At 31.3% G+C, this 72089-nt stretch overlaps 5 protein-coding genes, 1 long non-coding RNA gene and 1 pseudogene across 7 annotated transcripts; 3 read left to right on the top strand and 4 right to left on the bottom strand.

Annotated features, from left to right (window-relative positions):
• Positions 1–1760: 1760 nt before the first annotated feature.
• LOC149493857 (pectinesterase inhibitor 5-like) lies at positions 1761–2855 on the top strand. Its single transcript, XM_089726370.1, has 2 exons — positions 1761–2226; positions 2797–2855. The coding sequence occupies exons 1-2, from the start codon at positions 1761–1763 to the stop codon at positions 2853–2855; spliced, it is 525 nt and encodes a 174-aa protein (XP_089582496.1).
• Positions 2856–3436: 581 nt separating this feature from the next.
• LOC149493856 (UMP-CMP kinase 3-like) lies at positions 3437–9397 on the bottom strand (annotated as a pseudogene).
• A 7120-nt stretch (positions 9398–16517) lies between these two features.
• On the bottom strand, positions 16518–18291 carry LOC105640100 (UMP-CMP kinase 3). Its single transcript, XM_012224324.4, has 7 exons — positions 18042–18291; positions 17917–17974; positions 17693–17810; positions 17449–17605; positions 17284–17364; positions 17069–17176; positions 16518–16982 (listed from the first exon to the last, which is right to left on the bottom strand). The coding sequence occupies exons 1-7, from the start codon at positions 18081–18083 to the stop codon at positions 16692–16694; spliced, it is 855 nt and encodes a 284-aa protein (XP_012079714.3). The 5' UTR covers positions 18084–18291; the 3' UTR covers positions 16518–16691.
• A 16910-nt stretch (positions 18292–35201) lies between these two features.
• On the bottom strand, positions 35202–36746 carry LOC149493855 (uncharacterized). Its single transcript, XR_016322629.1, has 3 exons — positions 36580–36746; positions 36337–36410; positions 35202–35468 (listed from the first exon to the last, which is right to left on the bottom strand). It is a non-coding gene; the product is annotated as an uncharacterized LOC149493855 (long non-coding RNA).
• A 2589-nt stretch (positions 36747–39335) lies between these two features.
• LOC105640099 (UMP-CMP kinase 3) lies at positions 39336–41031 on the bottom strand. Its single transcript, XM_012224323.4, has 7 exons — positions 40784–41031; positions 40671–40716; positions 40447–40564; positions 40203–40359; positions 40038–40118; positions 39823–39930; positions 39336–39736 (listed from the first exon to the last, which is right to left on the bottom strand). Exons 1-7 carry the CDS (start codon positions 40823–40825, stop codon positions 39536–39538), a joined length of 753 nt encoding a protein of 250 aa, XP_012079713.1. The 5' UTR covers positions 40826–41031; the 3' UTR covers positions 39336–39535.
• An 8893-nt stretch (positions 41032–49924) lies between these two features.
• On the top strand, positions 49925–58007 carry ATWHY2 (WHIRLY 2). Its single transcript, XM_012224325.4, has 8 exons — positions 49925–50080; positions 54128–54231; positions 54321–54406; positions 54505–54597; positions 54785–54879; positions 55052–55125; positions 56783–56871; positions 57645–58007. Exons 1-8 carry the CDS (start codon positions 50046–50048, stop codon positions 57759–57761), a joined length of 693 nt encoding a protein of 230 aa, XP_012079715.1. The 5' UTR covers positions 49925–50045; the 3' UTR covers positions 57762–58007.
• A 7203-nt stretch (positions 58008–65210) lies between these two features.
• Positions 65211–70660, top strand: EMB2820 (Cytidine/deoxycytidylate deaminase family protein). 2 transcript variants are annotated; one of them, XM_012224326.4, is made up of 9 exons: positions 65211–65418; positions 65543–65594; positions 65707–65777; positions 66396–66517; positions 67777–67859; positions 68745–68844; positions 69262–69708; positions 69932–70035; positions 70164–70660. In XM_012224326.4, the coding sequence occupies exons 1-9, from the start codon at positions 65340–65342 to the stop codon at positions 70384–70386; spliced, it is 1281 nt and encodes a 426-aa protein (XP_012079716.1). In that variant the 5' UTR covers positions 65211–65339; the 3' UTR covers positions 70387–70660. The 2 variants fall into 2 exon arrangements, with proteins under 2 accessions (XP_012079716.1, XP_020537389.1); XM_020681730.3 differs by having other exon boundaries at positions 65243–65393.
• The last annotated feature ends 1429 nt before the right edge of the window (positions 70661–72089 follow it).

Raw genomic sequence — 72089 nt, 5'->3', positions numbered from 1 at the left:
CATTGCACGTTGACTATGCTCAGTATATAATCATTTTTTGTACTCTTTTAATTTTTCTTATCTATATAATATTAAAACATAAGTTTTTGTTTAGATTAAAATAAATATAAATAGTTAATTTGTTTTACACTTTGCCATACAAATTACTTGTAATGCTACTTCTTATGTATTTTATTCTATTTTTATATAATGAAGTGGTCTCAAACTGAATTGATAATTGTAATCATTTTGGCTACAACAGCAGTATTACTTACCAGGTATAGCAAAGAAAGAAATATATGCACATACACACAAATTCTTGAAACCCAAAAGGTGCGCCAAAATAGAAATATATAATTCTAGTTTTTTTCTAGTTTTCTAAACATTATTTTCTTTTAATTCAAACAGACTTAGGATAAAAGAAAAAAATATCAAGAAAATAAAATATCTAATCATCAAGAGTTCATCTATTTATTTCAAGAGAGATATAAATCACTTATTAAATTAACATGATAATAGTTACAAATTATTCAATAACGAAAAAGAAAATAAAAAATAAAAATTATTATTGAGAATACAACTCTTTTTAGAACTCCCTGAAAAAAGTTTCATTATACTTATATATAAATATATCAATAAAATATTATATATATTTTTAAAATTAAAATTTTAAACTATTCGCAAACCTTACATACACACATATGTTCAGTATATTTAAAATAAATTTTGAAAAAGTGAAATTTAAAAATTTTAAATGGGTTAATTATGTGTATTTTATTTGAAAATTTATTTTTAAAAAAATATATCCAAACAAATCATACAAACATAAAGAAAAAAATTAATATTAATAATATTTTTTTTCTTTTTTTATCCTCTCCTAAATAAAATATTATGTATATTCTATTCGACAATTTATTTTTAAAAAAGATAAGTCTTAAAATTTTGAAATGATTAATTATCAATATGTATTTATTTAAAAAATAACTTTTATAAATATGTCCAATCAACTAATAAAATATAATGTTTTAATTGGCTATGACTAAAGTTATTTTTATAACTAAAGTTATTTTAGCATATTCTAAATTTTATTAAGAGTATTATCGAAAATCCTTATTATTTCCACATTTATATATAGTATATAGCCTCATTATCAAAAACCGTCTAATCCGGCTTGGGGCTTAGTCACAGGTAAGGCTCTTCACTTATTAGTAAGGACCGCCTAACCCAGTTTGGGGCTTAGTCACCCCTCTCTGTAGGTGCGTTTAGTGGAGATTGAACTCAAGTGCTCTTCCCATATGTTCGGCCTATGTGGCCAACTAAGCCACAACATGTAGGTATTATATTTGTTATATTTATTATTTACAATTTATGCATGTATATCTATAGATATTCCTAACGCAGTTAATATTCCTAATTGAGTTAATATTTTTTTTTTTTCTCTTTAGGTAATATTTATCGTTTTAAAAATAAGTTTTTGATTTCTAGAAGAAACTAATATAACCGACCAATTTATTAATTCAAGGAAGGTATTTCAATTAAGGAAGGATTTTTTATTTTCTCAACTACAAGATTACATTGAGTTGGCTTTCCTAATCTAAAATTTACTATATTAAACAAAAATTAATATTACATATAAAAAAAAAATCTTCTTTAATTGTTAAGCTTTTAATTTTCTTACCTTAAATTCAAATTGCACATCATTATATATATTAATCCAAACTCATCTAGGCTTTGAATCTCAATTGTTTCTCCTTTGATAACAGGAAAAAAAAAAACAAGAAATGGCTTCTCTTCTTCACCAAACACTGATCTTTGTATTGTTTTGCATCTGTTTCTTTGTAGTAGAAGCAATTGATTTGCCTTCAGTTGAAGCAGTATGCAAGAAAACACAAGATTACAATTTTTGCCTTAAAAGTTTCACCGACGATCCACGTACTCCTGCGGCTGACATGCATGGATTAGAATTAATATCAATTTCACTCACTATCATTCAAATACAAGCAACACAAAGCAATAATTTTACCACTATTGGTAAGAGAATCACTGACCCTGTTGGAAAGAAACGACTTGGCGTTTGTATATCAAACTACGATGACGCATTGGCAAAATTTCAAGGCGCAATCCGAGCAGCACAAAATAAGGCTTATATGGATGTGATCAATTGGATTAGAGATGGGTTTAACAAGATTGTTGAATGTGAAAATATTTACAGAATGGGTGAACCTATAGCTGTTTGTCCTGTGTCAGGTGAGAATCATAAAATAATTAAACTTACAGAAATCACTTTAATAATTAATGATGGTTTTATTCAACATATCTCAACATGATTATTACATTCTATAATATAAATAATCTTTATGTAATTTTCAATAATTAGTATATTATTTGAGAGGAGCTCAAATAATGTTAAATAATAGGAAATGCTACTTTCTATTGTGTAGCTTATAATATCATATGTGATCATTCGCATCTTATAAATTAAAAAATATATATATATATATATGTGAGCTTTATATTTAGTTATTTCTTTTCTTTTTATCGTTTATCTCATGTCTTTCAATAACTTCATTTTCTACAACTAATTCATCTCAATTCAATTGTGATAAGGGTCTTAGGCCTGAATGTGAATGAGTTATCAACTATGTGAAAAAAAAGTCAAACCAAACGTCTCCTTACTCAAAATATAGCTAATTATTACTCTTAATATTTATAATACGGCCTAATGTATTAGAATACCCCGAACTTCTAGAGTTTTTTCAATGTCACCCTATTTTGACTTTTTTTTGTCAATTTCAATCTAATTTTAATATTTTGTAGCGATAACACTCTCGATTGCTCTAAGGATGAAATTGAAAGTTACAGAAAATTTTGAGTGAAGTCCACTCATAACTTTGGGTTACATTAATTTCCGGAATTCACCATCAATTTTGGGTGGCTAGGAAGGTTGTCCTTTTTAGGCCACCATCTCCTCCATTCTCTTGCAAGCAAACCTTCTCCTCCCTCGTCCTCTCTCCTCATAAGCAAAATAAGATACATCACATGTAATCAAATACCCTCGTATAAACAATCAATCGAGATGGGCCTCTTATATTGTCAATTACTATTTTCTGTTTTTTATCTTATATTGTTGAATTCCCTGATCAAAGGAAAGAATTGATTGATAGGCTAGTGAAGGATAATGGAATATAATTGTCTAAGCTTAGGAACTCATTCATAAGTAAGAAAGTTAAAGAAAATATCGCAAGCGAACAAACAAATAACATAATCATAAATTCAATTCAATGTCAAGTATTTGTAATTAAAATTAGAAATTGGATTGGGTTGCAAAAAATTAGCTACATATTTATCTATAAGCTCATGTTTTTGCTTCAACAAATTAATTCAAACAAAACTTCATTAGCTTGTTCTTTACCATTAGAAATTGCTTCTGAATCTGCCTCAGTTAGCTTCAACATTGGGAAGTGCTTCTACTTCAAGCCTCAACCTCTCCTATTATTGTTGAAGAGATCAACAAGGTTCTAAGTGTCTCAAAAACCTCTTCTTTCGGCTTCGCAGCATCAATCTATGTGTGAAATAAATATAAGTGCCTGCTTTTGGCAAACTGTGTTTGACCTATTTTATACAATTTTGAAAAGAGAAAATTATAAATGTATCTCTAAATTATACCAAAATTAACTACGATGTCCCTATATTTTTTAAAATACACTACTTTGTCTCTATATTTTGATTCCATTTAACTATTATGTCATTTTATCAATATTTTCGATATTTACTGTTAAATTTAAAGGAAAAAATCAAAATACCCTCTTGTCTTCTTTCCCCTTCTGGTTTATTCTCTCTTCCTCTCTATTTCTCCTTCTCTTTCTATCTCTTTCTCATCAATTCATGCAGTATCCAAACCAGTAATTTTCTTAAACAATCTTAATAAACTTTAACCTATTAATATTGAAAAATATGCAGATGTGCATGTGGAAGCTAGTGAAAAACATGAGCTAGTGATTTCATTCCGTTGTAGCGTAGATAAAGAGTGTGAGGGTAAATGTGGTGACTTCCGTTCAAATGAAGATTGCTGACAGTGCTTTCGCAAGTGTATGAAATCGCTACAAGTAATATATAATGAGTAGAATATCGTTCCCACAAGAATTATATACCAAGTACCAAAATTATGTTAACCTATGATTATTTAAATGGTAATTGAGGAAATTGTTTCAAGAATTTAAACTCAACAAGTAAAAATAAGAAGTTAAGCAAATAATTATTGATTAAAATAAATCAAGGATTTAAAACTACTAGGGATTTGGATTTCACTTAATTCTATCCAATTTATTTTATTAGTTCATTAATCAATTTTAATTGTTCAAGTAGTGGGAAACAACTCTAAAATCACTAATAAGCTCTCCCGATGTATTGTTAGCTAGTTTAATTCCGTTTAACTATCTATCTTCCAATAGCACAATTAAACATGAATTAAATCATTAAGTTTTATGGTTTGTTTTGTGAATTCATAACCTAAGATCATTAACTTATGAAAACCCCCCACGAGTCAAACCATACAGCTTCCGCATCAAGTTATTATTCTCATGTAATTTATTATCTTTTTCATATCAAAAACCCTTCTCCCGATAGTGATTAATGAAATAAATCAATTCAGGGGAGAAACTCTCCCTGGAAGCATTAAGTTCAATAATAAATTATAATTTGAACAAAGAAAAGCAAATCTAATATTATATATTGGAAAAGAAATTAAGCTAAATCAAATCCTTAGTATGAAAGTTTAGTTAGACATAGTACTTAAATAAAATTCAATAATACTTGATAAATATTCCATAATCAATCAGAATAATGAAAGAAAATAACAAGATTAAGAGTTTAGAAATAAGAACTAGTTAACAATTGGCTTCGGATGGCTCCCTTGAAGCTTGGCACAACTCTTGAATACTTGAAATCTTTGGAGAAATAAAACTATGTACAAGACTAAGAGAATGAGAGATATATGAGATATAATGGGATGGGATGGGAGATGAACTCTTCTTCTCTTTATATAGACTTCTTAGAAGAGAAATCCATATGGTTTAATGAACAAAGTCCACCTTTGTTAGGTGATAAAGCTCTCATTTAGGCCTTAAATTTCTTCAATCATGACTTACCAATGTGCATAGATTAGAACTTGATTTGCATGTGAAGAAAGTTGTCCAAGATTAGCTCCTGAAATTAGTGGAAATTGGTTGGCAATTTTGACTCAATTCAGCTCTTGGTCTTTTAGCACGGGCATGCTAGGAAGCACGAGCTGGGCGTGCTAGGCTTTGGCTTTGTGGAGGGATCAGCACGGGCCGTGCTCAAAGGCACGCTTCAGTGGGGTCTTGTGGCACGGGCGTGCTTCATAGCACGATCAGGGCGTGCTAGGCTCTGGAAGTCCAGGGTATGTGCAACACAGGCGTGCTGTCTAGCATGGCTAGGGCGTGCTAGAATCTGACTCTTCACTTAATTTTCCTTGGTTCTTAGCACAGGCATGCTGATGTGCACGGCCTAGGAGTGCTAAAGGCTGAATATTTTGCTTCATTTCGTCCTTTTCTGTGTTAAAACCCTACAAATTTTCTTAAGATCAAGTAAGTTGTGTTTCAAGAAAGCTTTTGAATAAAAACATAACAAAATTAAATAAAAACTAATTTAAATAAATTAAAAATACTAAAAATCTTAATAAAAATTATATTAAAAATACTATAAAAATAACACTATCAATTGCAAATGTCGAAATCTCCATTTTGCTTGTCCTTGATTCACTATTGAAGCCAACCAATAATTAATAAAATGTAACCATTACATAAAATTAATCTGATTGGATTCAAGGGAAATTAATAAAGATAAAGACTTTAAACTTGTCTTTCTTTTCTTTTTCCCTTTTTTGGTCAATTTACATAACTTCAATGCCAAAGTAAATTGAGGTGTATGATGAATTTCAGGAGCAAGGATGAGATTTGCAGCTAAGAACCCACTTTGATTTTCTACAAGTGGGATTATTTTCATCTTGATTTCATTTTACATGGAGATGTTTCCATTGGTTGATTCATGACATATATGGTAAAAAACGCAAATTTAATAGGGAGATAAGCATATTTATCTCTTTGCACAAGCTTTTTAACGGAAAAAAATCGAAAATAATGACGGAATGACAAAACAGTTGGACGGAATCAGAATATAGAGACAAAGTAGTGTATTTTAAAAAACAAAGAGACAGAGAGACACATTTATAATTTTCCCTTTTAAAAGATAGTTCCAAATTCAACCACAAATAGAGCTAAGAATAGCTACTATATTCATTCTTTATACACTCTACTAATAGTTAATTGTCATTGCAAAAATTATCACTCATTATTACTATTATTCTTGTTTTTTTTCAATCAGAAGACAGTTATATTCTTATTGGCGTAAGTTCTTATTAGATTTTATGAGTATGTATACTCAGATGCAGATAAGTATTCCTCATATAGACTTACAAAATACTGTGAGAATAAACAAATAATAAATATTATAAGTAATGTTTTACTATGAAAACTTTTCCTCTTGAGCGGAGTACTCAACAACAGGCATAGAATGGTCTTCAAAATATCTAAACCTCTTCCTTAATGACTCAATATTGTCATCCAACCTTCCCTTCAAAATTCCAAAAGAAAATTAATAATAAATAAATTTTTAGCTTATTTACGAAAAATTACATTGAAAATGAATCATAAATTTACGAAAACAAATAAGAAATAATTCAAAAACCTGATATCTGCTCAAAATTATTTTCTCCCTTTCTTCTTCAGAACAATCAAAAAATAGGACAGCCTTTGGTTCTATATTAATCTACAGAAGAACCAAATACTAATAAGTCAGAAGAAGCATTTCTGGGTTGACTAAATTTTTTTGAAGTGAATATTTAAATTTATTAATACGTTATATATCCTAATATGAAAATATGAAAATTTCTCGTCTACACTCGATGTATGGGTAATCTTATACACCAAACCAATGAAAGAAAGGTACTTTTAAAAAATGTTATTATTTTGTCTTTTTTTTTCTTAATGTATAATTATAAATACTCTCGCTTAAACCTGTAATTGGTTTGATTAATATATAAATATGTAAAGACTAACTAGTTTAATTTAAAGGAGAGAAAACAAAAGAATAATTTAATTTTCAATTTTACCATTATCAAAAAAAATTTTAAATTTATTTATGAGTATAAAATTGTCTAATTAAAAAATTATCGGTAACTTGAGAGCAAGAAATATTACCTAACTTACAAAAATATTTAGAACTTTTGACCTACTGTAAAATCCCTTTGCAACGACCTTCAGCCAAAAGAACTAAAAAAAATATTCATTAATTTGACTAAAGTTCTATTTGTCTCTCATCATGAATAATTAATATGTTAATATATATGAGAGTAAAATTGAAAAAAAATTCATTAATTTTTCTGTAATATTCTCAAAATGATTTATATTAATGGATAAAAAATCTACTCTAAAACGACTTATATTTGTAAACAGAGTGAGTAATAAATTTAATTAGATTTGTGGAAAGTATAACTTTATGATGTAATTATGTGCTTAAGACTTAAACGGCTTGCATAAACTTGAAATGCAACTCTGGTCCACCCAAAAGAAATTTGTCATTTGAACTTTCTACCATTGCTTTATGAAGTATCTTTAGCATCATACGTGAAGGCACACCCCCCCTCCTTAATCGTATTCTTAATTATAGGCCTTTTAGCAACCAAAATGTTCATTTTCAGTAAAAAAAAAAAAATGAGTTAAATAAATACGTGTTCGTTCATACCCATCTTTAGGGTCACATTTTGTCTTGCGAATAAGTTCTCCACTGCTGAGATGTGTATACCCAATTTCTGGAGCAATCTTGGCACACTGAGTGCTCTTTCCAGCACCCGGTCCACCTGTAACCAACAGCAGAACTGGACTTTAAACATTACAACCAAAAGTGAAAATAGAATTTATGGGGCCTATATCTATATTTTTAAAAGAAGGGAAAAACATAAATTGATCCCGAGTTATAGTTCAAGTAACACATGTGAACCTTTATTATCAAGAGATAATTAATTTATATTTTGTTCACACGTTGATCCTTTCATTCAAAATGGCCTCTTTTAATTATCAATTGACCGAGAAATTGGTATCTAAATTATAGTCAAACTAACTATAAAATTACTAACATATAATTTCCGTTAACAATTTAAAAAAACTAATTCTCTTAAAGCGGAGAGAATTCAAACTTCCTTAAAGGAAGTAATTTAATTGGCGTTAGAATATGCAAATTGAAGTGAAGTTTCAATACAGTTTTAACACTTTGTGCTGGTCAAAAAAAAAAAAAAGATTAAAGTTCAATCTGCCACCTAAACTTGGCACAATATACAATTTGCCCAAAAATTAAATTTTTGTACAATTTGCCTCTTGAACTTGCACCCAAAGAACAAAGTGCCCAATTTTTTTAAAAAAAATTTTTTTATTAGTTAAAACTATAAAAAATATTCCTTTCGTACAATTTTATTTGCTTGTTATTTCTTTTTCTGATGTCCTAAAATGTTTGCAATATTTCTAAATTTATATATGTAAACAATTATTTTTTTTCCATGATAACCTTTATGATTGTTCATTAAATGAAAGACTTCTATTAATATCTTAATGAGTTAAGCGTAAAAAAAGGCCAAATAACTTTTATTGACTAAATTCTTAATATGCATGTTTTGTCAAACCATGCAAACAAAATGGGACTGAGGGAATATTAGAAAATAAAAATTATTTAAAAATACAATAATAGTTATAAAAATTTATAGGAATTTGATTTAAAAATAATTTAACAAATATTTGATTTAAAAAAATTATAGAATTAGAAAAAGATTTGATTATATTGAAATATTTGGTTAGAGAAATATTTATTATTTTTATGTTTGATTATTTTTTTTAATTATATTTTATTTAGATCAAATATATAATTATTTTTTTAGTCATATTTGATTTATATTAAATAATTTATTTTTTAGGACAAAAATTGGCTATTTGTAATTTTGATATAAGTTTAAAGAGTAATTTGTATAAAAAGTTAATTTTTAAGACTAAAAGTTGTCTCTAAGTTCATCAGGCAAACCGAGCCTTATTCCAAAAAAAATGCTCACCTAAAACAAAAACAAATGTAGGATTTTTCTCCAGTGCAATTTCATTTGTCTCCTGCAAATCAAATGCACAATCCTTTTGATTAACAAGCTTCTCAATTTCTGCATATTGATCAACCCATTTAAAAAAATTTTCTTGTAAATATTTTATAAAGAATTACCTTGCATTCATCCATCCATATATATAGATCTTCAGATGCAAGTCTACTCAAAAATAGCTTCTCTAGCTAACTCTCTTTTCAATTCATAGTCAAAATCAAGAATACAAAGATTAAGAAAAATAAAAATAATTTATGAATATGAAAATCTAAAGACATCACGCATATGAAGAACATGAAATCAACAGAAGAAAGAAAGAGAAAAAGTCAAGGCCATTGATGGAGATGAAGAGAGAGTAACCATACCTGTCTGAGAGCTGAAGAGAAAGAAAGCGAGTGGGAAAAAGATGGGGGAGAGGAAGTAGTGTATCCTTTGGAATTTCTTTGTCCACTTCATATTTTTTTATTATTAATTTTTTATTATTATTATTATATAGCTACAGTTCTTGTCACTGCTTTGTATGGGTCCTATTTTGTTGAATTAAGACAATTATTTACAAAATTAATTAGCTAATTATTGTCATGATTGTTGATGAGTTTCTTATTCCTTCCTGTTGCCTAACTCTATACTTGAAATTTTAATTTGAAATATGTAAAGAGAGTCAAAATGGATCGGCGGTTGCATTGTATCCGATGACAATATGGTGAGGTTAGAGTTCATACAAATACAACGTATTTAACATAGGACGAATACATATACATACATTTGCCTCTGTGTTTAAAAAAAAAAAACTATGATACCTCTAACTTTGTCGGGACCCATTTGTGCACCTCAAATTAATTTTTTTTGCATTAATTAAGCACTTCTTCAATCTAGTATAAGCGCGTGAATTACAAACCTGCCGAGTAGGATAAGTAAATCAAAGTGGAACCATTTTAATTTCCAAATCAGCAATTTAAAAAAGAAAAAAAAAGCTAAGTAAAAGATAAAAAGGACAACCTTAGGCATTATTTTCCACAACCAACACCGCCACCGATCTCAGGTCTCAACTCCACCGTTACCTTATATCAAACGAGCCTAATTTGTTGAGCGATGACCTAGACTTGCTGTGGATGCTTTCTCGTGCAATCATTTCCGCATGTATAAGTTCAAGGTGAGGCAGTGCGCATGTGGGAGGTCACATGACTCGACTGAATGTCCATACGCACATCCTGGAGAGAAGGCTCGCCGGCGTGAGAAAAATTGCTACAACGGCACTGTTTAATTCCGGATTTTGGATTCTTGAATAGGGTTTTTTCTGTAGCTTTGTTGTATGATTTTTATTTTAATGATTGCTTGAGAAAAAGAGATCCTTATTGATGGGTTTTCCCTTATCGAAGGAAAATTGAAAAGTTTGTGTTTTTACTGTTAAGAATGAAAATTGGATTTTATGCAAAAAATTTTAGATTTGAGTGGCAATTGAAAGAAAAGAAAAAAAAAAATTAAAGAGTTCAAGTCAAGAGATGAAGAATACAGGAAATTTTTATATACAAGTAGAGAATTATAAAGGAAAAGAAAAAAACAGTGCATCAAAGAGTTTACTCTCCAAGAACATCTTCAAGAACCGAAATCTGTAAAATGAAAGCTATGGAAGATATGAAGATGGCAAAGTTGAAAATGAAAAATATCTCCCATCCAAAATTCATGAAGAAGAAGACCAAAATAATTTTTCTTGCATTCAAGTCATTGACACAGAGGGAGAGAAAGATTGCAAGTTGTTTTTTTACAAGTAAAACTCTAGTTTTGGTAGAAGAGAAGACGGAAAGTAGTTGAGAACTGAAAGGAAGCTTTCACGTACTAAGAACCAAGCTGGACAAGGTTTTCCACGTTAGCCTTGTAAGTTCAATTAACGCTCCTTTCGGCTATTGTATCCATGCTTTGATCTTCCAGCGTGGAGAGGTGCAAGAATGATGCAAAAAAATGGACTAGAGGTGCATAATTGATCCTCGCAAAATTGGAGGTGCGGTAGGATTTCTAATACATATAAGGGCAAATGTATGTATTAAATCATTTAACATATTTAACATAGACCAAAAAATGTAAATCAACATCATCATCCAATATTAAATGAATAGGTTAAAAATCTGAATGGAGGTATTTTAGTGGCAAAGAGCACTTGCAATGCAAATTCTCTCGGGCCAACCCCTTTGCCTCCAAAGGCTAGTAGAGATTAGCCAGATTTACCGTCGATGCACGCCTATGAACTTTGTTTCGCACTGTTTATGACCCCTAATTTTGTATTGCTTCTCACTTCCTAATTTGGTATGAACCCAAATAAACACAAATTATAATTTTAATCTACTCTTTTTTTTTATACTTGTACGAGGTATCCAGGCATGTGTCCGTTTAACGGTCTACAAATTTGACTAAATCTCCGCTCCCTCGCCTCGCCTCTCCTCAAAAGCAAAGGAGCTGGCCCAAGAGAGTTTGCATTGCAGAAGATTATACTTATGACCTAAATTATGATGATCAACCTCGCAAATGCTCTTTGCCATCGAGCTGCCCCATTCGAGTTTTTAATCTACTTTTTTAAATCAAATAAATATTAATTGAAACTTAACTAGGTCCTCCACCATAACAGAACAAAATACTAAGCCCAACCTATTCCAGGACGAAATGCATACTTAGTGTAATTGTATTCCGTGAGTAATACAGTACAAAGAGTTGCTATACATATACATGGCTAGCTAGGGCATCATACAAGGAAACTAATTATGTACAAGATGTATTACACTAACACACCCCCTCAGTCTTAGCGGGAGTGGAACAAACTCTAAGACTGTCTCTGAAATCATCAAACAGAATGCGAGGCAGCCCCTTGGTGAAGATGTCAGCAATCTGATAACGAGAGGAAACATGATAAACACGGACCTCTCCCTTTTGAACTTTTTCCCTCACAAAATGAATGTCCATTTCAATATGTTTTGTCTGTTGGTATTGAACTGGGTTCCCTGAGAGATATACAGCACTGACGTTATCACAATAAACTAAGGTTGCTGTTTGTATTGGACAATGCAATTCCAGAAGAAGATTCTGAAGCCAACAAGATTCAGACACTACATTGGCAACTTCCCTATATTCAGCTTCAGCACTAGACTTGGAAATTGTGGGTTGCCATTTGGAACTCCATGAAATTATATTAGAACCCAAAAAGACACAGTAACCAGACGTCGAATGACGAGTATCAGGACAGCCTCCCCAGTCCGCATCCGTATAAGAGACAAGAGAATGTTCAGGGGACTTGGACAAAGATAAGCCATAATTTATTGTCCCTTTAATGTAACGCAGGATTCTTTTCAAGGCATTCATGTGTTGTTCAGTTGGTGAATGCATAAAAAGACATACCTGCTGGACAGCATAACAGATATCAGGCCTAGTAAAGGTGAGATACTGAAGAGCACCAGCTAATTGCCTGTATTTTTGAGGATCTGAACATAGTGGGCCTGGTTGAGCACTCATTTTGGCCGCAGTATCAACAGGTGTAAGATTTGGTTTACAGTTTGTCATTCTCGTACGCTCTAAAATTTCTGAAGCATACTTGTGTTGCGTCAAAAATAATCCAGATGGAGTCATGCGAACAGCAATACCAAGAAAATAATTCAAAGGACCCAAGCCTTTCATGGCAAACTCCGTACTCAAACGGGCAATGATATTTTTGCGGAGATCATCAGATGAAGTTGTCAAAATGATGTCATCAACATATAGCAAAAGATAAGCAGTATCATAACCAGAACTGTATATAAATAGAGAATGATCCATTTGGCTATGAATAAAACCGATGGAGGCAACATAATCCATGAAACGCTGATACCATGCTCGCGGCGCCTGTTTTAAACCATACAGGGATTTTCGCAGTAAGCAAACATGAGTAGGCCGAGAGGGGTCTTTGAATCCCAAAGTTTGATGCATATAGACTGTTTCAGTAAGATTACCATGCAAGAAAGCATTTTTAACGTCCAACTGATGAATGGACCAAGATTTGGAAACGGCAAGACTGAGAACTGTTCGGATTGTTGCTGGTTTAACAACTGGACTGAATGTCTCGTCACAGTCAATGCCTGCTCGCTGTGACCTGCCATCACCTACAAGACGGGCTTTATGCCTCTCAAAAGAACCATCAGAATGCCTTTTATGTTTAAAAATCCACATAAGCGAATGACATTCACATTATCAGGACGAGGTACTAAATCCCACGTCTTATTCTTAATTAAAGCCTCATATTCATCAAGCATAGCATTTTTCCAATTCGGGTCTTTTAATGCGGATAGAGGACTTGTGGGTAATGGGGAAATGTGTGGAGTAGTGACAAGAAAGGACTGGTTGTATTTTGGATTGGGTTTAAAAATTCCAGATTGACTTCTGGTGGTCATGCGAGATGGAGTGGCTAGTTGGGAAATATTTGGAGCATGGGCAGACGAGTTTGGCTGGTGTGGTGAATTTGGTGCGGCTGGTTCAGGAGACGGTAAGACCTCGGCAGGAGATAAGACCTCGGTAGGAGATAAGGGAGTAGAATGGAGACGATACAAGGTTAAAGGTAACCCTGAATCGTCCAAGAAATCATAGGCAATGGGTGGTTGTGAAGAAACATTGGAGAAAGGAAATATACTTTCATCAAACCTCACATGTCGACAAATTATAACTTTCTTGGTGGACAACTCATAGCACTTGTACCCTCTATGATTAGAAGGATACCCTAGAAACACACATGGGGTTGATCTTGATTCAAGTTTATGAATCTTATTAGAGGGAATAAGAGAAAAGCATAAACAACCGAAAACACGGAGATGACTATATTGTGGAGTGGTTTTGTAAAGAATGTGAGTGGGAGATGCATAGCTTAAGAGTTTAGTGGGAAGAATATTTAGGTGGTAAGTAGACACAGCTAATGCATGATGCCAAAAAACTAGATGGAACAGAAGAGTGCAACAAGAGGGTACGAACCATATTGTTTATTGTTTTTATTTTCCTCTGCTTTGCCATTTTGGGAAGAGGTATATGGGCAGGAAAAGCGAAAAATAATACCATTTGTTTGGCAAAAATCATGAAACGATTGATTATTATATTCCCTACCATTGTCACATTGAAGAGTTTTGACGTGTGTGTGAAATTGACTCTTAACAAAATTGCAGAAAAGCTGAAAGACTTTAAGAACTTGAGATTTATGAGAAAGTGGGAATGTCCACAAGAAATTTGTAAAATTTTCAAAAAATAACACATAATAACGATGGCCTGAAGAACTCAAAACAGGAGATGTCCAAACATCACTGTGAATTAAATCAAATGGCATACGAGTAACAGTATGAGACTCATAAAATGGAAGTTTAACAGATTTGCCAAGTTGACAAGAATTACAAAAAGAAATGTTGTCTTTATTGCAAGATATAAAATTATTGTCCCTAAGCGACTTGATGACATCTATCCCCGGATGACCCAAACGATTATGCCACCGATCCAAAGAAATGGCAGAAAAGGCAGATGGAGCAGAAAACATAGAAAGACAGGCGAATTTGTGATTGGATAGAGGTCCCCTGTGTATCACATCTCAGAAGACTGGTCCCCGTCGGATAGTCCTTCACAGTAAACCCAAAAGGATCAAATTCAACAGAGGTCATGTTATCAACAGTAAATTTCCTAACGGAAACAAGATTTTTAATTAATTTAGGAGCATGTAGAACATGATTAAGATGTAAAGGTGGGTTAGTATGGGGTAAAACAGCATGACCATAACCCTGAATTGGAATTTTGCTACCATTACCAACAAGTATACCATTACTTCGACTTAATTGAGAATAAGAAGTGAGAGTACCTTAGTTTGCTGTCATGTGAGAAGTGGCACCACTGTCCATATACCAATGTTCTGGTGGCTGCCGACCACCACGTCCCCGTTGACTCTGTCGCCGGCCACCAGTAAAAGGAGGAAGAGAATGAGTAGCGTCGGTATTGGTGAGAGTAACCGAATCAGTGGCAGTTTTAGCAAGCATAGCAGAAGCATTCACAGAATCAAGCTTTGCACGTTCCGCTTTTGTTGTTTCTTCAAGGAGCAACATGGATCGTACCTGGGCAAAGGAAGGTAACGACGCCTTGTTTTGAACCACTGTAACGAATCCATCATAAGCATCTGTGAGACCATTGAGAAGACGTAAAACCATTCGTTGATCTGAGACTTTGGAACCAACGTTGGCTAGCTGATCTGCTAGGACTTTGAGGCGTCTGGTATAAGCCTTCGCATCAGGAAAATCATGTAAATTAGTGTTCGTGAATTCCGTTTCAAGGTGGAGAGCTCGTGATGTTTTATTATCTTGAAACAATTCTTCCAATTGAGTCCAAGCATCTAATGCCGTGTCTGCGGGATTAATTATCGTGTTCAAAAGATCAGAAGAGATGGTTCCATAAATCCATTGACGGACAATATTATCAATTCGATCCCATTGAGCTTGATCGGCAGGGGTTTTGGGTGTTTCTGAATCTGATTTGGGAGAAATATAATCATGGGTTAAGGTTGCTTTGGTGTGAATGATAAAGAGGGTAGCCCAATTATTATATTGAGCCGAATCATAATCAAGAATGATTAGGATATGAGTTTTGATGTTGGTAATGGTGGTTGCAGGATGAATTTTCTCAGCCATTGGTGAATAGAAGAGATAGCTGCAGAGAAGAAATGAAAGAAATAGGGTTAAGAAACAAGAGAAATAGGGTTAAGTTTTGTGACGGGGCTCTGATACCATGTAATTGTATTCCGTGAGTAATACAGTACAAATAGTTGCTATATATATACAAGGCTAGCTAGGGCATCATACAAGGAAACTAATTATGTACAAGATGTATTACACTAACACTTAGTCCCTTAAACTTTTGACTAATTTGAGCCTTTAAATTTTCATTTGTCGCTTACAGCGTTCGTTTTCTTCAATTCGGTTCCATTTTTTGTCAAAAAATTCATTTCTTGTATTTTTAAAACTCAAATTTTCAAATAGGGGTGATTCGATTGAATTCAATTAGGTTCGATTGAATTCAATTAAGTTCAATTGAATGCTAAAAATTAAAGTAGCTTCAAACCCACTAATTAAGATTTCAATGGCTACTAAAAATTAATTGTCAAGAAAATTAAAATTTTGTATATGATTCTCTCTATGACACAAACACTCAGCTTCTCTATTTCAAACTTCCCAATTCTATAAATTTAAGCTTGGATTCATTTTTCCAGGAATTAATAAACCAGACCATTTTAAATTATTTTTTCTTACAAATTATGGTGCAAGCAACCATTTATCCAAAATTTGTAAAAATAAAATTTCAGTAGAAGACTATAATTGTAAATTCATTAAGTAAACAAAAATAGAAATCATTTTTAAGTTAAACATGCATTAAATATTTATAAAGCAAACTACAATTAGATACCCACTTTCCAAATTACATCACCCATTACCATAACTCGTTTTTTGTAATAAAAACATTCACTACATGATTACAATCCCAACTTTGAAATGTCTTTCTCCAAACCTTCACCTTCACCTTCACCTTCACCCACAGCCTGAACTTCGACTTCAACTTCACTTGCAGCCTCAGCTGCAACCACGCCCACCAGTTCATCTTCTTCAACTTCACTTGCAGCCTCAGCTGCAACCACACCCACCATTTCACCTTCTGCTTCAGTTTTGGCCTCTGATACAACTTCAGTCTCGATTCTTGGTGATAAGGGAGTTAAACAAGTTTTCAATGTATCAAAAACCTCATCCATCGGCTTCGAAGCATCAATCTAAGAATATATTAGCAATAACTTCAATAAAATCAAATTTGAAAGAAATAAATAAAACAAAACACATCTGATGAAGAATGTTTTACCTCGTATACTTTGCCCCTTGAACGATAGTACTCAACAACTGGAAGAGTATACTCATCAAAATATGTAAACCTCTTACTCACTGACTCCACATTATCATCTACTCTTCCCTTCAAATTTACCCAAACCACAAAATAGTCAAACACCAATATTAGAAAAGATAAATTCAAAATAATATACATTAATATATATAAATTAAATCAAAATTTCACCAAACCTGGTTCCTGCTCAAAATTCTTTTCTTCCTTTCTTCAGCAGAACAATGAAAGAAAACAACGAGCTCTGGTTCGATGTTAAGCTACCAGCAAAGAATATAAGACGAAAGTTAAAGCAAAAACAACATAATTGAAAGCAAGAAAATAATTATAGTATTAATACATACAGCATCTTCAAAAGCAGCACGGATTTCCTCATCACGAGGAAACCCATCAAGCAAAAACTTGTCATTCCCACTTTTTTTCATGGCTTCCTGCAATACTCTCAAGGTAATGTCTGGTGGAACAGATAGTCCATCCTTTAGCATGCTCTTGATCATTTCTCTGATAATAAAAATAAAGATTACTCATTTTAAAAGATCATTAGTAACACAGAAATTTAAGAAAAAAATTGCAAAAAGAAAATCATACCCATTATCAGGATCCGAATCACCAGCTTTGCGAAGCTCTTCTCCACTGCTTAAATGAGTAAAACCAATGTATTTAGAAATATTTGCACATTGCGTGCTCTTGCCTCCTCCAGGGCCTCCTGTTTCGTCAGAGATCAAAAATTGCGATTGTGATCAGAAAACTAAAATATGATCATTTTATAATAAATTGTATTATTCTTGAATTAAAAAGTATAAAATACTTGCCTAAAACAAAGACAATTGTAGGCTTTTTCTCAACCGCATCAATTTCTTGATCTGTCTTCTGTAATCAGACATTTTTTATCAGATTGGAAACAGAATTTGATTAGAAATAAACAAGAATTGATTACCTCCTTAGCAATCGCAGCATCATTAATGGAACTGGAACCCATTGATTGCAAATTCTAGGCTGATAGTTCTTTTACTTTTATCAAATGAAAACTGTTTAAAAGAGAATGAATGAGAAAAGACAAAAGGAACTTGGTTCTTTAAATAAGAACCTGTACTGTCTCTCAAACCTCTAAAGTTACGTGCGAAGAAGGAAGAGGAAGAGGAAGATGAAGGGAAAGTGAGAGTGAGGAAGCAGTAGTAGCTTATGAACTAAGTTGTCAATGAAGACTAGACATTTAAAGATACATGAAAAGATGGTTTAATATTAATGACATAATAAGCGATCTTAAATTTCCAATTTATTGGTAAATGGTAATCATGAAATGAATCCATTTCGCTGTTTACCAAAGATATTTTGTTTCTCAAATGGCTACATAATTTGTGTAAACAAATAACTTATAATTGTCATAAGGTGGTATTGTAAAGACAGAAAGCTAAATTTTGAAGTTTATTTAAGTTTAATTATAAAAAATTTTGTTTCTCAAATTACTTATGTTGTGTAAACTGCAGTATTATTTTGTCCGTCAAACTTGTCAATAAATAAAAAAAATTAAAATCTTTAATTGGACTTTTAAATTCTTTTAAATTACAATCAAATATTATATAATTTTTTCTATTTTTTAACTTTATTCTTTTATTTTCCTAATTAAAATCTTTTAAAATTAAAATTATTATATCAAATTATTATATTACTTAATTTTCTTTATCTCTCTCCTAATTAAAAATCTTTTAATTATAATTGAATATACAAATATATGCTAAATATATGTTTTTAATATATATGTAAATTAAAAATTTTAATTGGCTATTAAAAATATTTTATATTACAATTAAATATTATATATTTTTCTAATTTAATTTTAAAATTTTCTCATTTTCCTTATCTATCTTCTAATTAAATCTTTTAAATAGTAATTAAATTTTTTATATATTTTAAATTAAATTTTTTTACTGGTCATTAAAATCTTTTAAATTACAGTCAAATATTTTGTACTTTTTACTATTTTTTTTTTCTTTTCCTTGTCACTCTTCTAATTAATATCTTTGAAATCATTATAACATATTATATATATTTTTAAATTAAAAATTTTTAATTAGCCATTTAAAATATTAAATTAAAATTAAATATTATATGTATTTTAAAATTTTAAAATTTTATTCATTGAAATTTTTTAAATTATAATCAAATATTATGTATATTTTTTAAATTAAAATTTTTAATTATTCATGTCTAAAGATTTTTTAGGATATCTCGAACCTCATTAACGATATTTTAAAAAATCTCAATATTTCTTCTCGTTTCTACATTTCTGTGTAGTATAGATTATATAACAATTAAAAAAATTATTAAGCAAATTCAATTTAAAAAACAATAGTTGTAAAATACTGCTATTTAATCAATTTTCTAAACAATTACTATTTATTTTGGCAGAAATATTAAAAAGATAAATAAAATTATCGAAAATATTAATTTTTTTTATAATTCAAAATAATAAATGGATAAAGATATTTATAATGGGACAGAAATAGTGAAATATGAATTTTCAAATCTACATTAAAAGTAGAAGTTTGACTACTTGTTGTGAATTGAGAAGCCATCTGGAAGATGTTTCGTATCAAAAGTCTAAGTCAGTCAATCAGGTTTCCAACTACGCACAGCGTCCGTACATATCCATCTTTTTTAAAAGTAATTTCTCTGCTTCATGGCGAAGTTGTTTTTAAAATTATTATTAGTACCTTAAGCACAACCTAATTTACAAATTAGTCCTTATTCTGGAGAATTATTAATTAAGAGAAGTTCTTGATTTTATTAATTATTATTATTAAGAGAATGCTCGATTTCCTCGTTAAACTTAATATCGATATATAATTTATTAAAAAATTAATTTTTAATGTAATTATTATCCAAATTTTGACCATTAAAATGGCTCAATTGTTTGCAAAAAGAATAAATATTTGATTTAAATCAAATATAATAAAATATTTTTCTAATTATTCTAGAGTTTTTTAAATCAAAAAGATGCACATTCTGTAACTTTTTCTGTACCTTTTTTTTTTGTATCTTAAAGTAATTCTTTTTCTTTCCTAATATTTTGAATTTTTAAATAATTTTTATAAGTTAGAATATAAAAATTATTATTTTATTCTTTTATGAAAAATTAAGTTTTTTTATTTATTTGGTGTAAAGTTGATAGTGATCATTACATAAAATTAATTTTTAGAAAGTTGTACGTCGCGTTCAAATTCAAAAAAAAAAATTAAATTTTATTCCAAAAGTTAAACCTCCACCGTATATCTTTACAAATGAGAGTGATGAAAAGCAGAAAATAAATTAGATTTATGCTTTTATATTTTTATTGAAGAAATATTTTAGACCATAAGAATCACTTTACAACGTGTGATTATTATAGTTGACAAACAATTATTAGTTAACTAGTTAAAAGATTGAAGATTTTTTTTAATTTATTTTTCAAATTAGAAGGACTGATTTGTCAACTACATTATATTTTAAAGACTAAATAATAATTTTATTATTTTGAAGAAAAAAGAATTGAAAAGAGCAAGGCAGGTGACAAATCATTATTGCTTTGGACTACTAGGCAAATTATTCATGCTCCCTTGTGGGGCGAAGCACAGCCATCAACTGCAACTGCCAACACGTGGTACTATCTGTATGCTCCAAATGAAGTTTCATTATCATGAAATTTGACCTAATAGTAGTATTACTACTATTTATTATTTTTTTAATTTTTTAATTTTTCAGAAACCAAATAAATGTCTTCTAAAAAAATGGAATAATATTGTGAATCCTTGGTAACACTCGATGGAAAAAAAAAAAAAATCCATAGTAAGGAAAATCTCGAGTTGATATTCACAAAATTAGTAAAAATTCATGTAATGTTTATATAATAGGAAAAAATAATTTAAATTCGGATTTTTCATTTCTCACGTTATTATAGAAAGGTTAAATTTTTTTTTTAATTTCATTAAATACAACTCAAACTAAAATCCTACAAAATGAGAATTCAACCCAATAATAAACCAATATAGTTTTAAATAACAATTATATTTTATTTTTAAAATGATAATTTATGAAATCAATTTATTTTTTTCTCTTATCTTTAAGTCTTTTTACCATTAGATGAATTTATCATTCATTTTCAAAAAAAAAAGAATATATCATTCATTGAAAATTCAAATAATTAATTAATATCATACAAAATTATAGTTCAATAGTAATAAATGTAAAATTTAAATCTTCTCATCAACTCTTTTAAGTCTTATTATATCCTCAAACACTTCTAATTACATCAAATGCATATTTTGAATGTGATTAAAAAGTATGCTTGGCATTATTGATTGAGTTATTATTAAAAAGAATTTTACCAATAAGGTATTAGTTCGCGATCTCAATGTTCACAAAATGTGAGAATATAAATTCAATTTTCAAGAATCGTAATTTATTTAAAGGGTAAAAAATTTTCACACTTCATAATTTTGAGCGGATTACATTAAATGTCACTAAAATTAAATTTTAACAATTTGAATGTATTATTCATAAAATTTTTTTGAAATAAGAGACAATATCAAATACTACCTCTGTTTCATAATATTTGTTACGTTTAAATTTTCATGTCCCTTAATCAAACCATTAAATTGGTCTAAATTACAATAAATTGTTAAGTGAATTGACAATATTATTCTTAATTTAATATATTCAAACACCAAATTAAATTTTAGACTTTTTAATTCCCATATTTTGTCCAATTATAGTGGTTGAGAGAATTTGGGAACATAAATACAAAGGGTAAATATGAAAAAAAATTTATTATTCATTGAAACCAGAAATATAATAAATATTTTGAAACAAATTATTTTCTCAAATATGACAAGAATAGGAGAGGAGGTAGTAATAATTTTTTCTTCCATTTCAATTTTTTTTTTTTTTGAAAAATAGTTTCAGCCTTAATGAAGTATTCTCCAAGGTAGCATAATCTTTTTGTTCATAACGTGGGGAAAAGAAAGAAAGAGGAAAAGTTCCTAACCTCCACATCATAAAAGAAGGATATCGCCAAATTGAGGGAAAACGATTCCTTGGAAAGTAAAAGTAAAACAATATCTTATAAGTGAAGAATTTTAGATTTAGTGGAAGTACGATATCTTTTGACGGACATACTTACCTATATTCAGTTCATATTTTCACCTACGGAACAAACCAATGAAATTTAATATTTTTATTTAAACAAAGGTATTTATAACCATACGCTTGAAAAAAAAAGAATAAAATTATAATATTTTTTACAAAATTCTTAATTTCATTTACTTAATACATGAGTAGAGCTATGAACGAAATCTCGATAAGCTTTTTCCTTTTTTGACAGCTCGGTTACTCATTTACCAAGTTGATGCTCTGCGATACTTGCAAAATATAATACATGTATAATGTAGGGGATGCTAAATTTATATTAAATTCTAATTTTACATTGCTTGCAATATTGTTTGTGCATGATTCAAATGTATTATACTAATTTTGCTAGGCTATGACTAAACAAATATTAGCTTCCCAAAATCTTAAATAAAATTTTGTGCATATGAAACTAAACTTGTGCTATTGATTTATAAAATTTTCTGGACTTAATTATAATTATTTTATAATTCTTTTTTAGGGTTGTGTATAAGTTAATAGTCTTCACTCAATTTAAATAACTAAATTTGTTCAATTTTTTAATTTGATTTCAACTTTATATAGTGTCCAACTAAATTTATGTTATTCTTCTCTTTATAGTTAAATTGAGTGAAATAACCGAATTAAGCAGTTTGATTTTAGTTATTTATATTTCTTTGATTTTTAATTACTTGAGACTAATGTTTATCTCCTAGTCTTTTTGGCAGTATGAAAAAAGACAAAGGAGAAGGTATTTCTATTTTTTTTTCTCTTCTGTCCGCTTGACTTAACAAGTCTTCGTTCATTAATTTATTTTTATTTTTAATTTTTAATTTTTAGTAGTAGTACTATATTGCTGTCGTGGCCGACACAAATGATTCTAACCATCCAAAATAAACCTAAAGCCATGCACTTTTGCTTTTATTTTATTTTTATTTTTCTTTGAAAATGACTTCATCGTACCTAAACTTAGACAACCAACAGTTAGTATGCCTTCATTTGGATTTTTTTTCCCGTTTATTACTATATACAATGATCATCATACATTTTACATTATTAATAACAATTATAACACCTTAGAAGTAATTATTTATTCCAAAGGGAAAATTATAATAATATATTTCGGTGTTAAAAAATATCGAAACTAGAAAACAGCTTATTTTTGTTTTCGAAATGAAATTAACTCGATGTTGCAATTCAATCAAAGATATCGAACCCGATTTAATTTTTTAAAAAAATTTATGAGGTTTCACTTTTCTTTATGTAATTTGCCTCTTCATTTTATAAAATACACAATTTTGCCTTTTCATTTTAAAAAATACATTATGTTTATCTCTATTTTTGCCTTGGTTATGCTGCTACATCTTTCTTTTTAATTTTTTTTTTTTTACTTTTTTCAATCAATACTTATAAATTATTTTTTAAAAAAAAATTATTATGTTGCCCATTTGTTTTTCTAAATTAACTATATTGTTCTTGTATTTTTTGTAATTATTTGTACTTTCAACATAAAAATTTTATAATAGAATAATGAAAGCAAAAGACAATTACTCGAAAATAGAAGGTTAATGTTATATATCTAAACAAAATATAATGACAAAATCGTTATTATCCCAATAAATAATTACTTCCAATGGAAGGCAAACAAAATGTTGGTTGTGTAAGTTTCGCTTTGTAACGACTTTATGGATGAAACGTTTTTGTAAATATAATTAAGAGATTTAGGGTATTTGTTTGGGTTTAATACAGCTGATTAGATTTCATTTGATTCGTTAAGATAAGGAAAAAAAAATTTGTTTATTTTATAGTTTCAGATAAGCTTTTTATCTGGATCTAAGACAATAGATATTCTCTTTCAAATATAATTATAAGAATTATGGTTAAATATATAAATTTACCTCTATAATTGTTATAAAAATTTTATACCATTTTCAATTTTTTTATTTTGACTAGTATTTTTTATGATGTGCGTTGCACGTTGACTATGCTCATTATATATTAAATTGTTATACTCTTTTACTTTTTTACGGTGAGAAACCGGAACTGTGAAGAACCGAAACTGGTTCAAACCGAAATCGAAATTGGGAGTCTGCAGTCTGGTTCCGGTTCCAACTTTTGAGGAACTGTGAATTGGCGGTTTTTCCAACTGGTTAGAACCGGCAGTTCTGACAGTTCGAACCGGTAGTTCCACCCGATTTCGATAACTTTTTTTTATTTTTTCAAATATTTTTGTGAAATTCCAAATTAATCCTCCTAACAACTATATATCAGCTACTTTTAAGGGTATTTGTGGAAATTTAATTTTTTGAATTTACTACAAATACCCATTTTTATTTAAAAAAATAAGTTTAAGAATTTTTAATAAATAAATGAAGTTAAGCCTTTTTTTCAAATTTTTCTTTCGGTTTTTTCTAAAAATTATTTCATAAATATTTAAATTTTAAATTTTCAGTAAAAAAATCTTCCATAACTTTTGATTTTATAATGCTGGAAAATTAATCCGAAAATCGCCGGAACAATTGATTTGGTACCGTTAAGGAACCGAAATTGAAACTGTAACCGTTCGGTTCTAAATAATAACCGGAATCGTCAATTTTCGGTTCGATTTTGATTTCAGATTTTTTGAAATCGAAACCACAGGTTTCAGAACTGAAATCGGCAGTTTCGGAACCGTGGCCATCCCTACCTATAAACTAGGGACGACCATAGTTCGATTTCAAACAGAAATCGAACGGTCAAAACCGGCACTAGATCATAGTCAATGATTCTGGTTTTAAACAGTAACCGTAAGCGTGAACTTAAGGTTTGATTTTGATTATTTATTTTTTAAAACTGAAACCGATGGCTTTGGTTTAAAACTAACGGTTCCGATTTGAAACCGTGAAAAATATTTTATTATAGTTTTTTAAAATAACTTTTAAGAATTTTTATTAAATTGATTTAATTTTTTTCAATAATAATATTTATTATTATTATTTATTCAAAATCGAAATCCACAGCTTCAAAATTATTTTAGAAATCAGATAAAAACGGTCGATTCTGATTCCTCGTTTGTTTTTAACTGGAATGGGGGTGACCCCTCCTGTAAACATAAAGGTGGGATTGTGATAAACAGGGAACCACCTCCTTTACACAGCAACTAGTTTAGAAAAAGCTTAGAATCATCTGAAAAAGAGAGGGGGGGAGGGGGAGGAGGAGAGACAGAGAGAGAGAGAGAGAACGACATGTTATTCTCATTAACTGTCTGTCGTTTATCAAATCGATACAAGAGACGACATTTCTGTATTTTATTATTTACAGAAAAAAAGAAGCGCGTTTCCATAAAAAACCCTTCAGAGTTCAGACCAGTGTTACTCACTCCCTTCGTCCCTCTCGAAAATTGACCTTCAAGATGACGAAGCTATTGCGATTGCTGCAATATTCCAGGTTTCAACTTTCTCCCTTGAAAATGTTAATCTCCTGACTTTTTTCATTGTTATACTCGTTTATTTCTTAATTGTTCGAGTAAATTTCTCCATTAAATAATTTCGTTTTCTCTGTTTGTTTAAGGATAAAATGTGGGAAACCTGAGGAAAATGATGTTTCTTTTTCTTTTCTTTGTTTTTAAATTTACCTTTTTATCTTTTTATATTTTCGTTTTGATTTTTGATTTTTAATGTCGCTTAGTTTGTGGCTAGGTTCATTGATAAATTTCTATCCGGAGAATGGTTGTTTAGAAGTTGCACGTTTTTATTTGATAACACGCTGCTTAAAGATTGTGTGTGTGTGTGTGTGTTTGTTTTTATCTTCGTCTGGTGGCGAATACAGTGGTTGCTATATGTTCTAGATGTGGGAAGCTGTTTGATGTTTGCGAACTATTTAATAAAATGCTTGCGAGAAATGTTGTGATTTGGAATGGAATGATTGCGGGGTATGTAAAAACTATGTTTGTAAAAGAGTTACATCACTCTTGTTTTTCTGAGATGATATCTGTGATAGAGATATACTATTAACCATGCATATGTAATAGTATAGCTATAAATGATTTTCTATTGACAATTATTTCTTTGTATTTAATTGGAAATTTGCATTAAATAAATGTTATTAGCATATGAACAATAATTGTGATTAGTACATTTTGTATGTATTTAATTGGACCAAGTAGAGAATGGATGTTTAGTACTGACTGTTAAACATATTCTCTAGGACATTAGAAATAATGTTTATTGTTCTTAATCTTGATTTATTTTAATATAAGCAAACATTGATTGTCTTGTGCTTTGATTCATTAAAGGGTGAGTTTCATTATTGGAATAATATTCTCGGGGAATTGGGCAAATATATTTTGTGTTTGTGAAATATTAATTAATGATAGAATCCATGTCTCGGTTTAGAGATTGATGATGCACTTTAAGTAAGCTTATAAGATTTCATAGTGTAATCCCTGCAGGTGGATATTGAATCCGACACATGAAATAAGTTGAGCGACAATCTTAAAGTTATATTGTGATTTAAATAAATTGTCAGTAAGTTATTTAAATGACAGCATCTGTAATCTTAACGTGGGGAACATTATTTTATTATGTTGTGGAATTGTAAAATAAATAAGGAGTTCAGTCATGAGTTTTTAGTGGAATAATTCATGATTAATTATAATAAGAATATGTTGGTCTACATAGGTTCTTATTATAATTAGTAACCTGATTTATTTTATTCCTGCAGTCCCTGTAGTGCCCTAATTATTTGGAAAGTTAAGGGTGTATTAAATAATAGATAAATTATTTAGTTTTAAAATAATTGATAATTATTTTAATTAAATAATTTTTTATTTAATTTATTTTATATTAAAAAAAATATCTTCCTATCGAAGAGAGTTTTTTTTAATATAAGATTTGAAAACCCTAAAAATAGTGAAACGCACGTTATTCTATTCTCTGCCACTCAGAGAGTTCCAAAAGAGAGATAGTTAGGGATTACTGCAGAAGATCGTGGGTGACTCCAAGATCTCTGGAAAGAAGACCGGTGAGCGATTCTGCGCTTCAAGAGGTCAGTTTATTGATTTGTTCGATAATGTTTTTAGTTTGTCTCATATGGTTTCGAAGAGGGTTGTTTCCGCTTTATACCCGCTCCCATCAATTGGTATCAGAGCCATACGAAACTGTATGATGGTGGCTATTTTGTCATGTTTCAATTGTGTATCTATAATCTGTTTTGATTGTTTGATTGGTACATGGTTACAAGAGCTTCAAGAGTTTTTGAAGGACAGCAGCACAAAAGTGCAGTACTTGATACAACCTTTGTTTTTGAAACTATGGTTTTTAATAGGCATTAATATATATATATATATATATATATATATATATATATATATATATATATATATATATATATATATATATATATATATATATATATATTTTTTTTTTTTTTTTTTTTTTTTTTTTTGGTTTTTGTTTTGAAGATCAGTAAAGGGGCAAGAAAAGATAAAATTTTGTGTTTCTGTTTTGATTTTTGTTTTTCGAAACTCAAGCTCGTCAGCGAGCTTACTGCATCCGGACGGGGAGCCGGTGGCGGCGGGAGCTCGAGCATAGGCGTTAATGGAGGTTGAAGGGAAAAGGGGTAGCGGCGGCTAGGGCTTCTTCGTGAAGAAGAAACTGCTGCTTGCCAAAATTTCCATCTGGTCCCTCAATTGTTTTAAATTTTATATTTTGACCCCTGATCTTTAAGTTTTTATTTTTTTTACCCTGAATCTTTCTGTTTATTATATTTTAACCCCTGGACTTTAATTTTTTAAATTTTGACCCAGAAAGTATCAGTTATTCCGTTTTGGCCCCCTGGAGTTATTTAAATTATAAAGTGACCCTGATTGTTTCTGGTTTTATTAAAATTGCCTAGACTATTTCCGGTTTTTGCAATTTTGGCCCAATAGTTTCTGTTTTATGCAAAACAGTCCAAATAAGTTCTGAAATTTGCGAAATGGCCCAGAATTTTTCTGTTTTTGCAAGATAAACCCAGAATGTTTTAATTTTTTTTTTTGCATGAATAGATCAGAACACTAAATTTTTAACATTTTCAACCAAAAATGTTAATTTTATTTGCAAAATTGTCTTAAAAATATATTATTTTGCAATTTTGATTATAATTAATTTATTTTAATTATATGAATTAATTTGTGAGTGGTTTTTTTTTTTTTTACTTTCTAGTTGTAATTATTTGCATGTCTTCCCCATCGGAAGATGTCATGTTTTAATATAATTACTGAACTAGTCTAATTTGTCTGTATTGATTTAACTCTCCATCTGAGTAAATTAATTAGTGACATGAATCAGATGTAATATTTTCTCACACATTAATATGTTAATTTAAGAGGCATATTATCTCCCATCGAGTAGTATGTGCCGGTCTTATCTAATTATAATATGCAAAACATGTGATTGGTTGAATTCTCCCATCGAGGTTGCTATTCATGAATGTTGTGAATGTGTTTTTTTTTTTTTTTTTGAATTGTGATATCAATGTTGTATATTTGCAATTTTGATTTATTCAATGTTTATTATTGATATGCTATTTTTGTTTAATGCATGATATAGAAATGGCATCATTCAGTCCCCTTGCAAACATCTTAACCCAAAACAAACTTGAGGGTCCAAACTATGTTGACTGGAAGAGGAATTTGGACATTTTGCTTACTGCTGAGGAGTATAAGTTTGTGCTTACTGAAGTTTGTCCTGAAAAACCCGGTGAGGGTGCCTCTGAGGAGGTCACCAGAGCTTACCAGAAATGGGTTAAAGCTGATGAGATGGCGCGATGTTACATTTTGGCTTCTGTGTCAAATGTTTTGCAACATCAGCATCAGAAGATGGACATAGTTTTTGACATGCTCGAAAATCTCAAGGAGATGTTTGGAGATCAAACTAGTGCAGCAAGGCAAAATGCACTGAGGGAGATTCTTACTTCCAAAATGGAGGAGGGAACTCCAGTTAGAACTCATGTCTTGAAGATGATGAGTCTTCTGAATGACATGGAGGTTCTTGGTGCTGAGGTTGACAATGCTACACAGATAAAAATGATCTTGAACACTTTGCCAGCCAGTTTTCAGCAGTTTCGTTTGAACTATAACATGAATAAGATGGATTTCACTCTGTCTAAGTTGCTGAATGAGCTGGTGGCTGCTGAGACTATCATTAAGCAAGGAGCTGCACCTGTTGTGCTTAATGTTGAGCGAGGTTCTTCTTCTGCCCAGAACAAGGGTAAGAAGAAGAAAAATGCTCACAAGGCTAAGCCTAAAACAAGTGCTGCATTTACTAGTGCAAGTGTTGCTGTGAAAAAGCCTAAGGGTAAGTGTTTTCACTGCAAGCAACCTGGGCACTGGAAGTCACAATGTCCAACATGGTTAGCCAAGAAGAAGAAAGGTATGTCTCTGTTTTATATGCTGATAGTTGAAACTTGTTTAGCGGTGTTGACTACACTCCAATGGTGTGTAGATTCTGGAGCCACTAATCATGTCTGCAATTCATTGCAGGAGTTTCAGGTAACTCATCAGCTAAATAAAGGAGATGTAAGCATTTTTCTGGGAGATGGCACAGAAGTTGCAGTTCTAGCTATAGGAAATGTTTCTTTGAATTTTGAGAATAATAGAACATTATTTTTGAAGGATGTTTTATATGTACCTTCAATTAGAAGGAATTTAATTTCAGTTTCTAGTTTGAGCAAGAATGGATATTCGGTTTGTTTTAATGAATTTTATGATGATTCTGTCGTTATTAAATTTAGAAAACAAATGATATGTTCTGGCTCAATGATCGATGATCTTTTTATTCTCAAAGTTTCACCTGAACTGCAAATTCCTAATTCTGAAGTTAATAACTTTGATGTCATTGTTCCATTGAAAAGAAAATGTCCTATTAAATTTAGTCATACCTATTTGTGGCATTTAAGGCTTGGTCATATTAATTTAGATAGGATTTCTAGGTTGGTCAAGGATGGACCATTGAGTTCATTGAAAGTGGAGGCACTACCAACCTGTGAATCTTGTTTAGAAGGTAAAATGACTAAGAGGCCTTTTCCTATAAAGGGTAATAGAACTAATGATGCACTTGAATTAATTCATTCTGATTTGTGTGGTCCAATGAGTGTCCAAGCTAGGGGTGGTTTTGAGTATTTTGTGACTTTCACAGATGATTACTCAAGATATGGATACATTTACCTGTTGCGCCGTAAGTCTGAATGCTTTGAGAAATTCAAAGAGTTCAAGGCAGAAACGGAGAAACGACATGGAAAATATATCAAGTCGTTACGGTCTGACCGTGGTGGCGAATACCTCTCTAGGGAATTCATTACTTATTTATCAGAACAAGGAATTACTTCACAGTTGTCTGCACCTGGAATGCCACAACAGAATGGTGTAGCAGAAAGAAGAAATAAGACGCTTATGGAAATGGTTAGATCAATGATGAGTTATTCAGATTTGCCCATTTCGTTTTGGGGGTATGCCATAGAAACAGCAGCATATATTCTGAATTTGGTTCCATCTAAGTCAGTACCTAAAACTCCTACAGAACTGTGGACTGGGCGAAAGCCAAGTCTGAGACATGTTCGGATGTGGGGTTGTCCAGCCCATGTGCTGAAAGGGAAAGCAGATAAGTTGGAATCAAAAACAGACTTATGCTTCTTTATTGGATATCCTAGAGGAACGAAAGGTGGTTTATTTTATAGTTCTCAAGATAAAACGGTCATTGTTAGCACCAATGCACATTATCTTGAGGAAGACTATATTAAAAACCATATTCCCAAAAGTCAATTAGCCTTGTATGAATTGAGAGGAGAAAATATATCAACTAGAACCTTTCCATTAGAACAACAACCTAAACCATCAATGGTTGGAGCTGACATTCCATTGCCTAGTCGTAGTGGAAGAAATGTTAGTCGACCAGTAAATCAACATCAGCCTGAATATTCAGTACCTAACATTTCACTACCACCTGAAAGTAGTGGGAGTTATGTAGAAACTGAAGTGGCAGCTGTTGATCCAAATATACAGGAGCACAATGTTGGGGCTTCTAACATTTCATTGCCTCCTGGTGATGACAGACATGTTGAAGTTCCAGAACATGATCCAAATGTAGTCCCACCAGTCATGGATTTGCCGGCTTTACAGCCACAGCAAGATGAAGGTGTGATTGCAGAACCTGTAGTACTTCGTCGTAGTGAGAGAATTAGACGACCACCGGTTCGATATACACTTTTGGGAGAAGCTTTTGATAGAATCCCTGAAGAAGTGAATATTGAACCTGTTTGTTACGATGAAGCACTACAAGATAAAGATGCTGATAAGTGGCTTGTAGCTATGAAATTTGAGATGGAGTCCATGTACTCTAATCAAGTCTGGGAACTTGTAGAACCACCTGAAGGGGTTAAACCCATCGGATGCAAGTGGATCTATAAGAAAAAGAGGGGTATAGACGGTAAAGTGCAAACTTATAAGGCAAGGCTTGTTGCGAAAGGGTTTACTCAGAAAGAAGGGATCGATTATGAGGAAACTTTTTCGCCGGTAGCCATGCTAAAGTCTATTAGAACTCTTCTATCCATTGCAGCTCATTATGATTATGAGATTTGGCAAATGGATGTCAAGACAGCTTTCCTAAATGGAAGTCTTGATGAATGCATCTATATGAAGCAACCAGAAGGTTTCATAAACAATGGACAAGAAAATTTGCTTTGCAAATTGAATAGGTCCATTTATGGGCTTAAACAAGCATCTAGGTCATGGAATACTTGTTTTGACCAGGCGATTAAAAGTTTTGGCTTTGATCAGTGTCATGATGAGTCTTGTGTGTATATGAAATGGAATGGTAGTAAGGTTGTTTTTCTGGTACTATATGTGGATGATATTCTGCTTATAGGGAATTGTGTAGGTATGTTGAATTCTGTCAAAGATTGGCTATCCCAACATTTTGATATGAAGGATTTGGGAGAGGCTGCTCATATTCTTGGGATTAAGCTTATGCGAGATCGCAAGAAAAGGATGATTGGCTTATCTCAAGCACTTTATATTGATACCATTCTTGCTCGTTTCAGCATGCAGGATTCCAAGAAGGGTTTTCTTCCCTTCGGACATGGAATCACTCTATCTAAGGACCAATGTCCTAAGACACCTGAGGAGATAGAGAACATGAAGGCAGTTCCATATGCTTCTGCAGTTGGAAGCCTTATGTATGCAATGTTGTGTACCAGACCTGATATCTGTTTTGCTGTTGGCATGGTTAGCAGATTTCAATCTAATCCTGGGCGAGAACACTGGACTGCAGTCAAGCATATAATCAAGTACTTGAAAAGGACTAGGGATTATATGTTAGTTTATCAATCTGACGATCTTATACCCATTGGGTATACAGATTCGGATTTTCAGACTGATAAGGACTCTCGGAAGTCAACCTCTGGTAATGTTTTTGTCTTGGGAGGTGGAGCCATAAGTTGGAGGAGTATTAAGCAAACTTGTGTTGCTGACTCCACCATGGAAGCTGAATATGTGGCAGCTTCTGAAGCTGCAAAGGAAGCTGTATGGCTTAGGAACTTCCTTATGGATCTAGGCGTAGTTTCTTCAGTGCAATTGCCTATTACACTTTATTGTGATAATAGTGGGGCAGTTGCAAACTCGAAGGAGCCACGGAGCCATAAAAGGGCAAAACACATTGAGAGGAAGTATCATTTGATACGAGACATAGTTCAAAGGGGAGATGTGGTAGTGACAAAGATTGCATAGGAAAACAAACTGGCAGATCCTTTTACAAAAAGCTTACCAGCAAAGACTTTTGACAGTCATGTAGAAGGAATGGGAGTTAAAGTTATAGATGCATGGTTATGAGTCTAAGTGGGAGATTGATAGAGATATACTATTAACCATGCATATGTAATAGTATAGCTATGAATGATTTTCTATTGACAATTATTTCTTTGTATTTAATTGGAAATTTGCATTAAATAAATGTTATTAGCATATGAACAATAATTGTGATTAGTACATTTTGTATGTATTTAATTGGAACAAGTAGAGAATGGATGTTTAGTACTGACTGTTAAACATATTCTCTAGGACATTATAAATAATGTTTATTGTTCTTAATCTTGATTTATTTTAATATGAGCAAACATTGATTGTCTTGTGCTTTGATTCATTAAAGGGTGAGTTTCATTATTGGAATAATATTCTCGGTGAATTGGGCAAAGATATTTTGTGTTTGTGAAATATTAATTAATGATAGAATCCATTTCTCGGTTTAGAGATTGATGATGCACTTTAAGTAAGCTTATAAGGTTTCATAGTGTAAACCCTGCAAGTGGATATTGAATCCGACACATGAAATAAGTTGAGCGACAATCTTAAAGTTATATTGTGATTTAAATAAATTGTCAGTAAGTTATTTAAATGACAGCATCTGTAATCTTAACGTGGGGAACATTATTTTATTATGTTGTGGAATTGTAAAATAAATAAGGAGTTCAGTTATGAGTTTTTAGTGGAATAATTCATGATTAATTATAATAAGAATATGTTGGTCTACATAGGTTCTTATTATAATTAGTAGCCTGATTTATTTTATTCTTGCGGTCCCTGTAGTGCCCTAATTATTTGGAAAGTTAAGGGTGTATTAAATAATAGATAAATTATTTAGTTTTAAAATAATTGATAATTATTTTAATTAAATAATTTTTTATTTAATTTATTTTATATTAAAAAAAATATCTTCCTATCGAAGAGAGTTTTTTTTAATATAAGATTTGAAAACCCTAAGAATAGTGAGACGCACATTATTCTATTCTCTGCCACTCAGAGAGTTCCAAAAGAGAGATAGTTAGGGATTACTGCAGAAGATCGTGGGTGACTCCAAGATCTCTGGAAAGAAGACCGGTGAGCGATTCTGCGCTTCAAGAGGTCAGTTTATTGATTTGTTCGATAATATTTTTAGTTTGCCTCATATGGTTTCGAAGAGGATTGTTTCCGCTTTATACCCGCTCCCATCAATCTGCTGGTGTTAAACCAGACTCTATTACCTTGCTAGTTTCTTTTGATCAATTACTGAATGAGCAAGTCATAAACAAGGTAGGGAAATCCATAGTTATAAAATAAGACACGGTGTTCACTTGAATTTTGTTTCTCTTGGTTGTCTTTCTTTCTTTTTGATGGCATCATTGATGTTCTTGTTTATTTCTTACTTGTTTGAGTAAGTTCTGTTCGTTTCCCCATAAATTGTTTATGTTTCTCTCTTTGGTCGATAGAAAAATGTGAAAAGCTAAGGAAAATGATGTTTTGAGCATGTAAGTCTACAATTTAAAATTTTTTTATTTGGTTCTAGTGGGTTTCCTTTGCCACCAGAAGTTAATTGGGGGGTCTGTTATGTTATATCTATTTTTAGTTGTTTTTATTGTTTGTATGATACTGTATGTCAAGTGCACTCAAAAAGAAAGGATTTGGAAAATTTTTGAATTGTTTGCATTTGAGTAACAATGGTGTATCTAATCAAAGAAATTAAAGTTCCTTAGATTGGAAACTCTGTTTTGAGATAGTTGTAGTTGTGCTTACATATGTCATTTGCCCCTTTCTTTCATCCCTATTATGTTAGTCCCAAGAAAAAAAGGCACAATATTCAGGTGTGGTCCAATATTTCTCTTTCCAGAGGCAAAAATCCGTTTTTTCTTGTTTCTGTCTAAGCCATTTCAATTCCTAATTCTGTTCTTATTTTCTGAATGATGAATAATATGATGTTTGTAGAGTAAATAAGTTGGTTAGCAAATATTTTACATGCTTTCTAAAAGGAGTGAGATACGAAGGAAGGGTCTCTCTCTCTCTCTCTCTCTCTTTCCTTGTTGAATTTGGTGGAGCTCTTTGTGAATCATTCTTTTTCCATAAATCCTTAAAAAAGCAAAGTGTATTGTACTAGATCCTTTTCATTTTTTAAATGCTCTTTTCAATGTCAAGTATTTGTAATTAAAATTAGAAATTGGATTGGGTTGCAAAAAATTAGCTACATATATCTATAAGCTCATGTTTTTGCTTCAACAAATCCAGACAAAACTTCATTAGCTTGTTCTATAACAATAGAAATTGCTTCTGAATCTGCCTCAGTTAGCTTCAACATTGGGAAGTGCTTCTACTTCAAGCTTCAACCTCTCCTATTATTGTTGAAGAGATTAACAAGCTTCTAAGTGTCTCAAAAACCTCTTCTTTCGGCTTCGCAGAATCAATCTATGTGTGAAATAAATGTAAGTGCCTGCTTTTGGTAAACTGTGCTTGTCCTATTTAATACAATTTTGAAAAGAGAAAATTATAAATGTATCTCTATATTATACCAAAATTAACTACGTTGTCCCTATATTTTTTTTAAATATACTACTTTGTCTCGATATTTTTATTCCATTTAACTATTATGTCAATCCATCAATATGTCTTCTAAAAAAATGGAATAATACTACTATTTATTATCCATCAACTGCAACTGCCAACACTTGCTACTATTTGTATGCTCCAAATGAAGTTTCATTATCATCAAATTTGACCTAATAGTAGTATTACTACTATTGATTATTTTTTTAATTTTTTAATTTTTCAGAAACCAAATAAATGTCTTCTAAAAAAATGGAATAATACTGTAAATCCTTGGTAACACTCGATGGAAAAAAAAAAAAAATCATAGTAAGGAAAATTTGGAGTTGATATTCACACAAAATTAGTGAAAATTCATGTAATATTCATATAATAGGAAAAAATATATAATTATTTTTTAATCATATTTGATTTATATTAAATAATTTATTTTTTGGGACAAAAATTGGGCTATTTCTAGTTTTGATATAAGTTTAAAGAGTAATTTATATAAGAAGCTAATTTTTGAGACCTTAAATTGTGCCTAAGTTCACGAGGCAAACTGAGCCTTATTCCAAAAAAAATGCTAACCTAAAACAAAAACAAATGTAGGATTTTTCTCAAGTGCAATTTCATTTGTCTCCTACAAATCAAATGCACAATCCTTTTGATTAACAAGCTTCTCAATTTCTACATATTGATCAACCCATTTAAAAAAAAAATTACTTGTGAATATTTTATAAAAAATTACCTTGCATTCATCCATGCATATATATAGATCTTCAGATGCAAGTCTACTCAAAAATAGCTTCTCCAGCTAACTCTCTTTTAAATTCATAGTCAAAATCAAGAATACAAAGATTAAGAAAAATAAAAATAATTTATGAATATGAAGATCTAAAGACATCACGCATATGAAGAACATGAAATCAACAGAAGAAAGAGAGAGAAAAAGTCAAGGCCATTGATGGAGATGAAGAGAGAGCAACCATACCTGTCTGATAGCTGAAGAGAAAGAAAGCGAGTGGGAAAAAGATGGGGGAGAGGAAGTAGTGTATCCTTTGGAATTGCTTTGTCCACTTCATATTTTTTATTATTAATTTTTTTTTTTTATTATATAGCAACAGTTCTTGTCACTGCTTTGTATGGGTCCTATTTTTGTTGAATTAAGAAACTTATTTACAAAATTAATTAGCTAATTATTGTCATGATTGTTGATGAGTTTCTTATTCCTTCTTGTTGCCTAACTCTATACTTGAAAATTTAATTTGAAATAAATAAAGAGTGTCAAAATGGATCCACGGTTGCATTGTGTCTGATGACACCATGGTGAGATTAGAGTTCATACAAATACAACCTATTTAACATAGGACGAATACATACATTTGCCCTTGTATTTAAAAAAAAAAAATCATACGGTACCTTTAACTTTGCCGGGACCATTTAACTTTGCCGGGGGATCATTTGTGCACCTCAAGTTAATTTTTTTGCATCAATTAAGCATTTTTTCAATCTAGTATAAGCTCGTGAATTACAAACCTGCCGAGCAGGATAAGTAAGTCAAAGTGGAACCATTTTAATTTCCAAATCAGCAATTTAAAAAAAAAAATGCTGAGTAAAAGAAAGAAAGGACAACTTAGGCATTATTTTCCACAACCAACACCACCACCGATCTCAGGTCTCAACTCCACCGTTACCTTCCATCAAATGAGCCTAATTCGTTGAGCGATGACCTAGACTTGCTGTGGATGGTTTCTCGTGCAATCATTTCCGCATGTATGAGTTCAAGTTGAGGCAGTGCGCATGTGGGAGGTCACATGATTTGACTGAATGTCCATGCGCACATCCTGGAGAGAAGGCACGGTGGCGTGAGAAAAATTGCTACAAAGGCACTGTTTAATTTCGGATTTTAGATTCTTGAATAGGGTTTTTTCTGTAGCTTTATTGTAGATTTTTATTTTAATGATTGCTTCAGAAAAAGAGATCCTTATTGATGGGTTTTTCCTTATCGAAGGAAAATTGAAAAGTTTGTGTTTTTACTGTTAAGAATGAAAATTGGATTTTATGCAAAAAATTTTAGCTTTAAGCGGCAATTGAAAGAAAAGAAAAAAAAAATTAGAGAGTTCAAGTCAAGAGATGAAGAACACAGGAAATTTTTATATACAAGTAGAGAATTATAAAGGAAAAGAAAAAAACAGTGCATCAAAGAGTTTACTCTCCAAGAACATCTTCAAGAACCGAAATCCGTAAAATGAAAGCTATGGAAGATATGAAGATGGCAAATTTGAAAATGAAAATATCTCCCTTCCAAAATTCATTAAGAAGAAAACCAAAATAATTTTTCTTGCACTCAAGTCATTGACACAGGGGGAGAGAAAGATCGCAAGTTATTTTTTTACAAGTAAAACTCTAGTTTTGGTAGAAGAGAAGAGGGAAAGTAATTGTGAACTAAAAGGAAGCTTTCCACGTACTAAGAGCCAAGCTGGACAAGGTTTTTCCACGTTAGTCTTGTAAGTTCAATTAACACTCCTTTCAGCAATTGTATCCACACTTTGGTCTACCAGTGTGGAGAGGTATAAGAAAGATGCAAAGAAATGGACTTAAGGTGCATAATTGATCCCCGCAAAGTTGGAGGTGCGGTAGGGTTTCTAATACATACAAGGGCAAATGTATGTATTAGACCATTTAACATATTTAACATTGACCAAAAAATGTAAATCAACATCATCATCCAATATTAAATGAATAGGTTAAAAATTTGAATGGAGTTATTTTAGTGGCAAAGAGCGTTTGTAGAGTTAATCATTATGGTTTGTTAATCATTATGGTTTAGGTCATGGGTTCGATCGTCTACAACGCAAATTTTCTCTAGCCTGCCCCTTTGCCTCCAAAAGCTACAGCGAATGTATGTCTACTGAACTTTTTTTGACACTGTTTATGACCCCTAATTTTGTATTGCTTCTCACCTCCTAATTTGATGAACCCAAATAAACAAATTATAATTTTAATCTTTTTTTTTTTTTTTATACTTGCACAAAGTAGCCAGGCCCGTGTCCGTTTAACGGTCCATGGAGAATCGTACCCATAACCTAAGCCATGGTGATTAACCTCGCAATTACTCTTTGTCGCTTAGCTACCGAAGTTTTTAATCTATTTTTCCAAATCAAATAAATATGAATTGAACTTAACTAGGTCCTCCATCATAACAGAACAAAATCCTAAGCCCAACCTATTCCAAGATAAAATGCATACTTAGGCCCTTAAACTTTGACTAATTTGAGCCTGTAAAGTTTCATTCGTCACTTGTAGCGTACGTTTTTTTCGATTCGGTTCCATTTTTGGTCAAAAAATTCATTTCTTGTATTTTTAAAACTCAAATTTTCAAATAGGGCTTATTCGATTGAATTCAATTAGGTTCAATTGAACGCTAAAAATTAAAGTGACTTCAAGACTAAAAGAACCCACTAATTAAGATTTAAATGGCTACTATAAATTAATTTTCAAGAAAATTAAAATTTTGTATAAGATTCTCTCTATGATACAAACACTCAGCTTCTCTATTTCAAACTTGCCAATTCTATAAATTTAAGCTTGGATTCATTTTTCCAGGAATTGATAAACCAGATCATTTCAAATTATTTTTTCTTACAAATTATGGTGCAAGCAACCATTTATCCAAAATTTCAAAAAATAAAATTTCAGTATAAGACTACAATTGTAAATTCATCAAGTAAACAAAAATAGAAATCATTTTAAGTTAAACACGCATTAAATATTCATAAAGCAAACTACAAATAGATACCCACTTTCCAAATTACATCATAATTACAAATACCATAACTTGTTTTTTATAATAAAAACATCACTACATAATTACAATCCCAACTTTGAAATGTCTTTCTCCAAACCTTCACCTTCACCAACAGCCTTCACTTCGACTTCAACTTCACTTACAGTCTCTGCTGCAACCACGCCCACCACTTCACCTTCTTCAACTTCACTTGCAGCCTCAGCTGCAACCACACCCAGCACTTCACCTTCTGCTTCAGTTTGGCCTCTGATACAACTTCAGTCTCGATTCTTGGTGCTAAGGGAGTTAAATAAGTTTTCAATGTCTCAAAAACCTCATCCTTCGGCTTGGAAGCATCAATCTAAGAATATATTAGCAATAACTTTAATAAAATCAAATTTAAAAGGAATAAATAAAACAAAACACATCTGATGAAGAATGTTTTACCACATATACTTTCCCCCTTGAACGATAGTACTCAACAACTGGAAGAGTATACTTTTCAAAATATGTAAACCTCTTCCTCACTGACTCCTTATTGTCATCTACTCTTCCCTTCAAATTTACCCAAACCACAAAATAGTCAAACACCAATATTAGAAAAGATAAATTCAAAATAATATACATTAATATATATAAATTAAATCAAAATTTCACCAAACCTGGTTCCTGCTCAAAATCCTTCTCTCCCTTTCTTCAGCAGAACAATCAAAGAAAATAACCAGTTCTGGTTCGATGTTAATCTACCAGCAAAGAATATAAGACGGAAGTTAAAGCAAAAACAACATAATTGAAAGCAAGAAAATAATTATAGTATTAATACATACAGCATCTTCAAAAGCAGCACGGATTTCCTCATCACGAGGAAACCCATCAAGCAAAAACTTGTCATTGCCACTTTGTTTCATGGCTTTCTGCAATACTCTCAAGGTAATGTCCGGAGGAACAGATTGTCCATCCTTTAGCATGCTCTTGATCATTTCTCTGCCAATAAAAATAAAGATTACTCATTTTAAAAGATCATTACTAACACAGAAATTTAAGAAAAAAATTGCAAAAACAAAATCATACCCATTATCAGGATCCCATTCACTAGCTTTGCGAAGCACTTCTCCACTGCTTAAATGAGTAAAACCAATACATTTAGAAATATTTGCACATTGCGTGCTCTTGCCTGCTCCAGGGCCTCCTGCTTCGTCAGAGATCAAAAATTGCGATTGTGATCAGAAAACTAAAATATGATCATTTTATAATAAATTGTATTATTCTTGAATTAAAAAGGATAAAATACTTGCCTAAAACAAAGACAACCGTAGGCTTTTTCTCAACCGCAGCAATTTCCTGTAATCAGATATTTTTTATCAGATTGGAAACAGAATTTGATTAGAAATAAACAAGAATTGATTACCTCCTTAGCAATCGCAGCATCATTAATGGAACTGGAACCCATTGATTGCAAATTCTAGGCTGATAGTTCTTTTACTTTTATCAAATGAAAACTGTTTAAAAGAGAATGAATGAGAAAAGACGAAAGGAACTTGGTTCTTTAAATAAGAACCTGTACGGTCTCTCAAACCTCTAAAGTTACGTGCGAAGAAGGAAGAGGAAGAGGAAGATGAAGGGAAAGTGAGAGTGAGGAAGCAGTAGTAGCTTATGAACTAAGTTGTCAATGAAGACTAGACATTTAAAGATACATGAAAAGATGGTTTAATATTAATGACATAATAAGCAATCTTAAATTTCCAATTTATTGGTAAATGGTAATCATGAAATGAATCCATTTCGCTGTTTACCAAAGATATTTTGTTGCTCAAAATGGCTACATAATTTGTGTAAACAAATAACTTATAATTGTCATAAGGTGGTATTGTAAAGACAGAAAGCTAAATTTTGGAGTTTATTTAAGTTTAATTATGAAAAATTTTGTTTCTCAAATTACGCCTGTCGTGTAGAATATAGTATTATTTTATCCGTTAAACTTGTCAATAAATAAAAAAAAATTAAAATCTTTAATTGGACTTTTAAATTCTTTTAAATTACAATCAAATATTATATAATTTTTTCTATTTTTTAACTTTATTCTTTTATTTTCCTAATTAAAATCTTTTAAAATTAAAATTATTATATCAAATTATTATATTACTTAATTTTCTTTATCTCTCTCCTAATTAAAAATCTTTTAATTATAATTGAATATACAAATATATGCTAAATATATGTTTTTAATATATATGTAAATTAAAACTTTTAATTGGCTATTTAAAATATTTTATATTACAATTAAATATTATATATTTTTCTAATTTAATTTTAAAATTTTCTCATTTTCCTTATCTATCTTCTAATTAAATCTTTTAAACAGTAATTAAATTTTTTATATATTTTAAGTTAAATTTTTTTACTGGTCATTAAAATCTTTTAAATTACAGTCGAATATTTTGTACTTTTTACTATTTTTTTTTCTTTTCCTTATCACTCTTCTAATTAATATCTTTGAAATCATTATAACATATTATATATATTTTTAAATTAAAATTTTTTAATTAGCCATTTAAAATCTTAAATTAAAATTAAATATTATATCTATTTTAAAATTTTAAAATTTTATTAATTGAAATTTTTTAAATTATAATCAAATATTATGTATATTTTTTAAATTAAAATTTTTAATTGTTCTTGTCTAAAGATTTTTTAGAATATCTCGAACCTCATTAACGATATTTTAAAAAATCTCAATATTTCTTCTCGTTTCTACATTTATATGTAGTATATATTATATAATAATTAAAAAAAGTTATTAAGCAAATTCAATTTTTTAAAAAATAGTTGTAAAATACTGCTATTTAATCGATTTTCTAAACAATTACTATTTATTTTGGCAGAAATATTAAAAAGATAAAATAAAATTGTAGAAAATTAATTAATTTTTTTTATAATTCAAAATAATAAATGGATAAAAATATTTATAATGGGACAGAAACAGTGAAATATGAATTTCCAAATCGCAATTATTATGTACATCAAAAGTAGAAGTTTGACTACTTGTTGTGAATTGAGAAGCCATCTGGAAGATGTTTCGTATCAAAAGTCTAAGTCAGTCAATCAGGTTTCCAACTACGCACAGCGTCCGTACATATCCATCTTTTTTAAAAGTAACTTCTCTACTTCATGGCGAAGTTGTTTTTAAAATTATTATTAGTGCCTTAAGCACAACCTAATTTACAAATTAGTCCTTATTCTGGAGAATTATTAATTAAGAGAAGTTCTTGATTTTATTAATTATTATTATTAAGAGAATGCTCGATTTCCTCGTTAAACTTAATATCGATATATAATTTATTAAAAAATTAATTTTTAATGTAATTATTATCCAAATTTTGACGAATAAAATGGCTCAATTGTCTGCCAAAAAGAATAAATATTTGATTTAAATCAAATATAATAAAATATTTTTCTAATTATTCTAGATTTTTTTAAATCAAAAAGATGCACACTCTGTAACTTTTTCTGTACCTTTTTTTTTTGTATCTTAAAGTAATTCTTTTTCTTTCCTACAATTTTGGACTTTTAAATAATTTTTATAAGTTAGAATATAAAAAATTATTATTTTATTCTTTTTATCAAAAATTAAGTTTTTTTATTTATTTGGTGTAAAGTTGATAGTGATCATTATATAAAATTAATTTTTAGTAAGTTCTATGTTGCATTCAAATTCAAAAAAAAAAAATTAAATTTTATTCCAAAAGTTAAATCTCTACCGTATATCTTTACAAATGACAGCGATGAAAAACAAAAAAATAAATTAGATTTATGCTTTTATATTCTTATTGAGGAAATATTTTAGACGAAAAGAATCACTTTACGGCGTTTATTATTTTGGTTGACAAACAATTATTAGTTAACTAGTTAAAAGATTGAAGATTTTTTTTAATTTATTTTTCAAATTAGAAGGACTGATTTGTCAACTACATTATATTTTAAAGACTAAATAATAATTTTATTATTTTGAAGAAAAAAGAATTGAAAAGAGCAAGGCAGGTGACAAATCAGTATTGCTTTGGACTACGAGGCAAATTATTCATGCTCCCTTGTGGGGGGAAGCACAGCCATCAACTGCAACTGCCAACACGTGGTACTATTTGTATGCTCCAAATGAAGTTTCATTACCATGAAATTTGACCTAATAGTAGTATCACCACTATTTTTTTTTTTTTAATTTTTCAGAAACCAAATAGATGTCTTCTAAAAAAATGGAATAATATTGTAAATCCTTCTTAACACCCGATGGAAAAAAATGGAATAATATTTTATTTTTAAAATGATAATTTATGAAATCAATTTATTTTTTTCTCTTATCTTTACGTCTTTGTACCATTAGATGAATATATCATTCATTTTCAAAAAAAAAAAAAAAAAGAATATATCATTCATTGAAAATTCAAATAATTAATTAATATCATACAAAATTATAGTTCAATAGTAAGAAATATAAAATTTAAATCTTCTCATCAACTCTTTTAAGTCTTATTATATCCTCAATCACTTCTAATTCAATCAAATGCATATTTTGAATGTGACTAAAAAGTATGCTTGGCATTATTGATTGAGTTATTATTAAAAAGAATATTACCAATAAGGTATTAGTCCGCGATCTCAATTTTCACAAAATGTGAGAATATAAATTCAATTTTCAAGAAGTATAATTTATTTAAAGGATAAAAAATTTTTACACTTCACAATTTTGAGCGGATTACATTAAATGTCACTAAAATTAAATTTTAACAATTTGAATGTATTATTCATAAAATTTTTTTGAAATAAGAGACAATATCAAATACTACCTCTGTTTCATAATATTTGTTACGTTTAAATTTTCATGTCCCTTAATCAAACCATTAAATTGGTCTAAATTACAATAAATTGTTAAGTGAATTGACAATATTATTCTTAATTTAATATATTCAAACACCAAATTAAATTTTAGACTTTTTAATTCCCATATTTTGTCCAATTATAGTGGTTGAGAGAATTTGGGAACATAAATACAAAGGGTAAATATGAAAAAAAATTTATTATTCATTGAAACCAGAAATATAATAAATATTTTGAAACAAATTATTTTCTCAAATATGACAAGAATAGGAGAGGAGGTAGTAATAATTTTTTCTTCCATTTCAATTTTTTTTTTTTTGAAAAATAGTTTCAGCCTTAATGAAGTATTCTCCAAGGTAGCATAATCTTTTTGTTCATAACGTGGGGAAAAGAAAGAAAGAGGAAAAGTTCCTAACCTCCACATCATAAAAGAAGGATATCGCCAAATTGAGGGAAAACGATTCCTTGGAAAGTAAAAGTAAAACAATATCTTATAAGTGAAGAATTTTAGATTTAGTGGAAGTACAATATTTTTTGACGGACATACTTACCTATATTCAGTTCATATTTTCACCTACGGAACAAACCAATGAAATTTAATATTTTTATTTAAACAAAGGTATTTATAACCATACGCTTGAAAAAAAAAGAATAAAATTATAATATTTTTTACAAAATTCTTAATTTCATTTACTTAATACATGAGTAGAGCTATGAACGAAATCTCGATAAGCTTTTTCCTTTTTTGACAGCTCGGTTACTCATTTACCAAGTTGATGCTCTGCGATACTTGCAAAATATAATACATGTATAATGTAGGGGATGCTAAATTTATATTAAATTCTAATTTTACATTGCTTGCAATATTGTTTGTGCATGATTCAAATGTATTATACTAATTTTGCTAGGCTATGACTAAACAAATATTAGCTTCCCAAAATCTTAAATAAAATTTTGTGCATATGAAACTAAACTTGTGCTATTGATTTATAAAATTTTCTGGACTTAATTATAATTATTTTATAATTCTTTTTTAGGGTTGTGTATAAGTTAATAGTCTTCACTCAATTTAAATAACTAAATTTGTTCAATTTTTTAATTTGATTTCAACTTTATATAGTGTCCAACTAAATTTATGTTATTCTTCTCTTTATAGTTAAATTGAGTGAAATAACCGAATTAAGCAGTTTGATTTTAGTTATTTATATTTCTTTGATTTTTAATTACTTGAGACTAATGTTTATCTCCTAGTCTTTTTGGCAGTATGAAAAAAGACAAAGGAGAAGGTATTTCTATTTTTTTTTCTCTTCTGTCCGCTTGACTTAACAAGTCTTCGTTCATTAATTTATTTTTATTTTTAATTTTTAATTTTTAGTAGTAGTACTATATTGCTGTCGTGGCCGACACAAATGATTCTAACCATCCAAAATAAACCTAAAGCCATGCACTTTTGCTTTTATTTTATTTTTATTTTTCTTTGAAAATGACTTCATCGTACCTAAACTTAGACAACCAACAGTTAGTATGCCTTCATTTGGATTTTTTTTCCCGTTTATTACTATATACAATGATCATCATACATTTTACATTATTAATAACAATTATAACACCTTAGAAGTAATTATTTATTCCAAAGGGAAAATTATAATAATATATTTCGGTGTTAAAAAATATCGAAACTAGAAAACAGCTTATTTTTGTTTTCGAAATGAAATTAACTCGATGTTGCAATTCAATCAAAGATATCGAACCCGATTTAATTTTTTAAAAAAATTTATGAGGTTTCACTTTTCTTTATGTAATTTGCCTCTTCATTTTATAAAATACACAATTTTGCCTTTTCATTTTAAAAAATACATTATGTTTATCTCTATTTTTGCCTTGGTTATGCTGCTACATCTTTCTTTTTAATTTTTTTTTTTTTACTTTTTTCAATCAATACTTATAAATTATTTTTTAAAAAAAAATTATTATGTTGCCCATTTTTTTTTCTAAATTAACTATATTGTTCTTGTATTTTTTGTAATTATTTGTACTTTCAACATAAAAATTTTAAAATAGCATAATGAAAGCAAAAGATAATCACTCGAAAATAGAAGGTTAATGTTATATATCTAAACAAAATAAATTGACAAAATCATTATTATCCCAATAAATAACTACTTCCAATGGTTTTGTAAGTTTCGCTTTATAACGACTTTATGGATGAAACATTTTTGTAAATATAATTAAGAGATTTAGGGTATTTGTTTGGGTTTTAATACAGCTGATTAGATTAGATTTCATTTGATTCGTTAAGATAAGGGGAAAAAATGTTTATTTTATAGTTTTAGATAAGCTTTTTTATCTGGATCTAAGACAATAGATACTCTCTTTCAGATATAATTATAAGAATTATGGTTAAATATATAAATTTAACTCTATAATTGCTATAAAAATTTTATAGCATTTTCAATTTTTATTTTGACTAGTCTTTTTTTATGATGTGTGTTGCACATTAACTATGCTCATTATACATTAAATTCTTATACCCTTTTAAATTTTTATCTATATAATATTAAAGCGTAAGATTTTGTTTAAATTAAAATAAATACAAGTGGTTAAGTGGTATTCCATTTTGCCGGACAGACCTTATGTACTTGATTTCATTTTTTATATAATGAAATAGTCTCAAATTAAATTGATAATGGTAATCGTTTTGACTACAGTAGTAGCATTAATTACCCGGTGTATTAGTGAAAAGAATATATGAACATACGTATAAATTCTTGAAACTCAAAAAGTGACCCAAAACATAAATATATGATTATAACCTTTTTTTTCAGTTTTCTAAATACTATTTTCTTTCAAGTCAAACAGATTTAGAATACAAGAAAAAAATATTAGAAAAATTAAAAATATTTAATCATCAATAGATGATCTGTTTATTGGAAGGGAGATGTGAATATTTTATTAATAAGATAATAATAGTTATAAATTATTCAGTACTGAAAAAAATTTTAAAAATTAAAAAATTATTATTAAAAATGAAACTCTTTTCATATCTAACCTAATAAAAAAATTTTAATATATATAAATATATAAACGAAATATTATATATATTTTTTAAAATTAAAATTTTAAACTACTCACTAATCACCCACACATATGTTCATTTTATTTAAAATAAATTTTAAAAAATAAAAATTAAATAAAAATAATTATGTGTATTCTATTTGCAAATTTATTTTTTTTAAAAAAATATACCCAACCAAATCATACAAATATGAAGAAAAAAATTAAGAAAAATAATTTTCTGTTTTCTTTTTTTTCTCTCTCTTGTAAATAAGATAATTTATATGTTATATTCGAAATTTTATTTTAAAAAAATATATACAATAAAATTATACAAATATAAAAAATATTAATAAAAAGAATATATTTTTTTCTTTTTTTATTTCTCCGTAATAAAATATTTTGAATTATAATTATGATAGAATAATATATTTAAAAAATAAAATATAGAATTTCCAAATGTATCTCTATCACATATTTTTATTAAAAAAATTTAAAAAGATAAAACTTAAAATTTTAAAATACTTAAAAATGATAATAGTTACAAATTATTTATTTAAAAAATAAAATAAAATAAAAATAAAAAATTATTATAAAGAATAAAAATATTTTCAAAACTCAAATAAGAGAGCAAGTTTTAATGTATATAAATATATAATAAATATATCAATAAAATATTATATACAATTTTAAAATTAATATTTTAAATTATTCGTTAATTCCACATACACCTATATTCATTTTATTTAAAATAAATTTTTAAAAGTAAAAATTTAAAATTTTTAAAAAGTTATTATTTATATTTTATTTTTTAAAAAATATATTCAATCAAATCGTAAAAACATAAAAAAAATATTAATAAAAATAATATACGTTTTTTTCTTTTTTCCTTTTTTTCTCTCTCCTAAACAAAATATTATGCATATTCTATTTGAAATTTTATTTTTAGAAAAATAAATCCAATCAAATCATATAAATTTTTTTAAAAATATACTTCTTTTTTTGTTTATTTATGAAGTAAAAATTTAAAAGTATAATTAAAATAGAATTTGATATTTAAAAAATAAAATATAAATAGTGTTAAACGTCTTATTGGCATATATATTTATTGAAAATAAATTTAAAAATAATAAAACTTAAAATTTGGAATCCTTAATTATTTATATGTATTCATTTAAAAAAAATTTTAATAAATTATATCCAATCAATTAATAAAATATAGTTTTCTAATTGGCAATGATGAAGGTTATTTTAGCAGATTCTAAATTCCATTAAGGGTGTTATCAGAAATCCCATTATTCATTCTTTATTTCCACATTTATATATAGTATAGATTTATTGAATACTTCAATTTATAAAATTACATATATTAAATACTTTAAAATGACCTATTGAATACCTCAATTTATAAAAGTGATTGATGAAACACTTATTAAATAGTTGAAAAATATGAAACTTATTATTTCGATAATCGTACTAATCGTATATTAAATATAAAATTAATATTTTATATATAAAAAAAAAGTCAAATTTGTTGTTGCTAGTGTGAAGAAGTGTGTAATGTTACTGAAATCATTAACTTTAGAGGCATGGGCCATTTTTCGGTTTTTGAAACCGAAACCTTGAGGATCCGAACCGGAACCAAAACCAAGAATCTGTAATCTGGTTCTGGTTTCAACTTTTGAGGAACTGTGAACCAACGGTTCCAAGAACTGGCCAGAACCTACGGTTTTTTCAACTGTTTAGAACCAGCGGTTTCGATGGTTCAAATCGACAGTTCTACCCGATTTCAATAACCTTTTTTTTTTTTTATTTTTAGGAAAAAAATGTTCCCTAACTTTTGATTTTATAATGCTAGAAAATCAATCGGAGAACCAATTGAAATAATTGATTTGGTACTGTTAAGGAACCGAAATCAAAACTGGAATCGTCAATTTTTGGTTCGATTCTGATTCAAGACTTTTTGAAACCGGAACCATTGATTTCAGAACCGAAACCGGCAGTTTCGGAACCGTAGCCATCCCTACCTATAAACTAGTGACGACCACAGTTCGATTTCAAACCGGAATCTAACGGTCAAAACTGACACTAAATTGTAATCAATGATTTTGGTTTCAAACAGTAACCATAACCGTGAATTTAAAGTTTGATTCTGATTATTTATTTTTTGAAACTGAAGCCAATGGCTTTGGTTTAAAATTAGCGATTCTAATTTAAAACCATGAAAAACATATTTTTAAAGAAATTCATAATTACTTTTTTTTGTTATAGTTTTATAAAATAACTTTTAAGATTTTTTATTAAATTGGTTTAATTTTTTTAATAATATTATTTATTGTTATTATTCATTCAAAACCAAAACAAAATCGGTATCAATAATTTCAAAATTATTTTAAAAATAAGAGAAAAGCGATCGATTCTGATTCCACTTTTTAACCGGAACGGTGGTGACCCCTACTGTAAACATAAAGGTGGGATTGTGATAAACAGGGAAGCACCTCCGTTGTACGGCAACTAGTTTAGAAAAAGCTTAGAATCATCTGAAAAGAGAGAGAGAGAGAGAGAGCACGAACGACATGTTATTCTCATTAACTATATGTCGTTTATCAAATCGATACAAGAGACGACATTTCTGTATTTTATTATTTGCAGAAAAAAAAAGAAGCGCGTTTCCATAAAAAACCCTTCAGAGTTCAGACAGTGTTACTCACTCTCTTCGTCCCTCTCGAAACTTGACCTTCAAGATGACGAAGCTATTGCGATTGCTGCAATATTCCAGGTTTCAACTTTCTCCCTTGAAAATGTTAATCTCCTGACTGTTTTTCATGGTTATACTCGTTTATTTCTTAATTGTTCGAGTAAATTTCTCCATAAAATAATTTCGTTTTCTCTGTTTGTTTGCGGATAAATGTGGGAAACCTGAGGAAAATGATGTTTCTTTTTCTTTTCTTAGTTTTTAAATTTATCTTTTTATATTTCTATATTTTCGTTTTGATTTTTGATTTTTAATGTCGCTTAGTTTGTGGCTAGGTTCATTGATACAGTTCTATCTGGAGAATGGTTGTTCAGAAGTTGCACGTTTTTATTTGATAAAACGCTGCTTAAAGATTGTGTGTGTATGTGTGTTTTTATCTTCTTCTGGTGGCGAATACAGTGGTTGCTATATGTTCTAGATGTGGGAAGCTGTTTGATGTTTGCGAACTATTTAATAAAATGCTTGAGAGAAATGTTGTGATTTGGAATGGAATGATTGCGGGGTATGTACAAACTATGTTTGTAAAAGAGTTACATCACTCTTGTTTTTCTGAGATGATATCTGCTGGTGTTAAACCAGACTCTATTACCTTGCTAGTTTCTTTTGATCAATTACTGAATGAGCAAGTCATAAACAAGGTAGGGAAATCCATAGTTATAAAATAAGACACGGTGTTCACTTGAATTTTGTTTCTCTTGGTTGTCTTTCTTTCTTTTTGATGGCATCATTGATGTTCTTGTTTATTTCTTACTTGTTTGAGTAAGTTCTGTTCGTTTCCCCACAAATTGTTTATGTTTCTCTCTTTGGTCGATAGAAAAATGTGAAAAGCTAGGAAAATGATGTTTTGAGCATATAAGTCTATAATTTTAAATTTTTTTATTTGGTTCTAGTGGGTTTCCTTTGCCACCAGAAGTTAATTGGGGGTCTGTTATGTTATATCTATTTTTAGTTGTTTTTATTGTTTGTATGATACTGTATGTCAAGTGCACTCAAAAAGAAAGGATTTGGAAAATTTTTGAATTGTTTGCATTTGAGTAACAATGGTGTATCTAATCAAAAAAATTAAAGTTCCTTAGATTGGAAACTCTGTTCACTCATTCTATAGTTTTGAGATAGTTGTAGTTGTGCTTACGTATGTCATTTGCCCCTTTCTTTCATCCCTATTATGTTAGTCCCAAGAAAAAAAGGCACAATATTCAGGTGGTGTCCAATATTTCTCTTTCCAAAGGCAAAAATCCATTTTTTCTTGTTTCTGTCTAAGCCATTTCAATTCCTAAATCTGTTCTTATTTTCTGAATGATGAATAATATGATGCTTGTAGAGTAAATAAGTTGGTTAGCAAATATTTTACATGCTTTCTAAAAGGAGTGAGATACGGAGGAAGGGTCTTGCGCTCTCTCTCTCTCTCTCTCTCTCTCTCTCTCTCTCTCCTTTTTGAATTTGGTGGAGCTCTTTGTGAATCATTCTTTTTCCATAAATCCTTAAAACAGCAAAGTGTATAGTATTAGATCCTTTTCATTTTTTAAATGCCAACTGTATTATTTTTTTGCATGAATGGATATTGACACACTATACATAGGCCTATGATTCAGCCTTACTCAGAATACTCCCTGTGTTGTGCCTGTGGATGGATGCCTTTATTAATATTTATTATTTGGCTGGCTTTACTTGGATGGTCCCTTGTGTTCTGCCTAGGGGTGGATGTGTTTCTGGATATTCAGTATTTGGCTGGCCTAGATTGAGCCCAAGTCTACTGCCATACAGGGAGCAAGGATTGCCAGGATCTGTCCCTGGGATAGAAAACAGACAGTGTGTATCTGCTATTTTATGATGTGTTAAAACATTCTGCCACAAGATTAAAAAAAAAAAAAAGAATTGATTTACGATGAGAATGAAATGTCTATTTTGCTGCAAAATAAGCTCTGACAGCTTTTCTCTTCCAGGCAGTAAATAGAAACTTCTAGATCATAATGCTCATTAACCAACAACTAATGGCTGGCCAACATTGAAACGTTTACCAATAATTGGGGTCCATAAATGATTTAAGGCATTTAATTCTGATTTGATGCTTAACGACTTATGTGCATGTACTTTGTCTGATACTGCCCTTTCTTTATTCACATTTTCAAAGCAAAATTTTCAAGTGCAGCGGGTGCTTTCTAGGGGTGAGCATTCGGTTTGGTTTATTCGGCTAATTGGTTATTTTGGTCTCAATTTCTCAGCTAATTCGGTCTGGTTTGATTTGAAAAAAATGTTAAAATTTCGGTATCTGATTTCAACAAAACCAAACAAATTGGCACGTAATGTTTTATCACTAATAATGTAATCTTTAGCCTATTTTATCTCTATCATTAGAGGTTAGCTTTTGTTGTTTGTGTAATTATGTTGTCTTGAAGTAATTATTCTTTTTTGTTTTGTATTTACTTATTTCGATAAAGAGAAGTTAAAAGAAAAGGTAGGAGAGTTCTTTGGTTGTGAATATAAGCTACTTGTAATTTATTGAATTCTCTACAGTGATTTGGTCAATACTATAAATTGGCCTTTTATTTTCATTTAAATTAAATTTTAGTATAATTGTTACAACTTTTTCAATTAAGATACTCTGTTGCAATTAATCATTAAGTTTAAATGATAAATCGGTTTTGTTACTGTTTACAATGTTTTGTATGTAGATTGCTCTTTTGGATTTAGATTTTTTACCTTGAAAAAAAAAAAAAAAATTTCAGATTCGTGTTCAATTTTTTTTATTGAATTTTTCAATGTTACATTATTTTGTTTTGGTTTAAAAAAATTGCCGAAAAACTCTGAATACTCACTTCTAGTCCACTTTGCTAGCTCTTTGGGAACCATGGAGCTCTAAGAGCAAAATCAGCTCAAAATTCTTGAAACTTCCTAGCTAATGAATTATAGTACAAATTCATCATCTTTGTCTCAGATGGAAATGAAATAAGTGTTACTGTAAGAAGATCAAACTCATCATAAAAGGCCTCTGTCTACATTAAGGGTCGCAAAAGATGCATGTAGTCGACCCTACTGGTTTGGGGACAAGCTTAATGAGTCTGTTAAGTAGTATCGATATCAGTATTAGCATTCATGTCGAACATTCTTAGAGAGTAATAAAGAGGTAGGCAGCCTTTGAAGCATTTTTATCTCCATATGGTTGTTAATCAAACAGCTCTTTTGCTAGTGTGAAATGGCAGTCATCTAGATTTAATTTAGAATGCTGTTGGACCTCCTTTTCTTTGGATTGGGTAACATGAAATAGTAGAAGGTTATTTCCTTCTGCATTTTTCTTTTTGTATGTATATTTTCACATCAATCACCTTCTTGTTTTTCAATTTATCAAGTCTATCTTCTTCCTGCTGGCATGTTGATAAAGTGACCTCATCAGTATTTAGAAGTCTTAAAGTTGCATTATGTAACTAAAACTTTTGGAAGGCTCCTCTGCTCATGAAAACTTTTCGAAGTCTCCTCTGCCCATATACCTTGTTGCTAAAATTTCTTTCATTATGTTATCTTTTTCTTTTTTTTTGGATGAAGAGTGACAATAAAAGAACTCATATCTTTAACTCTTGAAAGTCGAATGTATATTTAAGAGCTGCAAGGTCTTACATTATGCCATTTTCCTTTTACCCTGTTCTTGATGGCAGCTTGGCCAGAATCCTCTAGTTATGGTGTTTTTTATCTAATACTGAAAATTGAATTGATGAAACAAGTGCAGACCACTTTTCGTGGTTTTCACATGTTGCAACGACATATTTTTCTCTCTAAGACTTCAAGTAACGAAAACAAACATGTTTTACTATTAACAACGAATATCAGAGATAAAAAATGATATTGAATACCATATTGTGTATAATGTTTCTATAAGGCATTTCCAATTTCTTTTTAGATACTTGATTAGTTTTTTGTATACTTAATATGTTTTTTTTAATATATCACAGTAACTCCTCCAGCCTTCTGTGATTCTGAATATGAACTTGAAGTTGATTCTGAAACTATTTCAGTTTTCTTATGGACTGCAGTATTTGTTCTTTTACTTTCTGATTTCTGGTGGTTGTGTCTGAATAGGAATTCTTTTGGAAAATCTATTGATGGGAGAGATGCTTCAAGGTTGCATGCTCTTTCATTCCAGGCTGGCATTTCAACTGCTAGAGTTCATTTTACTGAAAAAGGTGTTTAGACATTTTTACAAATATTTTTCTGAGTCTTGAAAACTTGGATCCCATGTGCCGTATATCTGAAACTGCAAGTATTTTTGCAGAACGAATATTTGCTCCATACTCTGTTTTCAAAGGAAAAGCTGCACTTTCAGTTTCACCTGTTCTGCCAACTTTCACTAAGTTGGATGTAAGCATAATTTTCCTCCTTTCATTTTTTCAATTTTTCATATGCTTTTATATAAACCCTAATAAAGTTTCTCCTCCTTTCCTTTCCTTATTTGGCAGTCTGGGCATCTTACAGTTCAGCGCCGTGGTTCTTTGATGCTAACTTTCATGCCTGCTATTGGTGAGCGCAAGTATGACTATTCGAGGAGGCAGGTAGAATTTCTTTCTCTTCACCTATAATCTTAATCTATTTATTAATCAAGTGCTACCCTGGCTTCAGTTCCATTATTACCCCCCGGAGATGCTGGTTTCTCTGTTTGTTTATCTTCCTATCTACCGATCTATCTCATGTGTACGCGTCTTATTCATTTTCATGACTGATTTACTGATATCTTTGCAGTGTTTTGCTTTGTCAGCCACAGAGGTTGGGTCTTTGATAAGCTTGGGTCCAAAAGATTCTTCGGAATTTTTTCATGATCCTTCAATGTTATCAAGGTTGATTTTCTGAATTTCTTTTTGTTTTCTGTTCTTTTATTCAAAACTTTCAAAGCAATTGCGATCTCTTTGCTCAATTCCAGATGGAAAATATGTTGAACCTGCTTGACTTAGCCTTTGTAATGTTTCATTTTCCCAGTAGCTTTCTTTGACTAACTAATTTATGTTGCAGTAATGCTGGTCAAGTGAGAAAGAGCTTATCAATTAAGCCACATGCAGATGGTGGTGGTTATTTTCTGTCATTAAGTAAGCTTTTTTTTTTTTTTTTTTAATTGTTACATTTTGATCGAAATTTGAATTTATTCTGATACATTTGCTTTGGGTAATGTTTATGTAACTTGGATAATGTCAAACATCCATTTGAATAGTTGAACTTGGAGGTGCAACCATTTGAATAATTGTATAAATTGTGCATATTAGTTAAGAAATAAATTGTCAAAATCTAAAAAATCTTTAGTAGCAAAAATAAGAAATAATATTAAATAGCATCAAGTATAATATATATATATATATATATATATATATATATATATATATATATATATATATATTTGAACCATTGATTATTTATTTATTGCTTTTACCAATTTATATCAAACACCTCATTAAAAACTACTACAACAATACTAAACGTTAATTTCAAATTAGTTGGGGTCAATTACATAAATTATTTGTTTCCATCTGCTCCTTTTATAGCCACATCCTCACTAATGTCTAGAACCCATAAGTTTTGGAAACAACTTCTCTCCATATCTAGGTATACCTTTTTGTCGTTTAATAACTTCAACTATTAGCGTATCATACTTATGAGTCGAAGCACCTGGGAGTCTACGTAGGTCATGACCAGACCATCTTAAACGTCTTTCCTCATTTTATTCCCAACTTGTGCTATTTGCACCTTAAAATCTAATGTGACCATACATTTATCTTAATATCCTTATCTCTGCCACATTTATCTTGTGAACATGTTGGGAATTCAGGCCCTAAATTAATTTCCATGTAACGTTGAAGGTCTCATTGCTGTTCTATAAAACTTGCAATTCAATTTACTGGATGTCTTTGTATAACATGGCATACTTGTACTTTTATGAAAACTACAACAAGTATTTCATAAGTACTTTTATTTGTTTTCTCATGTAATCTTTTAATCAATTAGCTATAGATTTTAATTTTTATGCTTTATCTGCTTGAAAGAAGTGTGGTTAATTGTTAATTATGAATTTTTTTCATTTTTAAATTATATAGAAGGGACCTAAATATAAATATATGTAGATTAAATATGTTCATCACTAACTAATCCGGTGAGTATGATTATAATCTTTTTAATAGTATGTTTTAGAATTTGTCTAATTCATTTAGCATTATTTAACTTTTAAATACAAAATTATTAATTGTTATTAGCAGTTTACTTTTTTTCAATCGTTATGTTTGAACCATTAATAACAAACAAATATAGAATTTTAGAGCTCTTAAATTATTATTGTTTCACACTGAATTCTTTTGATTTTATTTTTCTCGTTTAGAGGAATTTCTAGTGGTTAAAATTTTAAAAAAATATGAGAAATAGAATTAAGCTAAAATAAAGAACAAGCTTATATTAATAAAATAAATTTAAGGAAAAAGAAAATGCGAGATCCCGCAATGTGATGCAGGTAATTCTGCTTGTATTACTTGAATTTTGCTTTTGTCAACAAGGTTTTTTCCCACTGCTGTCTAGATTGTCCTTTTGATAACTGTAAAGTTCCCTGTTCTTATGCTGTTGTTACTTCAGGGAGACTTGAAAGATCTTTTATATTATCATCCACAGATCATGCAATTGGTTCTTTGGCCCTTTTGTTTTCTCAATAGAATGTTGATTCAGTTGCATGTTAGCTCATTCTTTTTTCTTTTTTGTTTTCTGCAGCCGTTGCTAACAATGTTTTAAAAACCAACGACTGGTTCAGTGTTCCTCTCACTGCTGGTGAATTTACAGTTTTGAAGACAGCTTGCAGTGTATGGCATAATTAATTATTCCTTTTCCCTTGCTTCTTCACAATTTTGCTGGAAATATGATTCCTTTCTTTTTCTCAATTTTTATATCAGAAAGTGGCCATCTGTGAGAGGCTCCAGAGATATATAATTACCATGAATTGAATTATTAAAATCTGAACAAATTAGAAAAGATGCTACCTTATTGTTCTTAGGATAGTACCAATGACCAATAATTATAATTTTCAAAGGCTCAAGTTCTTTACATAATATCAGGGTCATTTGCATGCTCCTATATTTGGTATCATTTGTTTATTTTCTTTGAATATTCTCAAAATAATTTTGCAAATCTTGTTGGGAGGGTATAAATATCAGGATCTATATGGCTTTCTTTTTTGTCAGGATCAAGTTAGTTGAGTTCCATACTTAAGAAAAATTCATAATGCGACAAGAGATGCAGGAACGAGATATCTGAGTAACACCATTCAGTGTATCGTAGAAAATTCTGTCAAATATTTTTAGTACATTTTAACGTGTACCTCGAGAAAAGGAATGTGTTTTATGCTTTTAGACACTTGCTAGCTATGTCTAAAGATTTGCTCTGTTCATCTATTAATTGCTTGAATGCCATGATTATGCATCTTTTATTGTGCCAATACATGATTATGCACTGTCTGACTGTTCTTTTGAATTCAGGGTTTACAAAAGCATGCAATCAATTTTTCATTTTTTTTTCCTTTTTCGCTCTCTCACCGAAATGTGGGTTTCACTCTGATTTTTTGTCATCCTTTGTGCAGTTTGTATTGCCCCATATCATGGGTTGGGATCGGTTAACTGCTAAACTGCCCGGATATGTAGTTGGAAATCCGCCGAAGGCAGATAGGCTAGAGCCTGAGTTAGAGTGGGCTAGATGAAGCCATGCACAGCTATTGGAATGCTTTGTAGACCTAGATAAGATCGAATCCTGTTTTGCTAAATGAAGCCATCCGTCTCTGTGTTTCATCTTGTATTGCTTGAATTATCTGCCCTTTCCCCTGTAGATTCTTGCAGATGGCATATTCAAACCATATGTAGGCTATGTCTGTTTGTTTCATGGAAAGCGTTTTTCAATGTTCTGACTATGGAAATTTGGTCAATGGAAAATGTCTGCTTTTTGTTTAGCTGTTTTCCAGGAAAATAATTTCTTGCTTTCAAAATATAAAGTCATTTTCTAAATCTTGCAAATTCATAAAAAGGAATTTGCAATGGAACTGTATACTTGGATCTATTAGTTTACGACAGCTGTGAAAAACCTGGAGCCAAATTGCTCTTGGTTATTGTTCTTTCAGTATCTATAATAGTTCTCATGTAAAGAAAAGTTTAGATCAGAAACAAGAAATTGAACACAACCAATTGCATGCTCAGAAGCTAAAGACTATGTCTGGGAATATTTCTGCTTGAATTATTATCTATTACAAAGGATTTTTTTTTTCAGAAGAATAATAGAGAAATTGTACTTGTACTGAAATTGTGTCAATGATAGAGATTAGAACGCAAGAACAGTAAGGAGAAACAGAATTGATTGAAGGACAGAATTTGTAGTAGTATTAAAAGAAGAAAGTTGAAGATAACAATGGAGAGTGGCAAAAATGACTGTAAAACAGCCCCCAGGACTTGAGCCCGAAGCAGATACTCTGCTCAATACAACAAAAGAGAATAAAGATGCCCTGTACATGATTACTGCTAACATATATATAGAATCATTCTTAACAAACATGCTGAGCTGTCTCAATCCCTTCCTTGCTGCACACCACTCCCCTTTGTTGTAGATTTGTTGTAGATTTATTCCTTCTATAATAAACCAAAAACGGTTTTGCACTTGATGACGTGGCATTCTTATCATTACCGCCCCCTTCTGAAAAAGCCTTGTCCTCAAGGCTGAAATTCAGAAATTGTGCCTTCAGGTCAGACTCGTTTATCCAAGTTGCATCTGTTTCGCTTTGCCCCTGCCACTGAATTAATACCTGAGGTATTGGGCCTGAAGTGGAGTGCAGAGATCGTCGCTGGCAAACTTTATAGGGCTCAACCAATGGTCCTGCTTCTATGTTGAGACCATCCGGCAATTGTGCAATGACTGGATGGTTGCCAATTACCCTCTTGAGCTGAGACACATGGAATACAGGGTGTATTTTGGATCCCAAAGGCAGTTGGAGCTTATAAGCAACAACCCCTACCTTCTTGAGTACTTCGAAGGGTCTGTAGAATCTAGTAGCTAGCTTGTCATTGACTCTATTGGCTACGGACTGCTGCCTATGTGGCCTGAGTTTAAGGAAGACCCTTTCCCCAATGGAGAACTGAACATCACGGCGTTTGGGGTTAGCATATTTGGTCATCAGCTGCTGAGCTCTATGTAGATTGTAGCAGAGCTGCTGAAGTATCTTATCCCTATCTTGGAGGTGTTGGGAAAGAGCTTCAACACGAGTTTCACCCGGTAGGAACCGCTGAAGGGTTGGGGGTAGCCTGCCATAAACTAGTTCAAATGGTGTTTTCTTAGCAGCTCCTTGATAATTGGTGTTATACCAATATTCTGCCCAGCAAAGCCACTTAGCCCATGATTTCGGATGCTCGGAGGAGAAACACCGGAGGTAGGATTCCAAGCTGCGGTTTAGCACCTCTGTCTGACCATCACTTTGGGGGTGATAAGTGGTGCTGAAGGACAGAGTAGTACCTTGCAAGCGGAAGAGTTCAGTCCAAAAGTTACTTAGGAACAATGGGTCGCGGTCACTGACAATAGTTACCGGAACACCATGGAGTCTCACAATCTCCCTCATAAACAGAGTGGCTACGGATGCAGCTGTAAAAGGGTGTCGAAGGCCGAGAAAGTGAGCATATTTTGACAATCTATCAACCACCACTAAGATGCAGTCCACCCCTTGGGACTTTGGAAGGCCTGTGATGCAATCAAGAGCTATGTCCTCCCATATTTGGCTTGGAACTGGAAGTGGCTGTAACAGACCCGCCGGCGACTTAGCCTCATATTTGTGTGTTTGACAGATCAAGCAAGCAGCGACAAACTTCTTTATGGTGCCCATCATACCCGGCCAATAGAAATTGGAGGCAACCCTTTTGTAAGATCTATAAGCTCCTGAATGTCCGCCTAACGGAGTAGAATGAAACTCTTCTATGATCTTGGGTATCCACTTAGAGGAGGGAGGTAGCACCAATCGTCCCTTATAGAACAAATTCCCGTGGATGAGAGAATAATGAGCTTGAGATGGTTTACCCGAAGAGATTTCTGAGATAATCTTGGAGAGAGTGGAATCTTGTTGGATTTCCTTAGAGATCGCATCCCAATCTATCCATTGTGGACCCGAGATGGCTTGAAATTCAACCTCATCATGACAGCGAGACAGGGCATCAGCTGCCCTATTGGTTTTTTCGGTCTTATATTCAATATTGAAATTGTATCCCATGAGCTTGGCTAACCAGTATTGTTGGGCTGGTGTGGACACATTTTGTTGAAGAAGGTGCATAAGGCTCTTTTGATCAGTCCTCACTGTAAAACACCTCCCAATTAGGTATGGCCTCCAATGCCGGATTGCTAGAACAAGAGCCATCAACTCATTTTCATAAGCAGACCTGGACATGGCTGGGTCTCCGGTAGCCTTGCTGAAATAAGCAAGAGGTCTGTTATCTTGATGGAGGACAACCCCAATCCCAGACTTAGAAGCGTCGGTTTCGACTATAAAGGGCTTAGAGAAATCTGGCATTGCCAGTACAGGGGAAGTGGTCATGGCATGCTTGAGAGCGATGAATGCATCTTGAGCATCTTGTGGCCATGTGAATTTGGCTTGGGCTTCCTTCTTGAAAGAGTGGTGAGAGGGCGAGCTAGTTGTCCATAATTGGCGATAAAGCGCCTATAATACCCTGTAATACCCAGAAATCCTCGCACTGCCCTGGTAGATTTTGGAATGGGCCACTGTAGGATACTTGAGACTTTGGAAGGATCCATAACAACTCCATCCTTAGAGATAATATGCCCCAGGTATTCAACTGATTTCCGGCCAAAGAAACATTTCTTTTGATTGAGCTGAAGTTTGTTATCACAAAGCAGTTGGAGCACAAGCCTTAAGTGTTTCAAGTGAGAATCCCAACTGTTACTATACACCAAAATATCGTCGAAGAAGACTAGGACAAATTTCCGGAGATAGGGGCGAAAGGGATCGTTCATTACCGCTTGAAATGTGGCTGGCGCATTGGTTAACCCAAATGGCATGACAAGAAATTCGTAATGGCCCGAGTGTGTCCAGAAAGTTGTCTTGGGAGTATCAGCTTCAGCCACCCTAATTTGATAAAACCCGGACTTATGGTCTAGTTTAGAGAAGACCTGAGAACCATGCAATTCGTCCAACAGTTCCTGGATAACAGGAATGGGATACTTGTGAGGAATTGTAGAGTGGTTTAGTTGCCTGTAGTCAACGCAGAACCGCCAGCTGCCATCCTTTTTCTTGACTAGGAGGACAGGATTAGAATATGGGCTGGAGCTGGGTTTGATAATTCCAGCTGAAAGCATATCATGCACCAACCTCTCGATCTCATCTTTCTGAATGTGGCCATACTTATAAGGTTTCACAGATATTGGTCCCTGACCTGGCTGAAGGGCGATCCTGTGATCGGTGGAACGACGAGGAGGGAGGCCATAGATTTCCTGAAAAACAGAAGCATGAGCCGCAAGAAGTTCCTGTAATTATTGGCTCTCAGAATCAAAATTCTCTACAGTGGAGACACATGACATTGGAGGAGGATCTATGGACAGTTCCAGTAGGACTGCAGAGAAAGACATATTTGTGACCTTAGAGAACGATTTGGCAGAAATCGCTCCCCGGGTTAGAGATGGATCACCACATAATTCCACCAACTGATTTTGATGTAGGAACTTCATAGTAAGCCACTGCCAATTCACCTGCACATCACCAAGTGTTTCCAACCATGCAACACCCAATATTATATCAAGATCTCTCAACGGAAATATAAAGAAATCACCAGAAATAGTGTAGGAACCCAGTTGTAAATGTAAGTTGCTGCACACGCCGGAAGTTTTCATGCGGTGGCCATCACCAAGCTTGACAAGGAACGGGTCGGTGGGTTCAACTGCCAAATTCAGTGCCTGAGCAAGATCGGAGGACACAAAATTGTGGCTAGCTCCGCTGTCCACCATGACTAATACTAAGTGAGAAGCCAGTAGACCCATAATCTTCATAGTCTTGGGTTGAGAGAGGCCATAGGCAGAACATAAGGAAAGCTCAAGCTGCTGGAAATGGCTTTCATTGAAGTTTATGGGCAGAGCTGTGAAGATATCTGAATCTAATTCGTGTAGGAGCCCTTCATCTGTGAGAGTTTCATCCTCTCCTCCTATTATTGCCCGTAGGGATTTGTGAGGGCATTCATGAAGTGGAGAGTAAGGTTGTTTGCAACGAAAACAGAGCCCCTTCTCTCTTAAGTCTTGGTATTCTTTGTGAGAATAGTGCTTGAATCCACGGTTTCTGGGAGAGGAAGTGGAATTTCGGGAAGGAGCAGGGAGAAAGGGTTGGCGAGAGGTAAAATCTAGAGGTCTGGAGGAGTGGGTTATGGTTTGAGTATTGGGTCGGGTCGGGTTTTGGGTGGGTGGTGGAGTTTGAAGTGGGGCGGTGAGAAAAATTTAGGGCCCAGACCAAACTTACCTGGAGAATCGCTACCAGATGATCGCAGCGTGGGTTTCTGAGTATATGGTGACTGCAGTTCGTTCAACCTCCAGCGCAACTCTCATCGCGCGATGCAGTTCCTGAGAATCAGAGGAACGTATTCTAACTCGGATTTCTTCTTTTAACCCATTTAGAAAATATCCCAAGAGTTAAAAATCTGTGAGGTTTGGAGTTTGTGCGGCTTGGGTAATGAATTCATCAATGAAGGTGGACACTGAGTTCAATTGTTTTGTGGCAGCAAGCAGCTCGTAGGGATTATCCGAATCTGAACCACTATATTTGATGAGGAGTTCGGTTTTGAGTTGGGTCCATGTGAGGTTTGGAGTGCGGCCTCTAAGCCATCATAACCAGTGGAGAGGATGGTCCTTCATTCCCACGAGAGCCATGGCAACAAACCGGCTGGAGGGGTGTTTTGTAACTCAAAATATTGCTCAGATCTTGCAATCCAGCCGAATGGGTCAGTTCCGGTGAAAATGGGCATTTGGAGTTTTTGAATGTAGTTATGGTTTGAAGATGAGGAGTGTGGGTGAAGGTCGGTGGTGGTGAGTGGGGAATGGGAATTGATGGTAGCAGATTGGTCTGGGTTTTGTGGGTTGGATGGTGAAGGAGGAGGATGTGTGTTAGATGAAGAAGCAGGGGATGTACCTGTGAGAAGAAGGTGTTTAAGCTCTTGGAGACCTTGTTGAAGCTCCGGAAGCTGGCGGGAATTATCAAGTCTGATAGAAGCAATAGAGTCTTCAATGGAGGCGATGTTCTTCTCCAGAGTTTTCACCCTTTGATCCATTCTGGTCTTAGGCATTCAGAAAAAAATCCAAAGCAGGTCGGACCAAATGATAGAGATTAGAACGCAAGAACAGTAAGGAGAAACATAGTTGATTGAAGGACAGAATTTGTAGTAGTATTAGAAGAAGAAAGTTGAAGATAACAATGGAGAGTGACAAAAATGACTGTAAAACAGCCCCCAGGACTTGAGCCCGAAGTAGATACTCTGCTCAATACAACAAAAGAGAATAAAGATGCCATGTACATGATTACTGCTAACATATATATAGAATCATTCCTAACAAACATGCTGAGTTGTCTCAATCCCTTCCTTGCTGCACACCGCTCCCCTTCGTTGCAGATTTATTCCTTCTATAATAAACCAAAAACGGTTTTGCACTTGATGACGTGGCATTCCTATCAGTCAAGGCTGTCTTTTTGATTGGCAATTCAACCGCTCTAACTTCCAGAAATTCACTTATAGTCTGTACGTGGCCTCTGTTTTTTAACATAATCATTTTTTCTTTCTTTTTTTTTGGTTTTTACCAAAATGATGAATTACGATTTACAATCACTAAACAAAAACCCTAACCCCATTCCCATCTTTTCATCTCAATGCCTAGCGCTTCTCTTACTCTCGGTCTCTCTTTCTCTAAACCAGAAATTGATCAATACACTGAAGAAATAATCTCCAACCCACCAAATCGATTGACAGTGCCTCTCTCTGTCTCTCTTACTCTAAACCAGAACTCGATTGAATCTCACTTCCTCTCTATCGTTTGATCTGTGGCTTGAATTTGAGGTATTTTTTATAATTCCTATCCAATCTCTATCTATTTCAGTTTATTAGAAAAGAGTTATCTTTTCATTCTTGTTTATATAATTGTTTAAAGGCATTAAAGCCCCTTTACTGCACAGCTTTAATTCTATTATCACAACTATGATATTGATGAACTGGGCATTTTCAATTGAACCAGTTTTAAAAGTTGAGCTTTGATTAATTGCCAGTGGGGCTAAAGAAATTTCATCGTAAATTTTTTATTTTAATTTATTTTCTTTTATTTCTGATATTCAGAGACTTATAATATGTTCTATAATAAAGCTATACCAGATCTTATAATATTTTCAGTTATGGTAGATTGGGCCAAAGTGAAAAAATCTTTGGAAATTGGGTTAAATACGTGAAATTTTAATTCTTGATCTCCGATACTGGATAGTAAAAGCAAACCCTTCCAAGAAGAAAGAATCTGAACATAATTTTCAGTTGAGAGACTGAGCAAATGATTGATTCGAATGATTTCAGTTTCTTGCAAATGAGCAGAAATAAACTGGGATGATCCATCTACAAACTATTAGTGACAGATAAGACCATTCGTGCTTGTGTTAGAGTCACCTGCTTCTATACCAACAAGTGTTTTTATCCATTTTTTTCCGGTACACGGGACACTCTGAGATTTATATTCTTTTTACCAGCTGTTAGGTATTCTAACAATTAAACACACCCTTGATATTATGAAATGGAAAGATGAGAATCAAAGAACACTTTATAGTTTTGTCTCATTGGTTACAATTTCATTTACAAGTTACAAGTACCTTACGAGAATTATTTTTGTTCCTGTTTTTTTATTGATTATTATATACTTAATAATTGACTTGGAATTATATCCGCTATGATTAACTTATCATAATTATTCCCTTATTTTGTATTATCTTATAATTAAAATTTTTTTCCTTATATTGATTTTTGAGAAATTTAATTATTTTTATAATATAATAACTTTGGGAATAAAAAATATTATATCTTAAAATTTTAATATTAAGAAAATGTTATACAAATTAGATGTCAAGCATAAATGCATAAAAAAAAATTCATAATTTTGTAAAGGAACTTGCAATCTAACGACGTCGGTTCTTACGGCTCGCCACTAAACCTCTTTCCACGGTTAGTATTCTGAAACCCTAAAGCATCCAAATTTTTTCCCTGAAAATCTGCAGACCAAACAACCAACCATGAAGGAGAAGACGGTTACGTGGCAAATCATCCACATCCCTGACAAGCCACCGGTATCTCCTAACCAGCAACCCACTGGTCAGATTATCAGAAGCCAAATTTGCACTCCTTTACTCCTTCAATATGAACACGTTTCTCTTTTTTTTTTTTTTTTTTTCTTAAATAACTGATTTCGTTTGTTTTTTTTTTTTGCAACATATAGTGAATGCTTTTGCGTCGTTGATCGAGCCTAAGGTTGCAAATACTCTTATAAGGTTGAGCTGTTATCTTCTTCATATTTAGCATTTGTAAAGATACTTTTTTTTTTTTTGTTTATTTATTTTAAGATTGATATGGTGTGATTTTTGGGTAATTTTGTTGGAATAGGCGTTTAAATCAGGTAGCTCCACTTGAAAATCTCCGCCATGTGAAGCGTATACAGAAGAGACATATTGAAGGTAATGATTTTGTTTTATTATTCTCATATACTTGTTTAAATCTAATTATTGATTTGGTATTTGATTTTGTCCTTTTTGCATCATTTGAACTAATTTCTGGTTGATTCGCAAGAAAAATTTCACAAGGTAAAGGAACTTTTGTAGCATTGCATTTTTTAGTTGTTTGGTGTATCATACATTAAGTTTCACCTAGTATGGCTCATTCATTGGTTGGTCATGACATGTATGTTCCTTTGCGGAAAGCTTTATGAAATAACTAGGAGCTAACCTTATTTTAAGAATTCTAGGAGGATTGTATTGCTTTTGGTGATAATTTAAAAAATTCAATATTGAATTTTTAAGCCTTGGCCCTAGGACGCATTTATAAAAGCTGAAGCCGCTACATTAACGACATATAAACTATATTTATCAACCAAGTCTGTTTTATGTGGCTATGTAATTGAATAAATTTGCTTATTTCCAGAGTTAGAGTGCTTTGTTGCCATGGTTCTTAGTATTTTATGTTTTATCTGAAATGGTTGTTAGATTTGCAGACATTGTTTCAATTTCTTTTTCTTTCCCTTTGATATGCAACACCATACTTATGTAAGTATATTGACTATGTTTCATAATTTTCAGGGAAAATGCAGCTGTCAGTTATCTTATGCCTAGCTTCTGAGAACAACAATCAATTGAACAACTTGCCACATGATGTGCAAGAGCTAATCAATTCTTACCAGTTGAGTCCTTTTATTACAAAAGTGGGTTATTTTTTTTCTTTTTTCTTTTTTTTTTCTTTCTTTTTTTTTTTTTTTAAATACTTGATTCCTTGTAGAACCACATATTTTGTTAGATTCATACTTTCTGCTGATTTCCAAAAGCGATGGTGATAAATTGTTAGAGTGCAGTTTGAGTGTCCTTGCGTTTCTTAATTTGTAGGCTTATCTGATTAGAGGTTGTTAATGAAGAACCATGTAAAATTCATCAACTATAATTTTATATTTTACTTTGGCTTTTAATATAGTAGTGGACCGATGATGTTCTCTTTTATTTTAAATTTGTGGATTGAGTTATGATATATGAAAGAAGAGTGTGGAGGAAACTTCTTTGAATTGGTGATTAACTGAATGCAGATCTAATGATTGGGGCAGAGAACCTTAAGACTTATAACATTAGTTTTAACTGCTGTCATGTGATTAGATTAGTCAAATTCTTAACGTAGCGTTAGTAACAATAGTGCAAAATAGACAGATTGCTTGGTTTTCTGAAAGAGCTGTGTTGCTATTTATTGGCTCTGCCCGATGACTAAGTTTTAAGGAAGTTCACAGTAAACTTATTTCGATCATTATGTATTGTCTAATAGCTTTTCTTGCTCAAAAAGTTGATTAAATAGCAAGCTCTTCTTATTGGTCAATGCCTGAATTAATGTCTACTAGCTTTTCTTTTACAACGGTGATGATATCCAATGTCATTCTCTCTGATTTCTTGTGCAAATAATTAAAATCTATTATTCTATATTGTCCTAGAAACATCATAATTGTTGCTTGTAACCATTAGAATGCCATATTTTTTTCAAATACTAATGAACAAAATTAGGGGTAACATCGTAATTTCAATATATTACTTCTTTTGCCTCTATTTCCTTGCAATAACCATACATGGATACGATCTAAATTGTGAATTTGTTTGCTTATTTATCAAAATGATACCCCTTGATATCCTTATGTTTTGCATTCTTGATGAAGTATCAAACTGTTAGATGCTTTTATAACGGCAGCTAGAGAAATGAATTATCTAAGTTCTAGAATCTCTAAAATTTGTAAATCATGTTTCCAAAGCAAAAGATCATACTTTTTAGGTTTGTATATGATATGGAAACTCTTATTTATTAGGCATTCCCTATTCCTGTTAGAAATTCCTCTTATCTGAAATAGTGCGGTTATTTGCTTTTAAACTTGTAAGATTGCCTTTGAGATAGTTAAGGCAGTCATATCTTACATATGGGCTTTAACAATTCCAGATTTGCAAATATGCTGCAACGACTAAGGAAGAGTGGGAAGAACAATGCAAGTTTTGGCCAACATCATTCCATCCACCTACCTAGTAAGTTTTATGCTATTTCACTATAATGTTTCCCTAATGATTATTTTCCTTCTCATTTCTCTATAATTTATATGCTATTTCACTGTAAGTTTTACTAAGGATTCGTACCATAGATACTTGAAACAATGTTATCTTGCAATCTTCTGCTGTCTTACTAGACCTTAATGATATGGAAGCAGTAAAGAGGGATTATAATGCTAAAACTTTCTAAAGGTTGCATGCTTTGTATGAAATTTAAAATTGAGCTAACTGTTGTCAAAGGGAAAAAATGAATCAAATGACGATGCAATTAGGTTATAGATACTGATCAAACTATGAGATAATAGTCCAATTAATTTAGTAATTTTGATCTTCAAGCTTGGTGGTTACTTTGTCTTTTTAAAACATAGGGAAGGTTCGGTAGGCAATGTCTATTCTGAACTTTGGTCTTCAACCAAGCAAAATGGAGGAAAAGAATATCCAGCCCCTATGAGATAGCAAGCTTTTGATTAACTAAAGATTTGATTGTTATCCTACTTGCTCAGCTGACGATGCGCTTGATTGAGGAAACTGTACCAATATCAGTAACCGTCATATTAGTTAACTTAATCTCAATGTAATTAAAGTTTGTTTAGTATAGTTTATGATGTTTGATCACATTTCAAGTTTTTCCAAGTTATTATTTCTGTCTTTAGCTATTGTTGCAATAGTTGTAAATGAAGTGCCAAACTAATGACAACATGGAATATCATAGAATATTATATATTCGATTCTTTCTATAGGATTGGTTCTTCCTTTTCTATAGTTTATATTTATATTGAAGCATTTCTTCACATGGATACATCAAAATTAGTGTGTTTTTCCTTGTCCTAATTCATTTTTATATTTTCTTTCCTCCAATTATAGCAATATTGATGGCATTACTGGATTTGGTGAAGAGGACTCGCAATCTGTTTTCAACTTCATGAAAGTGGCTACTGACCTGTCGAAATCTGGTGATGGTTCGGTAACTATTTAATTTCTTTTTTGAAATAAGTTTACTTGTATGGAGGTAGTGATACGTCAAGCTAATGTTAATTTAACTGCCAACATTGGCAGTACTGGGGTAGCATGCATCCTATTTACCTTAAAAGCTTCTGAGAGTGGAATGGCAATACTTGAGTTACAATTGCACAAGTTGGGCTCGACTCCACTTACTAGTCCAACATCGGATTTCATTATTTTTCTTTGGAAGGATAGTGTGAAATTTGTAACTGGCTTTTGGCAATTCTTCGCTTTGCCATGAACCAACTGATAACACTAAATGAACACAGCTCTCTATTAGAAATGAGATGGTGCTTGCTGGCATCATCATTTCACAGATTACTAGTTATAGTAGAGCATTTTTCATGTCTGAATTTGTCTTTTGTTTGCATTTCTGCAGATTGTCAATGCTGCAGTTATAGTGGATCCTTCAGTTCAGCAAATTATTGCAAGCGGGTGTGATCAGATCTATTCATGTCATAAAGAGAACCACACTGAAAACAACCACTTTAACATACCAGTTTCTCCTTTAGATCCTGATTCCAACAGTGTAGCAAGTCATGCAACTGCAATTCCAAACAGTCTGCAATCACATGATAAACCTGAAACTTCATGTGTTGCTGTTTCTTGTTTAAACCCTTGGCAGTGGTCTGGGCAACAATTAAATAAGCAAGGTTCTTTTAATTGGCATCCTTTACGACATGCTGCTATTGTTGCTATTGAATCTTCTGCAGAAAGGGATAGGCATCTCTTCCCTGTTTCTAAGGAAAAGGCTTTTGAAGTGGAACCGATGCTGTCTTCATGTGCAGATTCTCCAGCAAAAAGACAAAAGACAAACATTGCAAATGTGAGTTAAATCTATCTTCTGTATATATGGGTCAACCTTGTGAAATTGGGTCTGTTTTGTGAACCGCTAAAGAGGGTCACTGATTTATACTTTTTTGAAATGCTTTATGCTTCTTCTATATTCAAAGGGAAAGTGCTAATCATCTACTATGGCATTGACATTTGCCTTGCATTTTCTTTGGTGATGGTTGAAATGCATGTCAACTTTATGTGATCATGCTTAGGTTGAGAATGGGAAAGAAATGGATGCTCATAATGAAGCAACATCAGTGAGACCCTATCTATGCACTGGTTACGACATCTTTCTGGTTTGGGAGCCGTGTACCATGTAAGTTTGTAAAGCTATGACTCTGTCAGCTTTATCTTCATCTTGTAGCCAGGACTTGTACATTCTTTAGCACTTCAGTTTAATTCTAAGAATAAATTTTCTGATATTAAACAACTTTTCCATGGAAGGTGTGCAATGGCGCTTGTTCATCAAAGAATTAGGCGAATATTTTATGCTTTCCCCAATCCAAATGCCGGTGCATTGGGCAGTGTTCACAGACTACAAGGAGAGAAAAGCTTGAATCATCACTATGCTGTTTTCAGGGTGGTTTTACCGGAAGATGTTCTTAATGTGGTTGAAACAGCCAGAAAAGATGATAATGGTGATCAAATTGCAACTACGGCTGGTTAAAACGCACATCCTGATATTGAATGAGATCAACCTGTTGTGGTCTATTCTCCAGGAAGATAAAGGAGTCAATTATTTTTCAGAAATCTTGCCCTTGCAAATGCAAATGTTCTGTTAACGGCTAATTATTTTTTTAGAAATCTTGATCCAAACATGTAGTTCTTGCAGTTTGTTCTATTGATGATTCATTTTTAGATGTCATATTTGGAATAAAGATATGTGGAGTTCATTTTATTTATGAATTAATTTCACTAAAAGAAAATTAATTTGTAATGAATTATCATGTTTTAGATTAGGGCTGTGCTTTGATCTTGGTATTTCAAAATTGAATTGAAAAAACAAACCAAAGATGTTCTAGAATTGGAAATAATCTAACATTGTAAGAACAAAAATTGATTTGGACCGAAATACCAAATGTATTTATTAAGGCTGTGCAGATCCGGTTCTGGGAGTGTTCTCAAGAGGAACTGGAACTGAATCCAAAATTCGGTTCCTTCATTTTTTGGAATTATAACTGGAACCAAAAGACTAAAGAACCAAAATGTAATCGACAAAATTTTTGGTATGGTTTTGATATGGTTCTTCGATTTTTCGATTTTGGTTGGTTTCGAATCCTCTTCCCAATTGAAAATTATTATATTTTTAAAATTTATTACAATGTTCTTTTATATAAAAATATTTTAATGTCAAAATAACAATATCTACTAATTAAAAAAAATCACCGTACTAGGATAGACATTAAAAAAATAATTATCAATAATAAATTTTTATTTTTATTCTTTGTAAATAAAAATCCAAACATTTATCTATCAGCCATGAGCTAAATTAACCTCCCCAATACGAAAATAATTTTGCATCATTCTCATACCAGTGGCAGCTTTTGAATAAATCATATTCATATACTAACTCTCTAAAAATGATTTATTAATCTACTAATAAGTCATTCAATGACAGTTCTATCTATCACTTTCTTGTGAGGGTTTGTACTGATTCGCTTTCGAGCCGTTGAGCGATGATGTTATAATTTTTGTTATTGAAATTTGTGATTAGATTTATATTTTATTCTTTGGTAAATCAACTGCGAAATATTTTTCTATTTTTAGCCTTTGTTTGGCAAGCTACGGTAAATTTTTAATCAAATTTAGCCAAAAAATTCTGATGAATCTAAAAAATCCTTAATTGAGGAAATCCTGGCAGTCAAGTAATCAAGCTACTGCCCTTGTGAACGTGTCACAGATAATTTCTCCTTTTTTTTTTCTTTTTTTTATTTATTTTAAAAAGACAGAAGAAAAAAAATATCTATGCTTTTTCATCATCTTTTAAGTTCTAAATAATCTCCGAAATAATAATATGAACATTACAAATATTAGTCAATCATAATTAATAATTGAATAATGAAGTTTTATTTTTGTGGTTCTCAACAAAAAGCTCTCATTATCTTTTAGGTTCTATGAAATCTCCAAAATGATGGTACCTTCAATTGTCACATGATAAACATGTTAGTAAAATTAAGACTTTTAAAGATAAAAATAATCTATATTAATTGTGCCTAATAAATAAAAAAAAAGTAACTTCCAAGAAAATTATAGATATAGTAAAATACTATATAAACATTTATGAATTATCATATTGTTAAAATATTATATACAATAAGAAATGATGGGTCAAATATTAATTTTTATGTGGGATAAATAATTTTTATTTAA

This window comes from Jatropha curcas, chromosome 9 (genome assembly GCF_041381405.1).
Source record: "Jatropha curcas cultivar XTBG-Jc1 chromosome 9, XTBG_Jcur_1.0, whole genome shotgun sequence".
NCBI classification, from domain to species: Eukaryota; Viridiplantae; Streptophyta; class Magnoliopsida; order Malpighiales; family Euphorbiaceae; genus Jatropha; species Jatropha curcas.
Note: the sequence above shows the minus strand (reverse complement) of the source record. Positions and strands in the feature narration are given on the sequence as shown.

Coding starts and splice junctions, on each gene's coding strand:
- EMB2820 (XM_012224326.4), top strand. CDS start 65,340: ATGAAGGAGAAGACGGTTACGTGGCAAATCATCCACATCCCTGACAAG. Junction 67,860..68,744: donor TCATTCCATCCACCTACCTA/GTAAGTTTTATG, acceptor CTCCAATTATAG/CAATATTGATGGCATTACTG. Junction 69,709..69,931: donor AAAAGACAAACATTGCAAAT/GTGAGTTAAATC, acceptor GATCATGCTTAG/GTTGAGAATGGGAAAGAAAT.
- LOC105640099 (XM_012224323.4), bottom strand. CDS start 40,825: ATGGGTTCCAGTTCCATTAATGATGCTGCGATTGCTAAGGAG. Junction 40,119..40,202: donor GTGCTGCTTTTGAAGATGCT/GTATGTATTAAT, acceptor CTTTGCTGGTAG/ATTAACATCGAACCAGAACT. Junction 39,931..40,037: donor GGATTTTGAGCAGGAACCAG/GTTTGGTGAAAT, acceptor GTAAATTTGAAG/GGAAGAGTAGATGACAATAA.
- LOC149493857 (XM_089726370.1), top strand. CDS start 1,761: ATGGCTTCTCTTCTTCACCAAACACTGATCTTTGTATTGTTTTGCATC. Junction 2,227..2,796: donor AGCTGTTTGTCCTGTGTCAG/GTGAGAATCATA, acceptor AATATTTTGTAG/CGATAACACTCTCGATTGCT.
- ATWHY2 (XM_012224325.4), top strand. CDS start 50,046: ATGACGAAGCTATTGCGATTGCTGCAATATTCCAG. Junction 54,232..54,320: donor AGTTCATTTTACTGAAAAAG/GTGTTTAGACAT, acceptor GTATTTTTGCAG/AACGAATATTTGCTCCATAC. Junction 56,872..57,644: donor TTTTGAAGACAGCTTGCAGT/GTATGGCATAAT, acceptor TCCTTTGTGCAG/TTTGTATTGCCCCATATCAT.
- LOC105640100 (XM_012224324.4), bottom strand. CDS start 18,083: ATGGGTTCCAGTTCCATTAATGATGCTGCGATTGCTAAGGAG. Junction 17,365..17,448: donor GTGCTGCTTTTGAAGATGCT/GTATGTATTAAT, acceptor CTTTGCTGGTAG/CTTAACATCGAACCAGAGCT. Junction 17,177..17,283: donor GAATTTTGAGCAGGAACCAG/GTTTGGTGAAAT, acceptor GTAAATTTGAAG/GGAAGAGTAGATGATAATGT.